The 72089-nt window shown below is 45.1% G+C and overlaps 2 protein-coding genes across 4 annotated transcripts; one reads left to right on the top strand and one right to left on the bottom strand.

Annotated features, from left to right (window-relative positions):
- The first annotated feature begins 37676 nt into the window (after nt 1-37676).
- On the top strand, nt 37677-41834 carry LOC142857054 (tripartite motif-containing protein 75-like). The gene has a single exon (XM_075984659.1). The coding sequence runs from the start codon at nt 37677-37679 to the stop codon at nt 39120-39122; it is 1446 nt and encodes a 481-aa protein (XP_075840774.1). The 3' UTR covers nt 39123-41834.
- A 9753-nt stretch (nt 41835-51587) lies between these two features.
- Tmem192 (transmembrane protein 192) lies at nt 51588-71845 on the bottom strand. Of its 3 annotated transcripts, none has more exons than XM_075986876.1 (6): nt 71715-71845; nt 62629-62775; nt 60231-60495; nt 55175-55309; nt 53841-53943; nt 51588-51937 (listed from the first exon to the last, which is right to left on the bottom strand). In XM_075986876.1, the coding sequence occupies exons 1-6, from the start codon at nt 71739-71741 to the stop codon at nt 51814-51816; spliced, it is 801 nt and encodes a 266-aa protein (XP_075842991.1). In that variant the 5' UTR covers nt 71742-71845; the 3' UTR covers nt 51588-51813. The 3 variants fall into 3 exon arrangements, with proteins under 3 accessions (XP_075842991.1, XP_075842993.1, XP_075842992.1); XM_075986877.1 differs by lacking the exon at nt 51588-51937 and adding an exon at nt 51995-52484; XM_075986878.1 differs by lacking the exon at nt 55175-55309.
- Nucleotides 71846-72089: the final 244 nt, after the last annotated feature.

Below are 72089 nucleotides of genomic sequence, written 5' to 3'. Positions count from 1 at the left end.
CTCCCTAAACAGAGGAGATGGTGCAGGCCTATAATCTCAGCAATAGGCAGATGAAGTAGGAGGATCGGAAGCTCAAGTTCACCCTGAAGTACATACCAAGTTCTAGGTGCCTGGAAGACATGAGACCCGTCTACCCCCTTCCATGCACACAAACACCCCAAAGAGAGAGGGAGAGAATGATTTTTCTCCAAAATCAGTCCCGTCACCCATCATCATCACAACACTCCAGAGGGAGGCAGGAGGACTTGGATGACTAGACTCAAACAGGATACACAGCAAGAAAGTTTAAAAAAAAAGTGAAGAAAGACAAAAGACGAGAGAGAGAGAGAGAGAGAGAGAGAGAGAGAGAGAGAGAGAGAAAGAAATTGTGGATTTTTAGCCTTGTGTCTCAGAATTGATCTGTTAGCTAAAGACAATGAGACATCCCACTTCTTTCTATAAAATTATTTAAATAACTAGGCAAAATAAACTTAAATCCACAGAAAATTTCAGAATATGCCGAGCTTCTGCTCATCCTTCAATTAGATTCCCCTGGCCTAGCTGATGTTTATTTGTGACCATTGGTGGCATACCCTCAAGCCACCTGATCTGAGTTATCAGGAGTTCAAAGCTAGCCTGGTCGAGTTTTCTTTCCTTCCCTTTATGTGGGTTCCTGGGATCAGACATCCACCATCAGACTTTGATGAACAGTTTTACTCACTGAGCCTTCTAGACTACCTGTGTTTCATTTTTATTTTATTCGAGACGAGCTTCATCTAGCCTTGAATTAAGATTTCCTGTCCCCGAAAGCTGGAATTGCAAGTGGGCTTCATGGCACCGATTTCTGTGTAGCATGATTTCAAAGGACATGAGGAAGTTTGGAAAGGAATGTGCTAGAACTAACCAGGGCTGGTGACATGAGAGGAAATGCCACTCGACGTGGATTGATGTAAAAAGCAGGAGAGCAGTCATTTCTGTGAGCTACAGGATATGGGAGTTACTAGTCTGCTGCTGAAAGATCCCCAGAGAGGACCTTCCTCTCTGATGAAGACCCCAGAACCAGGACACTCCGAGACCAGGCCACAGGATGCAATTAACAGGAGGTTTATTGAGTAGCACAGGTACCTGTGGGCAGCAAGTCTTTTGTAGGGCTTGCGCGCCTGCAGACTGGGGGAAAGTCTTTTTATAGGAAAGAGGGTAGCAGAAGCAGATTACAGAAGCAAATGCATGGTTATTGGTCAGCTGGAATGGGCAAGGGGCACAGGTGGTTCTTTCTTTCCCAGAATAGATGTATGGGGTCAAATATCCTGTTTTTCTTGGTTCTTCCTTTCCCAGCCCAGATGTATGGCAACAGGCTTCCTGTTAATTGATTCTATATTCTGCCTTGCAGCCAGGAACCCTGACCTCACTCTGCATTTACATTGTTCGTCAAAAGCCTTGTGGAATGACGTTACAGCAGCTAAGCTGGGATCTTTCGTAGGGGGAATTGTTTCTCCTGTGAATTGCTGATATATCCTAAATTGGGCACATGTGATGGCTATAGGCATCCTGTTTCCCCTAGGCAAACGGGATGTTCTCATGAGAGCCGGCTAGCTGCAGGTCCTGAGAGGGTCCTGAGGGTCTCAAGCGGACAGGATGTTTCTCATGAGAGCCGGCCAGCTGTGGGTTATGGGGGGGGGGGGGCGGCTGGGCTCGTTATTGCTGCTAACTTAATGCTACTAGGTAGGGGTCTTTTATTCTTTCATTTCCCCATTTTTTTTTTTTTGGGGGATAGACTACAAAGGGCTTAACTCAGTCCTATGAAACACATGGATGCCTTCTCCCAAGAGGCAAGTTTTAAATATCTTTTGTTGTAGGCACCGGGAGTGTTGTTTCTCAGCTCCAGAGAATGTGCCGGAGAAGTCAGTTTCGGTCCAGCTGGCACCACATGGCATTTACGAGTTTTCATTGCATCTTGTAGCATCAGCTTTATCCAAACATACAGGGTTGTGTCCATTGTGAGAACTTTAACAAACAATGAGAGAAAATGCAATACAGGATGACAAATGTTCAAAATAAACAAAAAGCCCTAAAACCAGAGGACAGCCAATGAAGACATAAATATCTTTGAGACTGACCTTACCCAGGCTTTACATTTGTAAGTACAGTATTAAAAAAAAGTTTTGACATCCCATTGATAATTTATTTTATCATATATTAAACCATATCTGTTTATCTTTTGAAAGCCATATCCCTATAGATTAAAACAAGGTTTTTCTGTAGAAAAACAAAACCTGCCAAGAGGTAAGGAGGCTTTAGGTGTGTTTGCTTCTCTCTGCAGCTATCTGCACAATATGGTCTGATCTGGAAAAGTCTCAAACTGTACTAAATAATTTCTGTCCATAGGTCCCAGACACACAGAGGAGGAGCAGAACAGGATTGTCTTTTGCTTCTGCTGTCTGATATTGTGCTTTAAAAGACATTTTTTTTAAAAAATGAGCAGAGCCCTGTGGGTTTCTGACTTTAGGAAAGAAGAGCCTTAAAGGTGATGTAAGCCCATCTTATAGCAGATGTGCCTGCCCTGTGCAAGCCTTGAGCTCAGGATTTTATCACCAGGGTCAGCCACCGTCAGCGGATACATGAGCAGCAGCTAACTAGCCAGGCAACAGAACTAGTGGCAGTGATTGCCGGGGTGTTTTGAACCCAGGAAGGACAGGAGGGAGGGAGGTCTGTCCAGTCATTTTTGCTGGTCTCCAGGGCCAATTATGTCAATTTGTTTTTTTAGAATCTTATTTATCCTATCTATCTGACCTGAGCTTTGGGGTTGGTAAGTTTAAATTTTAATTGATCCCCAATGTCTTGGCCACATCCTAACTTACCTGGGCAACAAAGACAGGTCTATTATGGGACATGATTATCTTGGGCATCCCAAACCTTAGGATGATTTCTTTTTGATCTTTTTAGCCATTATATTGGGTGTCTCAATCTTGGTCAATGTATGATGGCTATCTTCTTTGGAAAATGTGTGGCCTCCTGGAGGCTCAAAATTTTTGCAGATGTCAGTCCTTCTTGTCTGTATATTGTTTTGAAGCATACCTGCTGTTAGTATAGACGTTCCCTCTGCCATCTGTAGAGCTTGTATCAAAGCCACAAGTTCAGCGTTCTGGTCGGGTTGCCATCCCTGAACGGAGGCTACTGGCCCCGATCATTTGCTTCCTGTCCACCAATGTTGCCCCCGCCTTCCGCTTACCTTCAGTCTTGTGTACCTGCTTAGCTCAGACCGTCAGCCTTGTGCCCCTGGCAAGCTTCGCCCTCATTTTTGGTTCTGCCTGGCACATCTTAGTCTGTCATTTTGCCATTCGCCTGTCCTTTATGCAGATGCTGGTAGGATCCATAGTTCATCGACGTCAGCCCAGCACAGGAGCAGTAGTCAGGCACAGGAGGGCACCTGTGGTAGCATTTGACTGCTGTATCGCAGTCTGACATGGGTGAGGGGAGCAAGACTGTAAAGTGAGCAGTTAGGGCTCATGCAGGCTTTGGAGCAAGCACAGCATCAAGGCAGTTGCTAGGAGGTGAGGATTTCTTCAGCGGTGGAGGCAGGGAGAGGTGGTCATCCTGGTGAGGAGGGCGTGGTAGAGGCAGAGGCAGACAAGCAGCCTGTGTCTCCTGCAGAACTGAAAACAGCAGCAAAAGCAAAAGTCCCTCATTTGGTCAACAAAAGGCTTTGGTCATATATTTAGAAGTGACCAGGGAGGAACGAGTCATTTATTTGTCTTTTTTTTTTTTTTAAATTTATAGTTCATAAGGTGTCCAGTTTGTATTCTTTATTCAGTTTCAGTATCCCTCTTCATTTGTCTTTGATCTTCTGTTGCCCAGGCTCCTAATCTATCTGAGTCCTATCTTTCTTTTGCTTCCCGCCTCTCTCTCTTTCATTTCCCTTTCTCTGTCCCTCATTTAACAATTTTTTTCTCTCCAAATTTTACTAAGTATAATCTTTTTTTATCTACTTGCTGTATCTTTTTTTTATATCTGATGTTGTCCGTCCTATGTAGGCTATGGCTACTGCTGTCTGCTGACCTTCAGAGGTTGGGTAAAATGCCTGTAAACTTTTATTAATCATTTAAGGAACACAGATCTTAACTGGCCCCTGGAGAACCTCTCTTACCTTGGCCGAATTAGTGGGGTGCCTTGCAGGCCCCCCTGAGATTTGCCATGAGCCCAACATTATGACTGTCAGTTTCTCCCTTTAAGAATTAATTAGACGTTATCATGTAGAAGAATGAAAATAGATCCATATTTATCTCTATGCACAAAACTGAAATCCAAACAAATTAAAGACCTTAACATAAGGGCAAAAATATAAATAGAATTTTGAACATGGCCTCAGTAGGTAGACATTAAAGGAAACAATCAGTAATTGAAATCTCTAGAACTGAGAAGCTTTTTTTATAATAAAGGATATAATTAACAACATAATATCAGCCTGTACAATGGGGAGGTATCATGAGACATATAAGGAACTTAGGAACTTAATTCTCATAAAAACAAATATTTTAGTACAATTACGTCACAGACCAAAACTGTAAATTTTCACCAAATGAACTTGAAATGTCTGAAAGATATTTAAAATTTGCTTAAATATAACATCTTTAATCATCAGGGAAATGTAAATTAAACAATTTTGAGATTTTATCTTATTCCTGTAAAACTGACCAAGATTAAAAATATTATTTGACAATTTATGCTTACAGCTACTTTGAACATTAGCATGGTGGATTTTTAGAATTAGATAACATACTATCTTAAAAACTTAGCGACATTTTTTATAATATCATAGACAGAATCTGAAAACAACCCAAAATGTATCTTTTTATATTAATAATAAATGAGAATCTTTGTCATGTTTTTTTTTTAAATATCCATAAACATTATAAAGAGTCAAAAGGGCCATCTTAACTCAACCTCATCATTTAGTAACGCCCCCTTTGCCATTGTAGTGGGGTGAGAGGCTTTAGCAGATCTTTGCCTTGTGGGGCAACTCGGGGCCCCCACCTTATTACAAGCATTGTGAGCAGACAAGTGTTAAATCCAGATCTAAACATGGGCTGGCTTAGAAGCTCATCTGGGCTGTTCATAGGGCCCCAGCCCTGTGCCAGGGCTTTTATAGCAATAGTTCTTGAAGACAGTGTAGTCCTGCACCCATCTAAACAGAGCTGGGAATTCACTTTTTTCTGGACACACTGCATAGTAAGAAATATAGAAACCAACAATCTGTAGTTTTTTATAAGCACATTATTTTAAAGTGACTTAATTTAATTTTTTTAATTTTTAAACCAGAGGCTTTTACCTGGATGCAGCACATGATGACTGGAATAGAGCATCCCCAGAAGACAGATGTTATTAGGGCTGGTAGGCCCTTTTAATGTCAGCTTATTCCATTACCTGCAGCTCCTGAATCCACATTTGTCATTTACCAACAGCCACAGGGATATTTACTTGCAATCTCTTGCCCTACTGCCAAAACGGAAAGGTCCAGGAGGCCTTAGTTCCGTGACCCTGGCGCTAGCATCAGCTACTTTCCCTGGGCAAGGGCCATAGATCTTTGGCACAAGGCTTTATATGGCATTTGTAGAGGGGAGGCTGCCATTTAATCCCTAGCACCTTATTTTTCAAGGAAAACAAGCCTTATCTTTGGAAAGAAGACCCCATAGGGAACCCCATTGGGGATCCTCCCAGGACCTGGCTTCAGCAGCTCCGTCCACAGTGAGCTCCTAGTTGTATAGCACAAGCTTCCCCCATCCACACCTCAGTACTCACAGCAATCTAGCAGCTTTTTTCTGAATGGGATTCCAGAGGCCCCAGGAGGCATTCCCTCCAGGGAACTCGTCAGGTCAGGTTTGGTCGGCGGTCTGGAAGCCTCAACTCAGTTCCTGGGGGATGCCACATCGGTCACCACTGAGGCTCCTCTTTAGCCCTCACACTGCCAGTAGCAGCTGGGAAGACCTGTGCATTGGCTGTAGGGGGAGGGAACATCCTGGACTGTCTAAGGCAGCCCTCCTCCCCCAGTCCTCCCGTGCGGTGCTGGTAGACTTCAGGTCAACAAGGGAGGACGTCACTCTCAGCACAGGGATTTCAGGGGGGGGGGGGGCAAGCATTCCCTTCTCGTGGATGTTCCAACCCCAGTCTCTACCTGACGTAGCAGGGAGAGCAAATTGTGAGCAGAGGTGGGCAGGATTACATGTCCCAACTAGTCATCAGCTGGGCTTATTCCTGAGCAGCGTCTAACGGAGCTAAAGCCTTTGTTTGGTTTTGACACAGCTAAGAGAGCTCTCCCGTCAGTGAGCTCCCCTGTGGGGTGGGGTGTGGCAGAGGCTCAGTGTTATCCCAGCACCTGGCACTGAGGGGAGAGTTATGCTCCCTGGGCTCCTGCAACTCTCCCCGGGCTCCTGCAAAAATGCTAAAGAGTTTAAGCATCTCTGCATCGGCGCCCATGGTAACAGCTAAGGCGGCTGCTGTTGGGCCGGGGAGGGGACTCACACGCAGATGTGGGGGCCACAGCTGCCCCCTTCTCTGACTCTGGCCAGGGTTGCTGCCATGCCCCGTCCTGCGTCCTGCTGAGAAGTTTGCTCAGAGCTGGAGCTGGTTGCCCCGCCTAGGCCTGGCTCCAGGCTGTGCTGCAGGAGATCACAGCCCTGCTCCCTCCCTCCTTGCAACAGCAAGCAGGACAGTTCAGCAGCACAGCCTAGAGAAGTAAAGGAGGGGCAGACTGTCAGCATTTCTTTTGGATTTTCATAGAGTTAGGGCCAAAGAGATGGTTATTTACTGCCCCATGGTACCAGATTTAGACTCGAGTACAAACAGATATACAAAACAAAGAACATATTAAGCACAAAAATACACAAACAATACAGATGCGCAGGCGCAGTTTCGGCGTAATACCCAAAACAGACTTTCAGACGGAGACCTCTCTCCTCCCAGAAGAATCACGTACCCTTTGGACTGTGGGGGTGCCCCGAACAGCCCTTCCTGGGTAGGACTCACCGAATACAGATGGGCCAAGAATCTGGCCCCAGACACCTCTGGGACGTCTCCCAGGGCTGCGGTCGGGAGTATGAGCTCGTCAGCTCCTCCGCGGGTCCGCCAGATACAGATACACCTCTGCCAGATACAGATACAGATGGGCCAAGAATCTGGCCCCAGACACCTCTGGGACGTCTCCCAGGGCTGCGGTCGGGAGTACGAGCTCGTCAGCTCCTCCACGGGTCCGCCAGATACAGATACACCTACAGATACGGGCCCCAGACACCTCTGCCAGATACGGGTCTAGTTAGCTAACTAGTACGGTCGCAAGCGCAAACATAGAAACACAAACGGTCACACAGACAAACGCAAAGACTAACGAATCAGCGCTGGCCAGCTTACCTCCCTGTGGTGGGTCGGTAGTTCCTGGGGGGTGTCTTCAATTCCCGGCCAATGCACCAAATGAAAGATCCCCAGAGAGGACCTTCCTCTCTGATGAAGACCCCAGAACCAGGACACTCCGAGACCAGGCCACAGGATGCAATTAACAGGAGGTTTATTGAGTAGCACAGGTACCTGTGGGCAGCAAGTCTTTTGTAGGGCTTGCGCGCCTGCAGACTGGGGGAAAGTCTTTTTATAGGAAAGAGGGTAGCAGAAGCAGATTACAGAAGCAAATGCATGGTTATTGGTCAGCTGGAATGGGCAAGGGGCACAGGTGGTTCTTCCTTTCCCAGAATAGATGTATGGGGTCAAATATCCTGTTTTTCTTGGTTCTTCCTTTCCCAGCCCAGATGTATGGCAACAGGCTTCCTGTTAATTGATTCTATATTCTGCCTTGCAGCCAGGAACCCTGACCTCACTCTGCATTTACATTGTTCGTCAAAAGCCTTGTGGAATGACGTTACAGCAGCTAAGCTGGGATCTTTCGTAGGGGGAATTGTTTCTCCTGTGAATTGCTGATATATCCTAAATTGGGCACATGTGATGGCTATAGGCATCCTGTTTCCCCTAGGCAAACGGGATGTTCTCATGAGAGCCGGCTAGCTGCAGGTCCTGAGAGGGTCCTGAGGGTCTCAAGCGGACAGGATGTTTCTCATGAGAGCCGGCCAGCTGTGGGTTATGGGGGGGGGGGCGGCTGGGCTCGTTATTGCTGCTAACTTAATGCTACTAGGTAGGGGTCTTTTATTCTTTCACTGCTCTACCAAGAATCACACGTGGAGACTGTGAACTAGATCTCTATACCTCTATACAGTGATCTACAGGGCTTCCACGGAAGTGAGTGCAGGACCTCCCCCCAGTACCCACAGCTTGGGTGCAGGAGGCTCTTATATAAAATGAGAGTGAAGCTGGCATGAAGCCAGTGCTTCTAACCCCAGGAAGCAGGAATCGCAGGCGGGAAGATCGGGAATTCAAAGTCAGTTAGGCGATGTAAATGAAAGATTTCCTTCACATTTTTGACAACCTTCTCAAGCATTAATATGACCTGTAGTAACAAAAGCAACACAATGACAAGGAAACCCCAGCAGGCCTCCCAGTACAGTGTATGACCAGAGCAGGGGCCTTTAAGGCCTCGAAGCCTTTTCTTTGTTTGAGCCTTTGTGTTTTGGAGGATGCTCTCCACACTGGCCTGGGCCTCGGGCAAGACTGCTGCTTGCCCTGAGCACAGAGATTCTAAGGCATAAACCTCCATAAAGACTAGCTTTCTCCAAATGTTTTATATCTGAAGTTGGTTAGATCTATGAACTCAGAACCCATGGGTACAGAGGGTAATTACACATGTATCAAAGAAACAAAAGAATTCATATGGGTAGGCTTTCTTAATAGGGACCAGGGGTCTGGGCTCAGGTGTTAAATATTTAGAATAAACTGAATTCTTCCCAATGTAATGAAATTTATTTCTTGGTGGTTTATTGATTTTTTTTAACACAGTAACTGAAGGGGGTGTTGGTCCCCAGTGATCCTAAAACAAAGCATTCCTGATGACTTACTACAAACCATATTAAAGGGTGGCCACACTGGGCTTGGGGGCTCAAACATGTGATTCTAGACACTCAGAAGGCTATGATTGTGATGGGGACAAGGGGACCTGTGGGGGCACTTTCATATTCTGTGATAAGGAGACATGGAATCTGGAGCTGTGGCCGAATGGTTAAAGAACTTCAGATGACCTGGTTGGGTGCCCCACATGGCAGCTCAACACTGCCTTTAACTCCAACGATCATGAGGCATACACGTGACACACATGCACATACATAAGGAATCTGAAACAAAGGGTGTACACCTGCCTGCAGTGGCTCACGCCTTCAACCCAAGAACTGGGAGGCTGGTGAAGAAAGACTGAGGCCAAAATCAATTTAGTCTAAATAAAGAAAATAGTTCCTGGCCAGCTTCTGCTCAGAGATATTTCAGAGTACAGCTCTGAAACATAAGGACTCTTTTAGAAGATGATAATGGGCCAGTGAGATCTTAGCTGGAGAAGATACTGGACAAGCCAGTCCAACCGGAGGACATGAGTTTGAGTTCAAGACTCCAGGTGAAGGTACAAGGAGAGAACCAATTTCAAAAGCATTGTCCCCTGACACGCATCCCCATACATGTGCCAGGATGCCTGTGTCTGCAACAGAGCCAGAGGATGTTGGAGTGAGATCGACAGCCCCAGTCTCCCTGACTACTCACTGGACTGGATGCACCTGTAGACTCATGTCACCAAGTAATTTACTGTTTCCCAGAGACTTTACCACAGTCACAGGACAGAGAGCTCTCTGACACTAGGGAAATGGCTAAACTCCAAATGCACCCTGGGAAATTTTCAGACCTCTGTGGAATGCTAATGCTGCCTATACCTGCCAGCTGCCACTCAGCCTCTCTGGAAGAGAGATAGCTCTACTTGTCCCAACCTGGTACATTCTCCTTCCTTCCTAACGTCTATTCTGGGGCAGTGATCTGTGTCCTGACTGTGCCTCCATGGAACCTAAATGAAGCCAAGTACACTCCCGATATTCACACATCCCGTGACAATAAGGATCTAAGGAGGGTGAGGAGTTAAAGGAGTTAGTCAGGCAACCCAGGTGTCCTTGCAGAAGACCCAGTGTGGAGAGGCTCAGGGGACGTTAGAATTGAGGAATGAGGCCAAGGGCAGGTGCCTAACAGCTAAGGAGCTGTGCTAGAGAAGAGAAGCCAGTTCTGCTCTAGGGAGCAGCTGCCATCTTGAGTTCCATGAATTGGACCCAAAACTTGATTTTGTTTAAGGAATCATGAAGCTGAGATGTTTGTTACAGGAGCAAGCAAGGCATAACTAGTATACAGGAACAAACAGTCTGTTAGGAACTAGCCTAGCAAGGGGAAGAGGTTCAGCTGATGTCACCTAGGTTTTCAGAAGAAACACCTGACCTAGGTAGGCCCAGCAGGCTAGGCCCTCTAAGTGTCCACATTTACAATTGAAAGAGACCAAGAAACTGAAGAACAGGGATAGAGACAGAAGCCAGGGGTGGCTGCTCAAGGGTTTAATTCCAGCTCATACAAAAGTGGAGACAAAAGAATCCAGATTTCAGTGGTATATCTCTGCTATGAAATTGAATAAATTAACTCAATTACGTGGGCCTGAGCATGCAACCCAGTAGGAAAATGCTGGCTGACCTGCAGGGAGCCCTGGGCTACTGGTGAGTGCTCCAGGTTTAAGTACAGACCAAATTAGGGTGGGCACAGGCGATCCTTATTAATTGGCCCTGGTCGAAGTTTCTCTTATTGGTCAAGCTCAGCCTGGGTTGTGTGATGTGGTCCAGGCCCTCCTCACTGTCACTGTGCAGAGGATCAATTCTGGCTCTTGGAAGGTGAGCCCTCAAACTCCAGGGTGCAGCCTTATCCTGGAAGGTAATTACCTCATCTGCTGAGTGTAGGGGAGGGGCTTCTGTCCTGAGAGGTTTTGTTGTTCCTGGGATCCAAGCTCACTACAAGTTTAGGACAAAGATTTATATTTGTGCTCTGAGCCTCCTCAAAGTGCAACAAGCAGATGCAAAATGAAGACAGAAGGCAGCTGCCTTTGTTCATTTGCCAATCTGTGCTCTCAGGGAGGATTCAGGCCCCTCCACAAAAGCAGCTCCCAATTCCTGGTTTTACTATGAACACTTCTATTTCTTGTTTGTTTTGAGAGAGGGTCCCAAGATGGTCCAAGGCTTGTACTCACAGAGATCCTCCTGCCTCTGCCCCCGCGGGCTGGGTTTAAATGTGTGGGCCACGGTGCTTGGCTTTATCTACTGTTTGGATAGTTTAGCAAAGAAACAGACCTAAACACAAAGAGGTTTTATTTTTATTTATTATTTATTTATTTTTTGGAGGCAGAGGCAAACCTGATCTGCAATGTAAGATTCAAGCAAGAAAGCAAGGATGAGTGAGAACCTGTCTAAAAGAAAAAAACAAAACAAAAACAGAGAGAACACTGAAAATTTTTATAGGCTTGCTTGTTTAGTTTCATAAATTTTGAATAACATTTATTTACCAAGCATGTTTAAGTGTGCCCTTGTACCATGGTGTGTGTTGGTCACAGGACAAAATGTGGTCCCTAGGTCCAAACTCAGGTCATCAGGCTTGACAGCAAGCACCTTTTCCCTAGAGCAGTTTGTGTTTGGAGACAGACTGGCCTCAGATTCCTCTGTATTTTGGAAGAGGACCTTGAACAGGATGAGTTTGTCTCCACCGTTACCTAACATTAAAGGTGTGTCTCATCACCCTGCAGGGGTGCTTTTATTTCATTTGTTTGCATATAAGGTTATCTGTGTTCTGGGTTTTTACTTCCTAAGGTCTTCTGTGGTACATTTAATTATAAAAATGAAAACCAAATGTGGTATGATTTCTTTTAAGAAGGCAGAGAGAGGTGAAAGTTTAGAGCAAGACTGTCCTTATTTATCTGATTCCAAGAGTTTGGCTGGTGGTTGGGATGTAGCTGCTTCCTAGCTGTCACATAAAACAACAGGCTTACCCTGTGCTACTTGGCTGTAAGCCCTGCTTTTGGGAGGCTGAAACAAACAGCATTGCTGCCATTTCAAGGCAAGCCCATGCTGAATGTGCTGACCTGATTCCCAACCACCCTGCTATTGTAGAGACTGTTCTAAAGATCCAAAGTGAACACAAGCTTTTCTGTCCAGCACCTGGACACAGAGGTTGGTGAATCTCTGAATTGGAGGTCAGCATGATGTACATGGTAAATTTCAGGCCAGCTGAGATACTAGTGAAAATTTCTCACAAAAAAAGAAAAGAAAACAAACCATATCAAAACAATAACAACAGGGCAAAGCAATGAAAATCATGGCCTAGGGACATAGCTCAGTGTGTAGAGCACCTGCTTGGCCTGCTTGAGGCCCTGAGTGTGATTTCCATCAGGACTCCTGTGGTCTCAGCCCTATCATGTCAGCACTTGGGAAGCAGAGAGGATCATGGGTTACAGGATATTTTATCAAGGCTGTGCCAACTCTTGTTTATTGTCAGTCTACACCCAGGGCTCTACCCTTCCCACAGGTTGCAAGGGCTGGTGAACACGTGGGCTGTGTGGCCATGTGGGTGGAGGAGGCAGGGCTCAGTGTTCCAGGCTTGGGAATGACTGAGATGTGTGACATCAGTCAGAGTTTAAAGGGAGCCAGGTACTGAGTGGGACCTGGGACCATCTGAACTAACCTAGTATTACTTTTATTCTTCTAAAGGAATTTCTTTTTACTCAAAGCAACTATGAGCTGCCAGAGTCCAGAAGAGCAGCTGTCCACTTGAGCTGTCACGGGCTGCAAGCCCATGCCAAGGACCTCGTTGGAAGCTGGAATTAGAGGCTAAAACCATAAAGGACTCAAGGCTTCCATAACTTTAGGGTAACCCAGGCGACAACAGTGGGGCAACAGCGGTTTCAAGGAGGGAACTGCAGGATAATCGAGTCAGCTTGTCCCTGCAGGGCACCCCAGAGCCAAGTGTCAGAAGAAAGCCCACCCAGGTCCAGACCTTTATTATTCCCAGCCTGATGTCACAGGCATCGAACTTGACCAGACTCCAGGCAGAGACCAAATGTAACATCTGTCTGGATGACCTGAAAAAGCCAGTCACCACAGAATGTGGACACAACTTCTGTCACACCTGCCTCAGATCCTCATATGAGCAAGGGCAAGAATTGTTTCGCTGCCCGATCTGTCGACAGCCATGCAACAAGAGGAATCTCTCAAACAATGATCAGCTTGGGAAGATAGTTGAAAGGGCCCAGGATCTGTATATCTTGACAAGCAACAGCAACAGTCAGGAGACCAGCACTCGCTGTGACCAGCACAACCAGGTTCTGACCTTTTTCTGTGAGGATGACCTGCAGCTGCTGTGTGACCAGTGCATAGGGCCTGGGAGCCACAACAGCCATCAGGTGACCCCCATTGCACAGGCTGCCTCTCATCACAGGAGAAAGCTTCACAGATTGATCAAATCCCTCCAGAAGAAACTAAAAGAGGTTCACCAGTTAAAAATTCTTCAAATAAAAAAATCCCAGAAGTTAAGGCAGCAGGCAGAAGCCCAGAGGAAAGAACTGAATTCTGAATTTCAGCAACTCATCCAGTTTTTAAATAGGGAACAGAAGACAGCTTTCTCCAGGCTAAAGGACGAGGAGCAGGATCTCAAGCAGAAACTGAGCGAAAACATAGCAGCATTTGAGAACCATATTTCCACAGTCAGAGGGCTCTTTAGCCACATGGTGGCAGGCAGAGCACACTCAGATGTAGAAATACTGTCGAGAGTCAAGGATTTCTACGAGATATCTGAGAGTCTTTATACCCCAGACATTGTCCCAGCTCAGATAAGAAGAGAAGCCTACAACTTTCCTCCTCAGTATTCAGCTCTACAGAAACTTATACAGCGATTTGCAGTTCAGGTAACTCTAAATCCAGAAACAGCCCATTTAAACCTGCTTGTGTCTGAGGATAGAAAACGTGTCTCATTGTTAAAGAAAAAACAAGATCCTGCGGGTTCTTCAGAAAGTTTTACCGATAGCTCTGTTGTGCTGGGGATTCCGAATTTTAATTCAGGGAGACATTACTGGCAGGTGAAGGTGACAAAGAAGCCTGAATGGGCTATTGGTATCTGCCAAGCCAATCTGTCCCCTGGGGAAAGGCGGTCCTCCTCTGCCCCTGAGAAATGCTGGAGGATCCTCTGGCAGGGTGACTGCTTTGTGGTCTCAGGACCTGCTGACCCAAACTCTAAGCTGAAGGTCACAACACCCAGAATCATTGGCGTTTTCCTGGACTATGAGCTGGGAGAGGTCTCCTTCTATAGCATGCCTGAGAAATCTCACATCTATACTTTCAGGGACACTTTCACTGAGCCTGTTTGCCCTTATTTCTACCTGAGACTTCGTTCAGAACCTCTTGGGCTGTGTTCTGCCTCAGATGGTGGGCCAAAACCCACAGGTGGTCTTAACTCTGACATTTAGTTCAGGCTCCATACTCCCTTGTTCCCATCCCAGGTGATCCCCAAGGTTGTACAGCTGATGGGAAGACTATACATCATTGATAGCATTATGGGTGTGAGTGCTGTACCCACATTCTCTTTTACTCATTTATCTTTTTTCAAGGCAAGTTCTGTGTCTCCCAGATTGGGCCTGGAACTTGCTAGGCTGTCCAGACTGACTCCTGTCAGCATGCCTATTTCAGTTTCCTGTACTCTGGGTCACAGCCATGGCAACACATCGGGCAACAGGTGTAGTTTTTAATTTCTGTGTCTTACATCTGAAAGAAGTTTTGTTATTAAATCCCATGCCTACTAAATAATGGACCATCGAGCCACACACAACCCTGTCATCTTAGAGACTGTCCTGGGGAGTCATCCGGGCTAACTCTGCTGTCCCTCCTGGCTCAGCACATCCAGGTGGCTCGAATCACAGCCCTGTATCACAGGCCTATCGCACCTCAGAATGGGATGAAAGTTTTAAGAATATATTTATTTATTTTGTATCTGCGAGGGTCTTATGCAGTCTAGGATGGCCTTAAACTTGGTACAACGCAGAGGCTGACATTGGATTCCTGCATTGCTCTCCTGAGTCACAAATGCCCAGCCTTTCAAATTTGTTTTGAAGATACCCCAGTTTACCCAGAATCTCAGAAACTCCTGAAATATTCACAAGCAACTGGATTAACAGATGCGGAATTCTAAAACCTTTAAAACTTCCCGAGTTTTCGTTTTAGTAATCAGATCATCAATGTTAACCTTGGTCTTTCCCTTCCTTGCCCTGGCTCTGTCCTTCCCTCCTTCCCTCCCGATTCCCCTCCCCTTTTCTTCTCCCCTTGTCTTCCAGATCCAGCAATAGGGATTCGGTCCAGGGCCTAGAGCTTCTCTGCAGGTGATCCGCAATGACCTCACAGCATCGACCCCGTTGTATCTTGTTGTTGTCTTGTCAGGGTGTCTAGGCTACCCTTGAATTTGTTATTCTCACCCTTCACACCCCTTCCCCAGTAGCCGGGACTGCAGGCTAATGTATCTGGGTATCTATATTTTTTTTTTTTGCACATTTTAACCAATTTTTAAAAATTTGTGTGTTTGTATATATCACAGAGACATACAGAGACAGGTAGACACAGATAGGCTGACAGACAGACTGGCTATACAGTTGAGGGTGTCGAGGTCATGTTTCCTCCATCACATGGCCTGGGCTTGCCTTCAGCACTGAGGTCATCAGGTCTGCAATGGGAAGCACTTTTACCCTGTGAGCCTTCTCAGGCCCTGATTGGTTCATGGTAGAGGAGGGGAACAAGGGAGAGGAGGAAAATGCTGGGTGAGAGAATCTGAGATGTTGTCACCAGAGGGGAGACAAACTGTTGAAAAGGTAGTTGTCACCTGATAGTTGAACACTACATGTTGATATGTGACAAGGTCCCCATGAATGTACTGATTTTATCCATTAAATTTTAATAAAATGAAAACGACTCCATCCTCGGGTTTGTAGCTATTACTCTTGCCTTCTCATAAATTTCACTTAATTTTCTTGTAAAAACAATATTCCTTTATTGTTTCCACGTATCTGAGTTCTCTATCTGCATGTATGCCTTCATGCCAGAAGAAATCAGATCCCACTATAGATGTTTATCATCCACCATGAGGGTGGTGGGAATTGAACTCAGCACCTCAGGGGAGCAGCCCTAGTGCTCCATTCCCCCCTCTACGTAATTCTTAAATGTCCAGGCTTGGTGGCTCATGGCTCATTTCTGTCCTTAGGAGGCAGAATTAGGAGAATCTGGTTTCTTGCTTTGGGGGGGGGGTTAGGGGTGGATTTGTGGCTTTTTGCACTTCCTGGTCCCACCCCTGAATGCTGGGATTATAGGCCTGTGCTACCATCCTGAGCTGTGGGCACTGTGGAAAGAGCCCAGGGCCTCATGCTTACTAGGCAAGCAGGCTGTCTACCAACTGAGCTGTCACTAGAGTCCAGAAATCTCCTTTCATTAAAATCACATTAATGTGTGTGTTTATGGGTGGGCCCTGTGCCATGACAGTCAAGGGAACCACAGGAGAATTTGCTGGGGTTGGTTCTCTTCCTAAATTTTGAGTTCCAGGAATTTATTACAGTTACAAGGAATCAGATGCCCCCTTCTGGCTACCATAGGGATTAGACATTCCCAAGTGGATGCATACATATACATGATGACGACAAAACACACACACATAAAAATAATGTAGAAATGTGTGCTATTCTTCATGGAGTTAAATTCCCACAGAGCACCCCTGTTGATGCCATGAGTAGAAATACTCATGTAAACAGGTGTTTCAGTCTGCATTTTTTCTCTGTCTACAGCTTGGTTATCAGGAGGTGGGCAGAGGTGAAAATATTCCATTTTAAGTTAGCATCCAGGAGGGTCTTCTGTTGTTACAAGCTGTCCTCTGACTCACTCTACAGTGGAGGAGGAAGCAGGCTCTGGACTCTCCACACTTTGATGTTACAGGCCTGGGAACAGGCTGGGCTAGCAGAGGATTTGGGCGAGAGCAAAAAGGATCATTTTGTAGTTCTAGCGAGCCTGAAACTCACTATTTGGACCAGGATAGTCTTGAACTTCCTGTGTCTGCCTCCCAAGTATTAGGATGACAGCTGTGGGCCACCATGCTCAGCTAATTGAAGTTGCTGTAAATCAAAGTGTAGCAGAGGGATCTATGGCAAGTCCCTGAAGAAGGACAACGATACACTAAATGACAGATGACTTCTTACACCTCTTGCCAGTCGGATGTCTCCCCACATAGCAGGTGTCACCCCCCTCACCACTGTGTCTCCCGCTGCCCCAGGATCCTTCACACTGTATTTCTCAACTACACACAGCAGAACGGGCACCACATATGTCCTGGTGAGATCGGTCCTATACTGAGGAAAGTGATCTGTGCTTTTGAGAAAGGTCTCATTCTGTGTACTAGGCATCAGCTGGCTTCAAGCTGGTGGTGATTCTCCTGCCTCAGCTTTTCAGGAGCTGAGACTACAGGTGTGAGTCACCATGAGCAGCAGAAGGAAATCCTGGTAAAACTGACTCAGAGGCAGAGTGTTTGCTCATTCTGTGTGAGGCATTGGGTTCGCCCCCAGCTCTGGAGAACAAACAAGAAAACAACAACAAACCTGACCTTTGCCTCACCTGATCTGCCCTCACTCATACAAAACACTCGTGAGACTCTAGAAGAAAACAGGGAGCACTAGGAACGATGTCTTCTCTCAGCAGCTGACTGTGGCAAGAACAGACTGGTTTGAAACACTGTTTACAGCAGACTGTCATGGCACAATTGCTTTAAAAGGAGCCAAATTATTCCAGAGTTCTTAAACTACGGCTTAGATTCCAGAAGAAGTTAAATTATTTCAAACCATACACAATATTCTCCAGTTTCCCAGATATTTGTAACCACCCAGGGCTCATGTTCCCATCACACACTGTGAAAGTAACTTGGGGCAGTCTGGAGTTACTGAGGATTTGATAGCTGTCATACCCAGGAGTCTCTCAGGTCCTAGCTGGCTGAGAGGCCAGATCCAACAACCGCTTACTGAGCAGGGCATTGTGTCTCTTCAGATATATGATTATGTCTCCCTGCTTTTCAACAATTTCTTCTAGGCTTGAAATAGTCCTGCAGAAATAAGAATAGAAACAGGTTACACGGATTCATCAACGCGATTTTATTTCATTTTGACTGAGCCCTCAGCAGCATTCAGTAAGGCACAGCTGCCCAGAGTTTTCCCTCAGGTTCATACATCAGGGATATTGCAAGACCAGTCTTTCAGGAATAAAATTAGTGACTCCTGCTCTGGAAATCAATGTGTTTTGCACATATTGTCTTCACTTTTATTTATTTGTAGGCTAGTTTTGGGCCTGGTAAAATTGTTTAAAGTTTTATCATTTAAACTGGGTGGTTGTGGCAGATGCTTTTAATCACAGCACTCGGGAGGCAGAGGCAGGTAGGGATCTCTATGAGTTTGAAGTCAGAATGGTCTACAGAGTGAGTTTGAGGACAGCCAGGGATACACAGAGAAATACTCTCTTGAAAACAAACACAAACAAAAGAGGTTTTTACAATTTAAAGTCACCAAGTGAGCCAGATGATTGTAGCACGGTCTTTAATCCACTGCTCTGAAGCAGCTGTCCAGGAAAGTCAGGGTTACACAGAGAAACACTGTCTACAAAAACCAGAAACGAAGGAAAGAGACCCATGTGGGTCTGTGCCCAAGTACCGGGAATAAATGTGTGTGCCATTAGGCCTGGTCATTCTTTTTAATTAAGATGTCAAATTTACATACACGCAGGGCCTAACTTGCTGACTCAGCTAGAATCACAGAGCTTGGAAGGCAGAGGCAGGGACTTGGCTACAAGTTGATGGTCACATTGTTTGTTTACCCTATAGCAGTAGTTCTCAAAGTGTGGGTCATGACCTTTCACGGGATCACATGTCAGATATCCTGGATATCAGATATTTACATTACAAGTCACAACAGTAGCAAAATTATACTTATGATGTAGTAAGAAAAGTAATTTCATGTTGAGTGGTCAGCACAACCTGAGGCACTGTATTAAAGGTCACAGCATTGGGAAGGCTGAGAACCACCGCCTTACAGGAAAGAAGTTTGTTGTTTTGTTTTCTGCGAAAGTTTTACTTCAGTAAACTGAAAATACTTTCCTATTCAAAGCTTTTTAAATTGTGTGTGTAAGGCTGTGTGCCTGTGCTTTCTGGAAGACAGAGGCACCGGGTCCCCTGGGGTGGCTTTACTGGCAGTTGTGAGCACCTGACCCGATGAGGAGCAGTCTGGACTCTCAATGCTGAGCCACCTCTGCAGCTCAAGGTCCCCAGCATCTGTGACTGACAGGAGTGGAGAAAATGGACTCACTGGGAGCGGTTGTCTCTTCTCTTACTCTGAAGGACAGCAGACTGGAAGTGGTCAGATGTCAAAGACAAAGGCGCTAAAGGAGTCCTCAGCGAATGAAGGCTGCTCACTGAAGTGACAGCTGTGTCTGCAGTGACAGGAGAGGCAGGCAGACGTCACAGGACAGAGGCTTCCACTCTCACCTGCATAGAGCAGCAGACAGCTCAGAGAGCAGATCAGCTCCAGGGCCAGGACAGCTAGAATCAGCTCCAGGTACAGGCTGCTGGGCTCAGGGAAGGAATGCTGCAGGCACAGAGCAGCAGGAGGGCTGTGTTGCCTGAGGAAGGAAGGGAAACAGCAGGGATGAAAGGATGTCTCTTCTCAGAGATTGCTTGCCTCTGCCTTCCAAGAGCTGACACTATAGGCGCGTGCCACCAAGCCTGGCTTTACTCATGGATTTACTGTGCTTGTGTGTGAGCACTGTGCTCAAGCAGGAATGTAGACACCAGAGGACAATTTCTCTCCTTCTACCCTGTTATAGGCAGTCAATATTTCTGCTCAAGGACCAGCTAGCCTGGAATACAGGAGGAGAAGCAGTGGTCCTAGGAACACCAGGGATCTCGTGATTTCTTGTGTGACAATCCCACTGCCACTAAGAATGCCCTTACACATGTGCAAACATCTCTACAGTAAACTCTTTGCGTCTGTCTGAAAACATTTACATTTTAAAATCTGATAGATGCAGCCCCCACAGAGCTCATACACTGTATGTGTGCACACATGTGCATGCACCTGAGGTCAGAGAACAATGCACGTGCTGTTCTTTGGGAGACATCTACCTTGTTGTTTTGATCTGGAGATGGAGTCCTCTGGATGGTCTGGGTTCACCTCCTAGCAGATTAGGCTGGCCACAGAGTCTCAGGGTTCCTCCTGTCTCCACCTCCCCATTGTTGGGTGTGTGCTCCTCCACCCCCTGGTTTTCACATAGCTTTTGGAGATGTGCCTGGGTCCTCAAGCATCTTATGACTGGACCATCTCTCCCCATGCATGCTCGTGTGTTTTAGGAACACTAGCTCTGCAGTGAACTCACATGTATAAACAACAGAAGATTCGCGATGATGACCGTGGGAAGAGGATGGAATCTAGGTCTAAAGTGAGCACGTAAGGATTGGTGTGCGAGAGAGAGGCTGGGTGTCCAGAAGGGGTCATCATCCAGACTTTGAAGGACATCCAACGAACCCTGTAAGGCAAAACTTACACGTTACAACCAACACTTTCTCAGTCCTGTGTCTCTTTCTTTCTACCATTCTTTTTCTTTCGTTCGTTCGTTTGTTCTTTCTTTCATTCTATCTTTCTTTCGTGTGTCTCTGTCTCTCTCTTTCTTTCTGCTGTGGGATTAGCCTCTGTATGCCATGAATATCATTCCTTAATTAAGGAACTGTTTTGGGCCTATAGCAGAGCTATAGGGGAACAGAGCTAGCCGAGGAAAACTAAACTGAATGCTGGAGGAAAGAAGGACAGAGTCAAGGGGAGACCATGTAGCCCGACAAGACACAGATGCTGGAATTTTCCCAGGGAAGCCATGTATCTGCATGTTTATACACGTATCAGAGAAAGAGAAGAATTCATATGGGTAAGCTTTCTTAACTGGGGCTAGCGGTCTGTGTTCAGTTGTTAAATATTTAGAATAAACTGAATTTTTCTCAGTGTGTTGAAGTTTTTTACTTGGTGGTTTATTGATTTTTTTGACACAGTAACTGAAGGGGGTGCTGGTGCCCAGTGATCCTAGAACAAAGCATTCCTGGTGACTTACTTCACACCATGTTAAATGGTGGCCACACTGGGCTTGGGGACTCAGACTTCTGATTCTAGGCACTCAGAAGCCTGGGATTGCGATGGGGACAGCGGGGACCCGTACGGGCACAGAAATATTCTGTGGTAAGGAGACATGGAATGTGGGGCTGTGGCCGAATGGTTAAAGAACTTCAGATGACCTGGTTGGGTGCCCCACATGGCAGCTCAACACTGCCTTTAACTCTAGTGAGAATGAGGCAGACACGTGATACACATGCACATACATAAGGAATCTTACACAAAAGAAGGAAGGGCGTACACCTGAGTGTGGTGGCTCCTGCCTTCAACCCAGTACTTGGAGGCTGGTGAAGGAAAACTGAGGCCAAAGTCAATCTAGTCTAAATAGATAAAATAGTTTCTGGCCAGCTTCTGCACAGAGATATTTCAGAGTACAGCTCTGAAACATAAGGACTCTTTTAGAAGATGATAATGGGCCAGTGAGATCTTAGCTGGAGAAGATACTGGACAAGCCAGTCCAACCGGAGGACATGAGTTTGAGTTCAAGACTCCAGGTGAAGGTACAAGGAGAGAACCAATTTCAAAAGCATTGTCCGCTGACACGCATGCCCATACATGTGCCAGGATGCCTGTGTCTGCAACAGAGCCAGAGGATTGTGGAGTGAGATCAACAGCCCCAGTCTCCCTGACTACTCACTGGACTGGATGCACCTGTAGACTCATGTCACCAAGTAATTTACTGTTTCCCAGAGACTTTACCACAGTCACAGGACAGAGAGCTCTCTGACACTAGGGAAATGGCTAAACTCCAAATGCACCCTGGGAAATTTTCAGACCTCTGTGGAATGCTAATGCTGCCTATACCTGCCAGCTGCCACTCAGCCTCTCTGGAAGAGAGATAGCTCTACTTGTCCCAACCTGGTACATTCTCCTTCCTTCATAACGTCTATTCTGGGGCAGTGATCTGTGTCCTGACTGTGCCTCCATGGAACCTAAATGAAGCCAAGTACACTCCCGATATTCACACATCCCGTGACAATAAGGATCTAAGGAGGGTGAGGAGTTAAAGTCAGGCAACCCAGGTGTCCTTGCAGAAGACCCAGTGTGGAGAGGCTCAGGGGACGTTAGAATTGAGGAATGAGGCCAAGGGCAGGTGCCTAACAGCTAAGGAGCTGTGCTAGAGAAGAGAAGCCAGTTCTGCTCTAGGGAGCAGCTGCCATCTTGAGTTCCATGAATTGGACCCAAAACTTGATTTTGTTTAAGGAATCATGAAGCTGAGATGTTTGTTACAGGAGCAAGCAAGGCATAACTAGTATACAGGAACAGTCTGACTGTTAGGAACTAGCCTAGCTAGGGGAAAATGTTCAGCTGATGCCACCTAGGTTTTCAGAAGAAACATCTGACCTAGGTAGGCCCAGCAGCTAGGCCCTCTAAGTATCCACATTTACAATTGAAAGAGACCAAGAAAACTGAAGAACAGGGATAGAGACAGAAGCCAGGGGTGGCTGCTCAAGGGTTTAATTCCAGCTCCTACAAAAGTGGAGACAGAAGAATCCAGATTTCAGTGGTATATCTCTGCTATGAGATTCAATAAATTAACTCAATTACGTGGGCCTGAGCATGCAACCCAGTAGGAAAATGCTGGCTGACCTGCAGGGAGCCCTGGGCTACTGGTGAGTGCTCCAGGTTTAAGTACAGACCAAATTAGGGTGGGCACAGGCGATCCTTATTAATTGGCCCTGGTCGAAGTTTCTCTTATTGGTCAAGCTCAGCCTGGGTTGTGTGATGTGGTCTCAGGCCCTCCTCACTGTCACTGTGCAGAGGATCAATTCTGGCTCTTGGAAGGTGAGCCCTCAAACTCCAGGGTGCAGCCTTATCCTGGAAGGTAATTACCTCATCTGCTGAGTGGAGGGGAGGGGCTTCTGTCCTGAGAGGTTTTGTTGTTCCTGGGATCCAAGCTCACTACAAGTTTAGGACAAAGATTTATATTTGTGCTCTGAGCCTCCTCAAAGTGCAACAAGCAGATGCAAAATGAAGACAGAAGGCAGCTGCCTTTGTTCATTTGCCAATCTGTGCTCTCAGGGAGGATTCAGGCCCCTCCACAAAAGCAGCTCCCAATTCCTGGTTTTACTATGAACACTTCTATTTCTTGTTTGTTTTGAGAGAGGGTCCCAAGATGGTCCAAGGCTTGTACTCACAGAGATCCTCCTGCCTCTGCCCCCGCGGGCTGGGTTTAAATGTGTGGGCCACGGTGCTTGGCTTTATCTACTGTTTGGATAGTTTAGCAAAGAAACAGACCTAAACACAAAGAGGTTTTATTTTTATTTATTATTTATTTATTTTTTGGAGGCAGAGGCAAACCTGGTCTGCATTGTAAGATTCAAGCAAGAAAGCAAGGATGAGTGAGAACCTGTCTAAAAGAAAAAAACAAAACAAAAACAGAGAGAACACTGAAATTTTTTATAGGCTTGCTTGTTTAGTTTCATAAATTTTGAATAACATTTATTTACCAAGCATGTTTAAGTGTGCCCTTGTACCATGGTGTGTGTTGGTCACAGGACAAAATGTGGTCCCTAGGTCCAAACTCAGGTCATCAGGCTTGACAGCAAGCACCTTTTCCCTAGAGCAGTTTGTGTTTGGAGACAGACTGGCCTCAGATTCCTCTGTATTTTGGAAGAGGACCTTGAACAGGATGAGTTTGTCTCCACCGTTACCTAACATTAAAGGTGTGTCTCATCACCCTGCAGGGGTGCTTTTATTTCATTTGTTTGCATATAAGGTTATCTGTGTTCTGGGTTTTTACTTCCTAAGGTCTTCTGTGGTACATTTAATTATAAAAATGAAAATCAAATGTGGTATGATTTCTTTTAAGAAGGCAGAGAGAGGTGAAAGTTTAGAGCAAGACTGTCCTTATTTATCTGATTCCAAGAGTTTGGCTGGTGGTTGGGATGTAGCTGCTTCCTAGCTGTCACATAAAACAACAGGCTTACCCTGTGCTACTTGGCTGTAAGCCCTGCAGTTAGGAGGCTGAACCAAACAATACTGCTTCCATTTAAAGGCAAACCCAGGCTGAATGTGCCACGGGGAGTCCCAGGACATTCTGCTATAATATGAGACTGTTAACACAAGCCTTTCTGTCCAGCACCTGGACGCAGAGGTTGGTGAATCTCTGTGAATTGGAGGTCAGCATGATGTACATGGTAAATTTGAGTCCAGATGAGCTAATAGTGAAAACTTCTCACACACAACAATAGAAAACAAACAAACCATATCAAAACAATAACAACAAAGAAAAGCAATGAAAATCATGGCCTAGGGACATAGCTCAGTGTGTAGAGCACCTGCTTGGCCTGCTTGAGGCCCTGAGTGTGATTTCCATCAGGACTCCTGTGGTCTCAGCCCTATCATGTCAGCACTTGGGAAGCAGAGAGGATCATGGGTTACAGGATATTTTATCAAGGCTGTGCCAACTCTTGTTTATTGTCAGTCTACACCCAGGGCTCTACCCTTCCCACAGGTTGCAAGGGCTGGTGAACACGTGGGCTGTGTGGCCATGTGGGTGGAGGAGGCAGGGCTCAGTGTTCCAGGCTTGGGAATGACTGAGATGTGTGACATCAGTCAGAGTTTAAAGGGAGCCAGGTACTGAGTGGGACCTGGGACCATCTGAACTAACCTAGTATTACTTTTATTCTTCTAAAGGAATTTCTTTTTACTCAAAGCAACTATGAGCTGCCAGAGTCCAGAAGAGCAGCTGTCCACTTGAGCTGTCACGGGCTGCAAGCCCATGCCAAGGACCTCGTTGGAAGCTGGAATTAGAGGCTAAAACCATAAAGGACTCAAGGCTTCCACCACTGTAGGGTAACCCATGCGACAACAGTGGGGTAACAGCGGTTTCAAGGAGGGAACTGCAGGACAATCGAGTCAGCTTGTCCCTGCAGGGCACCCTAGAGCCAAGTGTCAGAAGAAAGCCCACCCAGGTCCAGACCTTTATTATTCCCAGCCTGATGTCACAGGCATCGAACTTGACCAGACTCCAGGCAGAGACCAAATGTAACATCTGTCTGGATGACCTGAAAAAGCCAGTCACCACAGAATGTGGACACAACTTCTGTCACACCTGCCTCAGATCCTCATATGAGCAAGGGCAAGAATTGTTTCGCTGCCCGATCTGTCGACAGCCATGCAACAAGAGGAATCTCTCAAACAATGATCAGCTTGGGAAGATAGTTGAAAGGGCCCAGGATCTGTATATCTTGACAAGCAACAGCAACAGTCAGGAGACCAGCACTCGCTGTGACCAGCACAACCAGGTTCTGACCTTCTTCTGTGAGGATGACCTGCAGCTGCTGTGTGACCAGTGCATAGGGCCTGGGAGCCACAACAACCATCAGGTGACCCCCATTGCACAGGCTGCCTCTCATCACAGGAGAAAGCTTCACAGATTGACCAAATCCCTCCAGAAGAAACTAAAAGAGGTTCACCAGTTAAAAATTCTTCAAATAAAAAAATCCCAGAAGTTAAGGCAGCAGGCAGAAGCCCAGAGGAAAGAACTGAATTCTGAATTTCAGCAACTCATCCAGTTTTTAAATAGGGAACAGAAGACAGCTTTCTCCAGGCTAAAGGAAGAGGAGCGGGATCTCAAGCAGAAACTGAGCGAAAACATAGCAGCATTTGAGAACCATATTTCCACAGTCAGAGGGCTCTTTAGCCACATGGTGGCAGGCAGAGCAGACTCAGATGTAGAAATACTGTCGAGAGTCAAGGATTTCTACCAGATATCTGAGAGTCTTTATACCCCAGACATTGTCCCAGCTCAGATAAGAAGAGAAGCCTACAACTTTCCTCCTCAGTATTCAGCTCTACAGAAACTTATACAGCGATTTGCAGTTCAGGTAACTCTAAACCCAGAAACAGCCCATTTAAACCTGCTTGTGTCTGAGGATAGAAAATGTGTCTCATTGTTAAAGAAAAAACAAGATCCTGCGGGTTCTTCAGAAAGTTTTACCGATAGCTCTGTTGTGCTGGGGATTCCGAATTTTAATTCAGGGAGACATTACTGGCAGGTGAAGGTGACAAAGAAGCCTGAATGGGCTATTGGTATCTGCCAAGCCAATCTGTCCCCTGGGGAAAGGCGGTCCTCCTCTGCCCCTGAGAAATGCTGGAGGATCCTCTGGCAGGGTGACTGCTTTGTGGTCTCAGGACCTGCTGACCCAAACTCTAAGCTGAAGGTCACAACACCCAGAATCATTGGCGTTTTCCTGGACTATGAGCTGGGAGAGGTCTCCTTCTATAGCATGCCTGAGAAATCTCACATCTATACTTTCAGGGATACTTTCACTGAGCCTGTTTGCCCTTATTTCTACCTGAGACTTCGTTCAGAACCTCTTGGGCTGTGTTCTGCCTCAGATGGTGGGCCAAAACCCACAGGTGGTCTTAACTCTGACATTTAGTTCAGGCTCCATACTCCCTTGTTCCCATCCCAGGTGATCCCCAAGGTTGTACAGCTGAGGACGACTCTGAATTTGTGCTCCTCCAGACTACACCTCATGGCTGGCATTATGGTTGTGAGTGCTGTACCCACATTTCTTTTATTGTATTTATTTATCTTTTTTCAAGGCAAGTTCTTCCTGTGTTGGCCAGATTGGGCCTGGAACTTGTTCTGCTGTCCAGGCCGACCCCTGTCAGCATGCCTATCTCAGTTTCCTGTACTCTGGGTCACAGCCATGGCAACACATCTGGCAACAGGTGTAGTTTTTAATTTCTGTGTCTTACATCTGAAAGAAGTTTTGTTATTAAATCCCATGCCTACTAAATAATGGACCATCGAGCCACACACAACCCTGTCATCTTAGAGACTGTTCTGGGGAGTCATCCGGGCTAACTCTGCTGTCCCTCCTGGCTCAGCACATCCAGGTGGCTCGAATCACAGCCCTGTATCACAGGCCTATCGCACCTCAGAATGGGATGAAAGTTTTAAGAATATATTTATTTATTTTGTATCTGCGAGGGTCTTATGCAGTCTAGGATGGCCTTAAACTTGGTACAACGCAGAGGCTGACCTTGGATTCCTGCATTGCTCTCCTGAGTCACAAATGCCCAGCCTTTCAAATTTGTTTTGAAGATACCCCAGTTTACCCAGAATCTCAGAAACTCCTGAAATATTCACAAGCAACTGGATTAACAGATGCGGAATTCTAAAACCTTTAAAACTTCCCGAGTTTTCGTTTTAGTAATCAGATCATCAATGTTAACCTCGGTCTTTCCCTTCCTTGCCCTGGCTCTGTCCTTCCCTCCTTCCCTCCCGATTCCCCTCCCCTTTTCTTCTCCCCTTGTCTTCCAGATCCAGCAATAGGGATTCGGTCCAGGGCCTAGAGCTTCTCTGCAGGTGATCCGCAATGACCTCACAGCATCGACCCCGTTGTATCTTGTTGTTGTCTTGTCAGGGTGTCTAGGCTACCCTTGAATTTGTTATTCTCACCCTTCACACCCCTTCCCCAGTAGCCGGGACTGCAGGCTAATGTATCTGGGTATCTATATTTTTTTTTGCACATTTTAACCAATTTTTAAAAATTTGTGTGTTTGTATATGTCACAGAGACACACAGAGACAGGTAGACACGGATAGGCCGACAGACAGACTGGCTATACAGTTGAGGGTGTCGAGGTCATGTTTCCTCCATCACATGGCCTGGGCTTGCCTTCAGCACTGAGGTCATCAGGTCTGCAATGGGAAGCACTTTTACCCTGTGAGCCTTCTCAGGCCCTGATTGGTTCATGGTAGAGGAGGGGAACAAGGGAGAGGAGGAAAATGCTGGGTGAGAGAATCTGAGATGTTGTCACCAGAGGGGAGACAAACTGTTGAAAAGGTAGTTGTCACCTGATAGTTGAACACTACATGTTGATATGTGACAAGGTCCCCATGAATGTACTGATTTTATCCATTAAATTTTAATAAAATGAAAACGACTCCATCCTCGGGTTTGTAGCTATTACTCTTGCCTTCTCATACATTTCACTTAATTTTCTTTTTTTTTTAGCGTTTTTTTCTTTTAATTTATTTATTTATTAAAGATTTCTGTCTCTTCCCCACCACCGCCTCCCATTTCCCTCCCCCTCCCCCAGTTAAGTCCCCCCCCCAGCCCGAAAAGCAATCAGGGTTCCCTGTCCTGTGGGAAGTCCAAGGAACCCCCACCTCCATCCAGGTCTAGTAAGTTGAGCATCCAAACTGCCTAGGCTCCCACAAAGCCAGTGCGTGCAGTAGGATCAGAAACCCATTGCCATTGTTCTTGAGTTCTCAGTAGTCCTTCCTTAGCGATCAGGGAAATGCAAATCAAGACAACTTTAAGATACCATCTTACACCGGTCAGAATGGCTAAAATCACTTAATTTTCTTGTAAAAACAATATTCCTTTATTGTTTCCACGTATCTGAGTTCTCTATCTGCATGTATGCCTTCATGCCAGAAGAAATCAGATCCCACTATAGATGTTTATCATCCACCATGAGGGTGGTGGGAATTGAACTCAGCACCTCAGGGGAGCAGCCCTAGTGCTCCATTCCCCCCTCTACGTAATTCTTAAATGTCCAGGCTTGGTGGCTCATGGCTCATTTCTGTCCTTAGGAGGCAGAATTAGGAGAATCTGGTTTCTTGCTTTGGGGGATTAGGGGTGGTAGTGGCTTTTTGCACTTCCTGGTCCCATCTCTCCAGTGCTGGGATTATAGGCCTGTGCTACCATCCTGAGCTGTGGGCACTGTGGAAAGAGCCCAGGGCCTCATGCTTACTAGGCAAGCAGGCTGTCTACCAACTGAGCTGTCACTAGGGTCCAGAAGATAACTTCCTTTCATTAAAATCACATTTATGTGTGTGTTTATGGGTGGGTCCTGTGCCATGACAGTCAAGGGAACCACAGGAGAATTTGCTGGGGTTGGTTCTCTTCCTAAATTTTGAGTTCCAGGAATTTATTACAGTTACAAGGAATCAGATGCCCCCTTCTGGCTACCATAGGGATTAGACATTCCCAAGTGGATGCATACATATACATGATGACGACAAAACACACACACACACACATAAAAATAATGTAGAAATGTGTGCTATTCTTCATGGAGTTAAATTCCCACAGAGCACCCCTGTTGATGCCATGAGTAGAAATACTCATGTAAACAGGTGTTTCAGTCTGCATTTTTTCTCTGTCTACAGCTTGGTTATCAGGAGCTGGGCAGAGGTGAAAATATTCCATTTTAAGTTAGCATCCAGGAGGGTCTTCTGTTGTTACAAGCTGTCCTCTGACTCACTCTACAGTGGAGGAGGAAGCAGGCTCTGGACTCTCCACACTTTGATGTTACAGGCCTGGGAACAGGCTGGGCTAGCAGAGGATTTGGGCGAGAGCAAAAAGGATCATTTTGTAGCTCTAGCGAGCCTGAAACTCACTATTTGGACCAGGATAGTCTTGAACTTCCTGGGTCTGCCTCCCAAGTACTAGGATGACAGCTGTGGGCCACCATGCTCAGCTAATTGAAGTTGCTGTAAATCAAAGTGTAGCAGAGGGATCTATGGCAAGTCCCTGAAGAAGGACAACGATACACTAAATGACAGATGACTTCTTACACCTCTTGCCAGTCGGATGTCTCCCCACATAGCAGGTGTCACCCCCCTCACCACTGTGTCTCCCGCTGCCCCAGGATCCTTCACACTGTATTTCTCAACTACACACAGCAGAACGGGCACCACATATGTCCTGGTGAGATCGGTCCTATACTGAGGAAAGTGATCTGTGCTTTTGAGAAAGGTCTCATTCTGTGTACTAGGCATCAGCTGGCTTCAAGCTGGTGGTGATTCTCCTGCCTTAGCTTTTCAGGAGCTGAGACTACAGGTGTGAGTCACCATGAGCAGCAGAAGGAAATCCTGGTAAAACTGACTCAGAGGCAGAGTGTTTGCTCATTCTGTGTGAGGCATTGGGTTCGCCCCCAGCTCTGGAGAACAAACAAGAAAACAACAACAAACCTGACCTTTGCCTCACCTGATCTGCCCTCACTCATACAAAACACTCGTGAGACTCTAGAAGAAAACAGGGAGCACTAGGAATGATGTCTTCTCTCAGCAGCTGACTGTGGCAAGAACAGACTGGTTTGAAACACTGTTTACAGCAGACTGTCATGGCACAATTGCTTTAAAAGGAGCCAAATTATTCCAGAGTTCTTAAACTACGGCTTAGATTCCAGAAGAAGTTAAATTATTTCAAACCATACACAATATTCTCCAGTTTCCCAGATATTTGTAACCACCCAGGGCTCATGTTCCCATCACACACTGTGAAAGTAACTTGGGGCAGTCTGGAGTTACTGAGGATTTGATAGCTGTCATACCCAGGAGTCTCTCAGGTCCTAGCTGGCTGAGAGGCCAGATCCAACAACCGCTTACTGAGCAGGGCATTGTGTCTCTTCAGATATATGATTATGTCTCCCTGCTTTTCAACAATTTCTTCTAGGCTTGAAATAGTCCTGCAGAAATCAGGATAGAAAAAGGTTACACGGATTCATCAACGCGATTTTATTTCATTTTGACTGAGCCCTCAGCAGCATTCAGTAAGGCACAGCTGCCCAGAGTTTTCCCTCAGGTTCATACATCAGGGATATTGCAAGACCAGTCTTTCAGGAATAAATTTAGTGACTCCTGCTCTAGAAATCAATGTGTTTTGCACATATTGCCTTTATTTTTACTTGATTTTAGGCTTTTTTGGCCTAGAAAAGTTGTTTTAACTTTTGTAATTTAAACTGGGTGGTTGTGGCAGATGCTTTTAATCACAGCACTCGGGAGGCAGAGGCAGGTAGGGATCTCTATGAGTTTGAAGTCAGAATGGTCTACAGAGTGAGTTTGAGGACAGCCAGGGATACACAGAGAAATACTCTCTTGAAAACAAACACAAACAAAAGAGGTTTTTACAATTTAAAGTCACCAAGTGAGCCAGATGATGGTAGCACGGTCTTTAATCCACTGCTCTGAAGCAGCTGTCCAGGAAAGTCAGGGATACACAGAGAAACACTGTCTACAAAAACCAAAAACGAAGGAAAGAGACCCATGTGGGTCTGTGCCCAAGTACTGGGAATAAATGTGTGTGCCATTAGGCCTGGTCATTCTTTTTAATTAAGATGTCAAATTTACATACACGCAGGGCCTAACTTGCTGACTCAGCTAGAATCACAGAGCTTGGAAGGCAGAGGCAGGGACTTGGCTACAAGTTGAGGGTCACATTGTTTGTTTACCCTATAGCAGTAGTTCTCAAAGTGTGGGTCATGACCTTTCACGGGATCACATGTCAGATATCCTGGATATCAGATATTTACATTACAAGTCACAACAGTAGCAAAATTACACTTATGAAGTAGTAAGAAAAGTAATTTCATGTTGAGTGGTCAGCACAACCTGAGGCACTGTATTAAAGGTCACAGCATTGGGAAGGCTGAGAACCACCGCCTTACAGGAAAGAAGTTTGTTGTTTTGTTTTCTGCGAAAGTTTTACTTCAGTAAACTGAAAATACTTTCCTATTCAAAGCTTTTTAAATTGTGTGTGTAAGGCTGTGTGCCTGTGCTTTCTGGAAGACAGAGGCACCGGGTCCCCTGGGGTGGCTTTACTGGCAGTTGTGAGCACCTGACCCGATGAGGAGCAGTCTGGACTCTCAATGCTGAGCCACCTCTGCAGCTCAAGGTCCCCAACATCTGTGACTGACAGGAGTGGAGAAAATGGACTCACTGGGAGTGGTTGTCTCTTCTCTTACTCTGAAGGACAGCAGACCGGAAGTGGTCAGATGTCAAAGACAAAGGCGCTAAAGGAGTCCTCAGCGAATGAAGGCTGCTCACTGAAGTGACAGCTGTGTCTGCAGTGACAGGAGAGGCAGACGTCACAGGACAGAGGCTTCCACTCTCACCTGCATAGAGCAGCAGACAGCTCAGGGAGCAGATCAGCTCCAGGGCCAGGACAGCTAGAATCAGCTCCAGGTACAGGCTGCTGGGCTCAGGGAAGGAATGCTGCAGGCACAGGAGCAGCAGGAGGGCTGTGTTGCCTGAGGAAGGAAGGGAAACAGCAGGGATGAAAGGATGTCTCTTCTCAGAGATTGCCACCTCTGCCTTCCACGAGCTTGAAATTATAGGCGTGTGCCACCAAGCCTGGCTTTACTCATGGATTTACTGTGCTTGTGTGTGAGCACTGTGCTCAAGCAGGAATGTAGACACCAGAGGACAATTTCTCTCCTTCTACCCTGTTATAGGCAGTAAATATTTCTGCTCAAGGACCAGCTAGCCTGGAATACAGGAGGAGAAGCAGTGGTCCTAGGAACACCAGGGATCTCGTGATTTCTTGTGTGACAATCCCACTGCCACTAAGAATGCCCTTACACATGTGCAAACATCTCTACAGTAAACTCTTTGCATCTGTATGAAAATATTTACATTTGGAAAAACTGATAGATGCAACCCAAATGCCTCCACAGAGCTCATACACTGTATGTGTGCACACATGTGCATGCACCTGAGGTCAGAGAACAATGCACATGCTGTTCTTTGGGAGACGTCTACCTTGTTGTTTTGATCTGGAGATGGAGTCCTCTGGATGGTCTGGGTTCACCTCCTAGCAGATTAGGCTGGCCACTGAATCTCAGGGTTCCTCCTGTCTCCACCACCCCATTGTTGGGTGTTTGCTCCTCCACCCCCTGGTTTTCACATAGCTTTTGGAGATGTGCCTGGGTCCTCAAGCATCTTATGACTGGACCATCTCTCCCCATGCATGCTCGTGTGTTTTAGGAACACTAGCTCTGCAGTGAACTCACATGTATAAACAACAGAAGATTCGCGATGATGACCGTGGGAAGAGGATGGAATCTAGGTCTAAAGTGAGCACGTAAGGAGTGGTGTGCGAGAGAGAGGCTGGGTGTCCAGAAGGGGTCATCATCCAGACTTTGAAGGACATCCAACGAACCCTGTAAGGCAAAACATACACGTTACAACCAACACTTTCTCAGTCCTGTGTCTCTTTCTTTCTACCATTCTTTTTCTTTCGTTCGTTCGTTTGTTCTTTCTTTCTTTCATTCTATCTTTCTTTCGTCTGTCTCTGTCTCTCTCTTTCTTTCTGATGTGGGATTAGCCTCTGTATGCCATGAATATCATTCCTTAATTAAGGAACTGTTTTGGGCCTATAGCAGAGCTATAGGGGAACAGAGCTAGCCGAGGAAAACTAAACTGAATGCTGGAGGAAAGAAGGACAGAGTCAAGGGGAGACCATGTAGCCCGACAAGACACAGATGCTGGAATTTTCCCAGGGAAGCCATGTATCTGCATGTTTATACACGTATCAGAGAAAGAGAAGAATTCATATGGGTAAGCTTTCTTAACTGGGGCTAGCGGTCTGTGTTCAGTTGTTAAATATTTAGAATAAACTGAATTTTTCTCAGTGTGTTGAAGTTTTTTACTTGGTGGTTTATTGATTTTTTTTGACACAGTAACTAAAGGGGGTGCTGGTGCCCAGTGATCCTAGAACAAAGCATTCCTGATGACTTACTTCACACCATGTTAAATGGTGGCGACACTGGGCTTGGGGACTCAGACTTCTGATTCTAGGCACTCAGAAGCCTGGGATTGTGATGGGGACAGCGGGGACCCGTACGGGCACATAAATATTCTGTGGTAAGGAGACATGGAATGTGGGGCTGTGGCCAAATGGTTAAAGAACTTGAGATGACCTGGTTGGGTGCCCCACATGGCAGCTCAACACTGCCTTTAACTCTAGTGAGAATGAGGCAGACACGTGATACACATGCACATACATAAGGAATCTTACACAAAAGAAGGAAGGGCGTACACCTGAGTGTGGTGGCTCCTGCCTTCAACCCCAGTACTTGGAGGCTGGTGAAGAAAAACTGAGGCCAAAGTCAATCTAGTCTAAATAGATAAAATAGTTTCTGGCCAGCTTCTGCACAGAGATATTTCAGACTACAGCTCTGAAACATAAGGACTCTTTTAGAAGATGATAATGGGCCAGTGAGATCTTAGCTGGAGAAGATACTGGACAAGCCAGTCCAACCGGAGGACATGAGTTTGAGTTCAAGACTCCAGGTGAAGGTACAAGGAGAGAACCAATTTCAAAAGCATTGTCCCCTGACACGCATCCCCATACATGTGCCAGGATGCCTGTGTCTGCAACAGAGCCAGAGGATGGTGGAGTGAGATCGACAGCCCCAGTCTCCCTGACTACTCACTGGACTGGATGCACCTGTAGACTCATGTCACCAAGTAATTTACTGTTTCCCAGTGCCTTTACCACAGTCACAGGACAGAGAGCTCTCTGACACTAGGGAAATGGCTAAACTCCAAATGCACCCTGGGAAATTTTCAGACCTCTGTGGAATGCTAATGCTGCCTATACCTGCCAGCTGCCACTCAGCCTCTCTGGAAGAGAGATAGCTCTACTTGTCCCAACCTGGTACATTCTCCTTCCTTCATAACGTCTATTCTGGGGCAGTGATCTGTGTCCTGACTGTGCCTCCATGGAAACTAAATGAAGCCAAGTACACTCCCGATATTCACACATCCCGTGACAATAAGGATCTAAGGAGGGTGAGGAGTTAAAGGAGTTAGTCAGGCAACCCAGGTGTCCTTGCAGAAGATCCAGTGTGGAGAGGCTCAGGGGACTTTAGAATTGAGGAATGAGGCCAAGGGCAGGTGCCTAACAGCTAAGGAGCTGTGCTAGAGAAGAGAAGCCAGTTCTGCTCTAGGGAGCAGCTGCCATCTTGAGTTCCATGAATTGGACCCAAAACTTGATTTTGTTTAAGGAATCATGAAGCTGAGATGTTTGTTACAGGAGCAAGCAAGGCATAACTAGTATACAGGAATAAACAGTCTGACTGTTAGGAACTAGCCTAGCTAGGGGAAAATGTTCAGCTGATGCCACCTAGGTTTTCAGAAGAAACACCTGACCTAGGTAGGCCCAGCAGCTAGGCCCTCTAAGTGTCCACATTTACAATTGAAAGAGACCAAGAAAACTGAAGAACAGGGATAGAAACAAAAGCCAGGGGTGGCTGCTCAAGGGTTTAATTCCAGCTCCTACAAAAGTGGAGACAGAAGAATCCAGATTTCAGTGGTATATCTCTGCTATGAAATTGAATAAATTAACTCAATTACGTGGGCCTGAGCATGCAACCCAGTAGGAAAATGCTAGCTGACCTGCAGGGAGCCCTGGGCTACTGGTGAGTGCTCCAGGTTTAAGTACAGACCAAATTAGGGTGGGCACAGGCGATCCTTATTAATTGGCCCTGGTCGAAGTTTCTCTTATTGGTCAAGCTCAGCCTGGGTTGTGTGATGTGGTCTCAGGCCCTCCTCACTGTCACTGTGCAGAGGATCAATTCTGGCTCTTGGAAGGTGAGCCCTCAAACTCCAGGGTGCAGCCTTATCCTGGAAGGTAATTACCTCATCTGCTGAGTGGAGGGGAGGGGCTTCTGTCCTGAGAGGTTTTGTTGTTCCTGGGATCCAAGCTCACTACAAGTTTAGGACAAAGATTTATATTTGTGCTCTGAGCCTCTTCAAAGTGCAACAAGCAGATGCAAAATGAAGACAGAAGGCAGCTGCCTTTGTTCATTTGCCAATCTGTGCTCTCAGGGAGGATTCAGGCCCCTCCACAAAAGCAGCTCCCAATTCCTGGTTTTACTATGAACACTTCTATTTCTTGTTTGTTTTGAGAGAGGGTCCCAAGATGGTCCAAGGCTTGTACTCACAGAGATCCTCCTGCCTCTGCCCCCGCGGGCTGGGTTTAAATGTGTGGGCCACGGTGCTTGGCTTTATCTACTGTTTGGATAGTTTAGCAAAGAAACAGACCTAAACACAAAGAGGTTTTATTTTTATTTATTTATCTATTTTTTGGAGGCAGAGGCAAACCTGATCTGCATTGTAAGATTCAAGCAAGAAAGCAAGGATGAGTGAGAACCTGTCTAAAAGAAAAAAACAAAACAAAAACAGAGAGAACACTGAAAATTTTTATAGGCTTGCTTGTTTAGTTTCATAAATTTTGAATAACATTTATTTACCAAGCATGTTTAAGTGTGCCCTTGTACCATGGTGTGTGTTGGTCACAGGACAAAATGTGGTCCCTAGGTCCAAACTCAGGTCATCAGGCTTGACAGCAAGCACCTTTTCCCTAGAGCAGTTTGTGTTTGGAGACAGACTGGCCTCAGATTCCTCTGTATTTTGGAAGAGGACCTTGAACAGGATGAGTTTGTCTCCACCGTTACCTAACATTAAAGGTGTGTCTCATCACCCTGCAGGGGTACTTTTATTTCATTTGTTTGCATATAAGGTTATCTGTGTTCTGGGTTTTTACTTCCTAAGGTCTTCTGTGGTACATTTAATTATAAAAATGAAAACCAAATGTGGTATGATTTCTTTTAAGAATGCAGAGAGAGGTGAAAGTTTAGAGCAAGACTGTCCTTATTTATCTGATTCCAAGAGTTTGGCTGGTGGTTGGGATGTAGCTGCTTCCTAGCTGTCACATAAAACAACAGGCTTACCCTGTGCTACTTGGCTGTAAGCCCTGCAGTTAGGAGGCTGAACCAAACAATACTGCTTCCATTTCAAGGCAAACCCAGGCTGAATGTGCCACGGGGAGTCCCAGGACATTCTGCTATAATATGAGACTGTGAACACAAGCCTTTCTGTCCAGCACCTGGACGCAGAGGTTGGTGAATCTCTGTGAATTGGAGGTCAGCATGATGTACATGGTGAATTTGAGTCCAGATGAGCTAATAGTGAAAACTTCTCACACACAAAAATAGAAAACAAACAAACCATATCAAAACAATAACAACAAAGAAAAGCAATGAAAATCATGGCCTAGGGACATAACTCAGTGTGTAGAGCACCTGCTTGGCCTGCTTGAGGCCCTGAGTGTGATTTCCATCAGGACTCCTGTGGTCTCAGCCCTATCATGTCAGCACTTGGTAAGCAGAGAGGATCATGGGTTACAGGATATTTTATCAAGGCTGTGCCAACTCTTGTTTATTGTCAGTCTACATCCAGGGCTCTACCCTTCCCACAGGTTGCAAGGGCTGGTGAACACGTGGGCTGTGTGGCCATGTGGGTGGAGGAGGCAGGGCTCAGTGTTCCAGGCTTGGGAATGACTGAGATGTGTGACATCAGTCAGAGTTTAAAGGGAGCCAGGTACTGAGTGGGACCTGGGACCATCTGAACTAACCTAGTATTACTTTTATTCTTCTAAAGGAATTTCTTTTTACTCAAAGCAACTATGAGCTGCCAGAGTCCAGAAGAGCAGCTGTCCACTTGAGCTGTCACGGGCTGCAAGCCCATGCCAAGGACCTCGTTGGAAGCTGGAATTAGAGGCTAAAACCATAAAGGACTCAAGGCTTCCACCACTGTAGGGTAACCCAGGCGACAACAGTGGGGCAACAGCGGTTTCAAGGGGGAATTGCAGGACAATCGAGTCAGCTTGTCCCTGCAGGGCACTCCAGAGCCAAGTGTCAGAAGAAAGCCCACCCAGGTCCAGACCTTTATTATTCCCAGCCTGATGTCACAGGCATCGAACTTGACCAGACTCCAGGCAGAGACCAAATGTAACATCTGTATGGATGACCTGGAAGACCCAGTCCCCACAGAATGTGACCACAACTTCTGTCAATCCTGCTTCAAATCCTTCTGTGCAGAGCCACAGGGCGGCTTCTCCTGTCTTTTCTGTCGACAGTCACGTCAAGGGAAGAATCTCACATCCAATGTCCAGGTTGGGAGCATGGTTGAAATGGCCCAGCAGCACCACAGCGAGACGAACAGGAACAACAGTCAGGAGACCAGCACTAGCTGTGATCAGCACAACCGGGTCCTGACCTTCTTCTGTGAGGATGACCTGCAGCTGCTGTGTGACCAGTGCATAGGGCCTGGGAGCCACAACAGCCATCAGGTGACCCCCGTTGCAGAGGCTGCCTCTCAGAACAGCGAAAAGTCTTGTGGTTTTATTAAGTCCATCAAGAGGAAGATAAAAAAGATTCAAGACTTAAAAGACCTTCAAAGTGAAAGAATCACGGTCTTGAGAAAAAACACAGAAGCCCAGAAGCAAGAACTGACTTCTGAATTTGAGAGACTAAGCCGGTTTTTAGATGGAGAACAGCAGAAAGCTTTCTCCAGGTTAAAGGACGAGGAGAAGGATCTCAAGCAGAAGCTGAGCGAAAACATAGCAGCATTAGAACACTTTATTCCCACAGCCAACAGTTTCAGGGGCAATGCGGAGAAGAACAGACAGCTCTCAGATCTAGAAATGCTGTCGACACTCAAGGATTTCTACCAGAAACTTTTGAGTGTTCCTCCCCCAGACATTGTCCCAGCTCAGATAAGAAGAGAAGCCTACAACTTTCCTCCTCAGTATTCAGCTCTACAGAAACTTATACAGCGATTTACAGTTCAGGTAACTCTAGACCCAGAAACAGCCCATTTAAACCTGCTTGTGTCTGAGGATAGAAAATGTGTCTCATTGTTAAAGAAAAGACAAGGTCTTCCACGTTCTTCAAAAAGGTTTATCAGGAGTCGTGTTGTGTTGGGGATTCCAAATTTTAATTCAGGGAGACATTACTGGGAGGTGAAGGTGGGAAAGAAGCCTGAATGGGCTATTGGTATCTGCCAAGCCAATCTGTCCCCTGGGGAAAGGCGGTCCTCCTCTGCCCCTGAGAAATGCTGGAGGATCCTCTGGCAGGGTGACTGCTTTGTGGTCTCAGGACCTGCTGACCCAAACTCTAAGCTGAAGGTCACAACACCCAGAATCATTGGCGTTTTCCTGGACTATGAGCTGGGAGAGGTCTCCTTCTATAGCATGCCTGAGAAATCTCACATCTATACTTTCAGGGATACTTTCACTGAGCCTGTTTGCCCTTATTTCTACCTGAGACTTCGTTCAGAACCTCTTGGGCTGTGTTCTGCCTCAGATGGTGGGCCAAAACCCACAGGTGGTCTTAACTCTGACATTTAGTTCAGGCTCCATACTCCCTTGTTCCCATCCCAGGTGATCCCCAAGGTTGTACAGCTGATGGGAAGACTATACATCATTGATAGCATTATGGGTGTGAGTGCTGTACCCACATTCTCTTTTATTCATTTATCTTTTTTCAAGGCAAGTTCTGTGTCTCCCAGATTGGGCCTGGAACTTGCTAGGCTGTCCAGGCTGACTCCTGTCAGCATGCCTATCTTTGCTTCCTGTACCTTGGGTTACAGCCATGGATCGAGCAACAGGTGTAGTTTTTAATTTCTATGTCTTACATCTGAAAGAAGTTTTGTTATTAAATCCCATGCCTAGCAAATGATGGATACTGAGCCGGACACATTCTTGTCATCGTTGAGACTGTCCTGGGGAGTCATCCGGGCTAGCCTTAACTAACTCTGCAGCCTCTTCTGGCTCAGCACATCTAAGTGGCTCGAATCACAGCCCTGTATCACAGGCCCATCGCACCTCAGAATGGGATGGGAGTTTTAAGAACATATTTATTTATTTTATATCTGAGAGGGTCTTATGCAGTCTAGGCTGCCCTCAAACTTGGTACAAGCCTGAGGCTGACCTTGGATTCCTGCTCAGCTACCCTTAGTCACAAATGCCCAGCCTTTCAAATTTGTTCTTGAAGATACCCCAGTTTACCCAGAATCTCAGAAACTCCTGAAATATTCAGAAAGAACTGCATTAACAATTGCAGAATTCTAAAACATTTAAAACTATTCCCAAGTTTTCATTTTAGTAATCAGATCATCAGTGTTACCCTCCCTCTGTCCATCTCCCTGGCTCCATCCTTCCCTCCTTCCCTCCCGATTCCCCTCCCCTTTTCTTCTCCCCTTGTCTTCCAGATCCAGCAATAGGGATTCAGTCCAGGGCCTAGAGCTTCTCTGCAGGTGATCCGCAATGACCTCACAGCATCGACCCCGTTGTATCTTGTTGTTGTCTTGTCAGGGTGTCTAGGCTACCCTTGAATTTGTTATTCTCACCCTTCACACCCCTTCCCCAGTAGCCGGGACTGCAGGCTAATGTATCTGGGTATCTATATTTTTTTTGCACATTTTAACCAATTTTTAAAAATTTGTGTGTTTGTATATGTCACAGAGACACACAGAGACAGGTAGACACGGATAGGCTGACAGACAGACTGGCTATACAGTTGAGGGTGTCGAGGTCATGTTTCCTCCATCACATGGCCTGGGCTTGCCTTCAGCACTGAGGTCATCAGGTCTGCAATGGGAAGCACTTTTACCCTGTGAGCCTTCTCAGGCCCTGATTGGTTCATGGAAGAGGAGGGGAACAAGGGAGAGGAGGAAAATGCTGGGTGAGAGAATCTGAGATGTTGTCACCAGAAGGGGAGACAAACTGTTAAAAAGGTAGTTGTCACCTGATAGTTGAACACTACATGTTGATATGTGACAAGGTCCCCATGAATGTACTGATTTTATCCATTAAATTTTAATAAAATGAAAACGACTCCATCCTCGGGTTTGTAGCTATTACTCTTGCCTTCTCATACATTTCACTTAATTTTCTTGTAAAAACAATATTCCTTTATTGTTTCCACGTATCTGAGTTCTCTATCTGCATGTATGCCTTCATGCCAGAAGAAATCAGATCCCACTATAGATGTTTATCATCCACCATGAGGGTGGTGGGAATTGAACTCAGCACCTCAGGGGAGCAGCCCTAGTGCTCCATTCCCCCCTCTACGTAATTCTTAAATGTCCAGGCTTGGTGGCTCATGGCTCATTTCTGTCCTTAAGAGGCAGAATTAGAAAAATCTGGTTTCTTGCTTGGGGGGGGGGGGGCGTTAGGGGTGGATTAGTGGCTTTTTGCACTTCCTGGTCCCACCCCCGAATGCTGGGATTATAGGCCTGTGCTACCATCCTGAGCTGTGGGCACTGTGGAAAGAGCCCAGGGCCTCATGCTTACTAGGCAAGCAGGCTGTCTACCAATTGAGCTGTCACTAGAGTCCAGAAATCTCCTTTCATTAAAATCACATTAATGTGTGTGTTTATGGGTGGGCCCTGTGCCATTAAAGTCAAGTGAAGGCCACAGGAGAACTTGTTGGAGTTGGTTCTCTCCCTAAACTTTGAGTTCCAGGAATCTATCTAGTTCCAGGGAATCAGATGCCCCCTTCTGGCCACTGTAGGGATTAGACATTCCCAAGTGCAGGCAAAACACTCACACACATAAAAATAATGTAGAAATGTGCGCTATTCCTCATGTAGTAAATGCCCGCAGAGCACCCCTGCTGAGGCCATGAGTAGCTATACTCATGCACATGGGTGTTCTGCATTTTTTCTTTGCCTCTAAGGCCCAATTCTCCAGCTCTTTCTTTGCTCCAAAGGTTCTGTCTCCAGCTTGGTTGTCAGGAGCTGGGCAGAGGTGAAAAAGTCCCATTTTAAGTTAGCACCAATTAGCGTCTTCTGTTGTTGCAAGCTGTCCTCTGACTCACTCTACAGTGGAGGAGGAAGCAGGCTCTGGACTCTCCACACTTTGAAATTACAGGCCTGGGAACAGGCTGGGCTAGCAGATGATTTGTTAGGAATGTTTTGAGACGGGGTCTTCCTCATATCCACAGCAGTCCTTTAGCTTCCTGGGCACTGGGATTACTGAAATGAGACACCATGCCCAGTTCCCTGTTGATTTCTTTTGTTACAAAAGATTTCTTTTGATTTCTCTCTCTCTCTCTCTCTCTCTGTGTGTGTGTGTGTGTGTGTGTGTGTGTGTTTAAGTGCCTGCATGTGCTAGGACAGAAGTGGCTGTCAGATTCCCTGAGCTGGATATAGAGCAGGCAGTGTGAGCCACCTGACACAGGTGCTGGGGACAGCCCCAGCCTGGAGGGTGAGCATGCACCAGCATTCCCAGGAGACTGTGGATTGGACTGAAGGCTGATTGGGAGGTGCTGGGTAGTGTCTAACTTCGAAGTTTAATGCTCTAGGCAAACACTAGGCCCTGAGCTGTGGACCAACACCAAGGCCGCAGGTGGTTATTATTATGGATGAGGTGTCATGTAGTCCCAGCTGACTGAATTCCATGTGTAACCAAGATAGCCCCGAACTTGATCCTCCTACCTTCACTTCCCAATGCTGGGATTATGGGCAGAGCTACCGCTTCATGATACATGGCTGCAGTTTTAGAGGGGCTTCCTCAGTAAGTGACACACGGGAAGGAAAGAATATGTGAGCTGACCATGCTGGCCCAGGGAGAAACAGGTGCGCAGGCCCTGAGGTGACGGCAGTGAGAACATGAAGGTGATCAAAGCAGAGCCAGCAGAGAACCGTGAGAACTTGTAGAGAGGGAAGAGGAGTTGATTTTCTAAGGCACTTCTCTGTCAGGCCTCTCTGACAAGGAATCCTGTGTACAAGAATATGACCTAATGTGTGGTTTAGATCTCTGGGGCTGTCAGCTGACTTGGTGGTTAAAGGGCACTGGCTGCTTTTCTAAAGGACTCTGGTTCAATTCCTTGCAACGCCATGATGACCCAACCCTCGGTATCTCCAGTTCCAGTGTATTAAATGCCCTCTCTGGCCATCTCAGGAAGCAGATACGCACATGCTACATAGACACACATGCAGGCAGAACACCATACACATAACATATAACAATAATTTACAATTAGTCAGGTGGTGGTGGCGCACGCCTTTAATCCCAGCACTTGGGAGGCAGAGGCAGGCGGATCTCTGTGAGTTTGAGACCAGCCTGGTCTACAAGAGCTAGTTCCAGGACAGGCTCCAAAACCACAGAGAAACCCTGTCTCGAAAAACCAAAAAAAAAACAAAAACAAAAACAAAAACAATAATTACAAAAAGAAAGGTCTCTGACTGCCAAGGTAAAACATAAATGTTTGGAGCAGTAGAGTTGAGATAAAAATCAGTGTCCTGGGGCCAGAGTCATGGCTAGGTGGTTAGAGCCTTGATGCTTCTCCAAAGGACCTGGGATTCATCCCCAGCACTCAATGATGGCTCCCAACCTGTAATTCCAGCTCTCAGTGATCTGATGCTCTCTTCTGGTCTTTATGGGCACCAGGCATACACACTGCACAGGCATATAAGCAGGTAAAACATACATGCAAACATAGTAAAATTAAAACCTATTTAAAAGAAAAATGTTTATTAGATTAAAATTTAATAAAATAAGGAATATATATTTTAAGAAATTTTATTCTGTGCAGAGGCACAATATTAAACACTAACTGTATTAAAGACATTAAATTAAAAATAAGCATGTTAAAGATTTACCATAAAAGAAAAAAGAAAGAATAAGAGGCTGGAGGTGAAGCTCAGTTGGGAGCATGCATGGAGGAAGCACTGAGCTCAATTCCTGTTCCATGAAGGGGTTAAAGAAGAGGATGCCTATATACCCAGCACTTACAGGTAGAGGTGCAAGGATCAGAAGTTCCATGTCATTCTTGGGTACACAGGGTTTGAGGCCAGCCTGGGCTATCTGAGACTTTGCCTCAAGAAACAAGAACCAAAACGTCACACAAGAATATCCCAGGAGGAGGCGGCCGGAACACCGGGCGGCGGAAGGCGGCCGGAACACCGGGAGGCGGAAGGCGGCCGGAACACCGGGAGGCGGAAGGCGGCCGGAACACTGGGAGGCGGAAGGCGGCCGGAGGACGCCCAGCGCAGCCGGCGGGGACCGACTGGGACCGGAGTGGCCGCAGAGGACACAGGCTGCTGGCGGCGGGAACCATCCCAGCAGCAGAAGCAGGCTGCAGGGACCGAGCGCAACACCGAGAACAGATCGCCCCACTACAATTAAACCAAAGAGGTAGGCCTTCGGTTGGGGAGGTCCCTGGCAAAGGAGAAGCCGGGTCCTATTCCTGAAGACCCTTCTGAGGGGTTAGAGGGATCTTGGCCCCCCGGCAGGAATCAGGAAACAGAGCAAGGGAATTTTGTAAGAGGAGCCCCTGGCCAGCAGGGAAACCTGAACCAGTATTAAAAGACCCCTGAGATAGCATCGATAGGAGGAGATGGGCAGGCGCCAAGGAAAGAATTCACCCAATAATCTGAAAAACAACATGAAAACACCAGAACCCAACGATCTTACCACAGAAGGTCTCCAACACCCTAACACAGAAGAAGTGGAAAAAATTGACTTTATGAAAGCAGTAGAGTCCCTTAAACAACATGTGAAAAATGCTCTTATAGAAATGGATGAGAAGTATAACCAAAAATTTGAAGAAATGAGTAAATACGTACATAATACCCTGGGAAACCAAGAAAGAACGATCAAACAGGTAATGGAAACAGTTCAAGAATTGAAAACTGAAATGGAAGCAAGGAAGAAAACACAAACTGAGGACCAGCTGGATATGGAAAATCTAGGTCAACGAGCAGAGCCTACAGAAACAAGCATAATCAATAGAATACAAGAAATAGAAGAAAGAATCTCAGATTCTGAGGACACCATAGAGAAAATAAACGCTCTGATCAAAGAAAACTGCAAAGCCAACAAATTATCATCACAAAACATTCAGGAATTATGGGACACAATAAAAAGACCAAATCTAAGAATAATAGGAATAGAAGAAGGAGAAGAGTCACAGCTCAAAGGCCCAGGAAATATTTTGAACAAAATTATGGAAGAAAACTTTCCCAACATAAAGAAAGATATTGCTTTGAATATTCAAGAAGCATACAGAACACCAAACAGACTGGATCAAAGGAAAACATCCCCTCGCCATATAATAATCAAAACACAAAATATACAGGTTAAAGAAAGAATACTAAGAGCTGCAAAGGAAAAAGGCCAAGTAACTTATAAAGGTAAACCGATCAGACTTACACCTGATTTCTCTATGGAAACAATGAAAGCCAGAAGGTCCTGGATAGAAGTAATGCATAAGCTAAGAGACCATGGATGCAAGCCCAGACTACTATACCCAGCCAAGCTTTCGTTCACTATAAATGGAGAAATCAAGACATTCCAGGATAAAAACAAATTTAAACAATACGTAGCCACGAATCCAGCCCTACAGAAAGTAATAGAAGGAAAACTGCAACCCAAGGAATCCATCATTGCCAACACTGCCTACAATAACTCAGGCATCTAGCGACCCTTCACTAGCACAACTCAAAGAAGAGAGACACACAAATTCTACTTCCAAAAAAAATAAGTATATCCGGCGTAAACAACCACTGGTCATTAATATCACTTAATATTAATGGTCTCAATTCACCTATAAAAAGGCACAGGCTAAGAGATTGGATACGAAAACAGGATCCAACATTCTGCTGTTTGCAAGAAACACATCTCAACCACAAAGACAGGCATCTACTCAGAGTAAAGGGCTGGGAAAAGATCTTTCAAGCAAATGGACCTAAGAAACAAGCAGGTGTGGCCATACTAATTTCTAACAAAACTGACTTCAAACTAAAATCAATCAGAAGAGATCGAGATGGACACTTTATACTCATAACAGGAACAATTTGTCAGGATGACGTCTCAATCCTGAATATTTACGCCCCTAATATAAAAGCACCCTCGTATGTAAAAGAAATATTACTAAAACTCAAGGCAGACACCAAACCACACACACTAGTAGTAGGAGACTTCAATACACCTCTCTCAGCAATGGACAGGTCACTCAGACAGAAACCTAATAGAGAAGTAAGAGAACTACTGGAGGTAATGAAGCAAATGGACTTAACAGACATCTATAGAACATTCCACCCAAATAGGAAAGAATATACCTTCTTCTCTGCAGCCCATGGAACCTTCTCGAAAATTGACCACATACTCGGAAACAAAGGAAACCTCCACAGATACAAAAAAATATCAGTGTCCACCTGTGTCTTATCAGATCACCACGGATTAAAGTTAGAATTCAACAACAATCCTACCTCCAGAAAGCCGACAAACTCATGGAAACTGAACAGTCAACTACTGAACCACACCTGGGTCAAGGAAGAAATCAAGAAAGAAATTAAAGTCTTCCTTGAATTTAATGAAAATAAAGGGACAACATACTCAAACCTATGGGACACTATGAAAGCAGTGCTAAGAGGAAAGTTCATAGCACTAAGTGCCCACTTTTTGAAAACAGAGAAAGCATACATCGGAGACTTAACAGCACACTTGAAAGCTTTAGAAAAAAAGAAGCAGACTCACCTAGGAGGAGTAGGAGACTGGAAATAATCAAACTGAGGGCGGAAATCAACAAAATAGAAATGCAGAAAACAGTCCAAAGAATCAATGAAACAAAAAGTTGGTTCTTGGAGAAAATCAACAAGATCGACAAACCCCTATCCAAACTAATCAAACGGCAGAGAGAGAACACACAAATAAATAAGATCAGAAATGAAAAGGGAGACATAACCACAGACACAGAGGAAATTCAGAGACTCATTAGATCTTACTACAAAAGCCTGTATGCCACAAAACTGGAAAATGCAAAAGAAATGGACATTTTTTTAGATAAGTACCACATACCAAAGCTAAACCAAGACCAGGTGAACGATCTAAATAGACCTGTTAGTCGCAAAGAGCTAGAAACCGTTATCAAAAATCTACCTTCCAAAAAAAGCCCAGGACCAGATGGTTTCAATGCAGAATTCTACCAGAACTTCCAAGAAGAGCTAATACCTATACTCCTTAATGTATTTCACAATATAGAAACAGAAGAGTCATTGCCAAATTCCTTTTATGAAGCTACAGTTACCCTGATACCAAAACCACACAAAGATCCAACCGAGAAAGAAAATTACAGGCCTATCTCACTCATGAATATCGACGCAAAAATTCTCAATAAAATACTGGCAAACCGAATCCAAGAACACATTAGAAAAATTATCCATTATGATCAAGTAGGCTTCATCCCAGAGATGCAGGGCTGGTTCAACATACGCAAATCTATCAATGTAATCCACCATATAAATAAACTGAAAGAAAAAAACCATATGATCATTTCATTAGATGCTGAAAAAGCATTTGACAAAATTCAACATCCATTTATGATAAAAGTCTTGGAGAGATTAGGGATACAAGGGTTATACCTAAATATAATAAAAGCTATTTACAGCAAGCCGTCAGCTAACATTAAATTAAATGGAGAAAAACTCAAAGCCATCCCACTAAAATCAGGAACACGACAAGGCTGTCCACTTTCTCCATACCTCTTCAATATAGTGCTTGAAGTTCTAGCAATAGCAATAAGACAACATAAAGGGATCAAGGGGATTCGTATCGGAAAAGAAGAAGTTAAGCTCTCGTTATTTGCAGATGATATGATAGTATACATAAGCGACCCCAAAAACTCTACCAAAGAACTCCTACAGCTGATAAACACCTTTAGTAATGTGGCAGGATACAAGATCAACTCCAAAAAATCAGTGGCCTTCCTATACACTAAGGATAAGGAAACAGAGAGGGAAATTAGAGAAGCATCACCTTTCACGATAGCCACAAATAGCATAAAATATCTTGGGGTAACTCTGACCAAGGATGTGAAAGATCTATTTGACAAGAACTTTAAGTCTTTGAAGAAAGAAATTGAAGAGGACACCAGAAAATGGAAAGATCTTCCTTGCTCCTGGATTGGGAGGATCAACATAGTAAAAATGGCAATTCTACCAAAAGCAATCTATAGATTCAATGCAATCCCCATCAAAATCCCATCAAAATTCTTCACAGATCTGGAGAAGACAATAATCAACTTTATATGGAAAAACAAAAAACCCAGGATTGCCAAAACAATCTTATACAACAAAGGAGCGTCTGGAGGCATTACCATCCCTGACTTCAAACTCTACTACAGAGCTACAGTATTGAAAACAGCTTGGTATTGGCATAAAAACAGAGAAGTCGACCAATGGAATCGAATAGAAGACCCTGACATTAACCCACAAACTTATGAACACCTGATTTTCGATAAAGGAGCTAAAAGTATACAATGGAAAAAAGAGAGCATCTTCAACAAATTGTGCTGGCAAAACTGGATGTCAACCTGTAGAAGAATGAAAATAGATCCATATCTATCACCATGCACAAAACTCAAGTCCAAATGGATTAAAGACCTCAATATCAGTCCGAACACACTGAACCTGATAGAAGAGAAAGTGGGAAGTACTCTACAACACATGGGCACAGGAGACCACTTCCTACGTATAACCCCAGCAGCACAGACATTAAGGACCTCATTGAATAAATGGGACCTCCTGAGACTGAGAAGCTTCTGTAAAGCAAAGGACACTGTCGCTAAGACACAAAGGCAACCCACTAACTGGGAGAAGATCTTCACGAACCCTGCAACTGACAAATGTCTGATCTCCAAAATATATAAAGAACTCAAGAAACTAGACCGTAAAAGGCTAACCAACCCAATTATAAAATGGGGCATTGAGCTGAACAGAGAATTCTCAACAGAAGAACTTCAAATGGCCAAAAGACACTTAAGGTCATGCTCAACTTCCTTAGCGATCAGGGAAATGCAAATCAAGACAACTTTAAGATACCATCTTACACCTGTCAGAATGGCTAAAATCAAAAACACCAATGATAGCCTTTGTTGGAGAGGTTGTGGAGAAAGGGGTACACTCATCCATTGCTGGTGGGAATGCAAATTTGTGCAACCACTTTGGAAAGCAGTATGGCGGTTTCTCAGGAAATTCGGGATCAACTTACCCCTGGACCCAGCAATACCACTCTTGGGAATATACCCAAGAGAGGCCTTATCATACAACAAAAGTATATGCTCTACGATGTTTATAGCAGCATTGTTTGTGATAGCCAGAACCTGGAAACAACCTAGATGCCCTTCAATGGAAGAATGGATGAAGAAAGTATGGAATTTATACATATTAGAGTACTACTCAGCAATAAAAAACAAGGACTTCTTGAATTTTGCATGCAAATGGATGGAAATAGAAAACACTATCCTGAGTGAGGTAAGCCAGACCCAAAAAGAGCAACATGGGATGTACTCACTCATATTTGGTTTCTAGCCATAAACCAAGGACATTGAGCCTATAATTAGTGATCCTAGAGAAGCTAAATAAGGAGAACCCAAAGAAAAACATATAGGCATCCTCCTGAATATTAACCTTCAGCAGGTGATGAAAGGAGACAGAGACAGAGACCCACATTGGAGCACAGGACTGAAATCTCAAGGTCCAAATCAGGAGCAGAAGGAGAGAGAGCACGAGCAAGGAACTCAGGACTGCGAGGGGTGCACCCACACACTGAGACAATGGGGATGCTCTACTGGGAACTCACCAAGGCCAGCTGGCCTGGGTCTGGAAAAGCCTGGGATAAAACCGGACTCTCTGAACATAGCGGTTTTATCCTATGTTACTGAACATAGACAATGAGGACTGCTGAGAACTCAAGAACAATGGCAATGGGTTTCTGATCCTACTGCACGCACTGGCTTTGTGGGAGCCTAGGCAGTTTGGATGCTCACCTTACTAGACCTGGATGGAGGTGGGGGTTCCTTGGACTTCCCACAGGACAGGGAACCCTGATTGCTTTGCGGGCTGGGGGGGGGGGACTTAATTGGGGTAGGGGGAGGGAAATGGGAGGCAGTGGCGGGGAAGAGTCAGAAATCTTTAATAAATAAATAAATTTTAAAAAAATAAAAATAAATAAAAAAAACAAATAAAAAAAAGAATATCCCAGGAGAAAGATGAACAAAGGATTTGGGATGCATGTCACAAAAGAGTCATGAAAGGTTGGGATAGGAACCAATTTCATTCATATTCAAAGAAATGGCAACCTGGTTATGGGAAATGAACTCCATCTTCTGCAAGCTCCATATGCGCACCTACAAAATGAGCCATCCTTCTAGCCCCTGGAAATTGTGTAAGTTCAATATGTGAATGTTATTACTTTTTGGAGACCCAACCGTGTTACCAGCAGAAGACATGTGTGTTTTTATCTTGGCGGAGGAAAACTTTGAGACTGTCCAGCAATGGCTGTATCTAAGGGAAACAGGAACTTACTGCCCACAAGCAAGAGTTCATAGGATCAAATGAATAGTCCTGGCTTGTCAGGTGGTATCCATCTTATCCCTATATAATTATGTTTGGCTCTGCAAATAAAGTGTTGAGTATTAGGCTAAACACAGCAGGCTTCAGAACAGAGATCTCACTCAGACGCCCTCAGTGAAAAGTCTACGTTAGGCACAGACACCTGACATCCATGATCTCAGCAACTGAAGGAGGAAGCAAAAGAGTCCAGGGCAGCCATAGCCACATGAGGTCCTATCTCAAAAACCAAAGCCTTCCTAAGGTGACACATGAAGGTACCAATTGATTAAAAGGAGCTGTAGGATAAAAGCAGAAACAATGCCACATAAAAAATGTTCATTTCATTGTAAGAATTATCTGTTTGATAATACCTATACATACATCAACTTGACGTGTTAAACCCATCACAATTTGGAGCTACAATGCAAGACCAAAAAGTGTCTTTTTCCTATTTAGACAATGAAAAAATGTAGTATTGTGTGTATTTGTGTGACATGTGTGTGATATGCGTCGGTGCACACACAAGAGTAACATGTTGAGAGTTTCAAGGTCAGAAGACACATTTCAGGAGTTGGTTTCTCCTCCACCATCAGCCTTACCAAACAAGCACTTTTCCTACTGAACCATCTGACTGCCACTATGTGGTCAAATTTTAACTCAGAGACACCCTTATTCTGACATATATATTTGTCTTTTTGAAGAGCAAGAGGGAGAAGGGTCTCTTTGTAGCTTTGGCTGCCCTGAAACTCATTATTTGGAAGAGATTAGTCTTGAACTTCCTGTGTCTGCCTCCCAAGTACTAGGATGACAGCTGTGGGCCACCATGCTCAGCTAATTGAAGTTGCTGTAAATCAAAGTGTAGCAGAGGGATCTATGGCAAGTTCCTGAAGAAGGACAACGATACACTAAATGACAGATGACTTCTTACACCTCTTGCCAGTCGGATGTCTCCCCACATAGCAGGTGTCACCCCCCTCACCACTGTGTCTCCCGCTGCCCCAGGATCCTTCACACTGTATTTCTCAACTACGCACAGCAGAACGGGCACCACATATGTCCTGGTGAGATCGGTCCTATACTGAGGAAAGTGATCTGTGCTTTTGAGAAAGGTCTCATTCTGTGTACTAGGCATCAGCTGGCTTCAAGCTGGTGGTGATTCTCCTGCCTCAGCTTTTCAGGAGCTGAGACTACAGGTGTGAGTCACCATGAGCAGCAGAAGGAAATCCTGGTAAAACTGACTCAGAGGCAGAGTGTTTGCTCATTTTGTGTGAGGCATTGGGTTCGCCCCCAGCTCTGGAGAACAAACAAGAAAACAACAACAAACCTGACCTTTGCCTCACCTGATCTGCCCTCACTCATACAAAACACTCGTGAGACTCTAGAAGAAAACAGGGAGCACTAGGAACTATGTCTTCTCTCAGCAGCTGACTGTGGCAAGAACAGACTGGTTTGAAACACTGTTTACAGCAGACTGTCATGGCACAATTGCTTTAAAAGGAGCCAAATTATTCCAGAGTTCTTAACTACAGCTTAGATTCCAGAAGAGTGAAGAAGTTAAATTATTTCAAACCATACACAATATTCTCCAGTTTCCCAGATATTTGTAACCACCCAGGGCTCATGTTCCCATCACACACTGTGAAAGTAACTTGGGGCAGTCTGGAGTTACTGAGGATTTGATAGCTATACCCAGGAGTCTCTCAGGTCCTAGCTGGCTGAGAGGCCAGATCCAACAACCGCTTACTGAGCAGGGCATTGTGTCTCTTCAGATATATGATTATGTCTCCCTGCTTTTCAACAATTTCTTCTAGGCTTGAAATAGTCCTGCAGAAATAAGAATAGAAACAGGTTACACGGATTCATCAACGCGATTTTATTTCATTTTGACTGAGCCCTCAGCAGCATTCAGTAAGGCACAGCTGCCCAGAGTTTTCCCTCAGGTTCATACATCAGGGATATTGCAAGACCAGTCTTTCAGGAATAAAATTAGTGACTCCTGCTCTGGAAATCAATGTGTTTTGCACATATTGTCTTCACTTTTATTTATTTGTAGGCTAGTTTTGGGCCTGGTAAAATTGTTTAAAGTTTTATCATTTAAACTGGGTGGTTGTGGCAGATGCTTTTAATCACAGCACTCGGGAGGCAGAGGCAGGTAGGGATTTCTATGAGTTTGAAGTCAAAATGGTCTACAGAGTGAGTTTGAGGACAGCCAGGGATACACAGAGAAATACTCTCTTGAAAACAAACACAAACAAAAGAGGTTTTTACAATTTAAAGTCACTAAGTGAGCCAGGTGATGGTAGTACAATCTTTAATCCACCGCTCTGATGCAGCTGTCCAGGAGAGCTAGTGCTACACAGAGAAACACTGTCTACAAAAACCAAAAACGAAGGAAAGAAGAGAGAGGAGAAGAGAGAAAGGGAAGATACAAGGAAGGAAAGAAGGAAGAACTTTTAAAAAATCATGTAAAGTCAACATTTGGTGCACACCTTTAATCCCAGCAATCTGGAAGCCAATGCAGGCAGATCTCTGTGACTTCATGGCCAGCCTGGTATAGCTAACAACTTCTAAGACATACATACACACACATACACAGATACATACATGCATACAATCATACAGGATCTCTTGTAAGTGACTCCAGCTGTGTTTGAACTCACACCCCGGGATTACACTGAACACAGCAAGAGGTAGGTGGATCTTTGTGAGTTAAAGTCCAGCCTGCTCTACATAGTGAGTTCCAGTACTAAGGAAGCTAAGGGAAGAGAGTCAAGAGTCTGAGTCTACCCTGGGCTACATGCAATACAACAAGCAAGAGTCCAGTCCCAAACCTGTAGTGAGATAGGATTCCAAGCCCCAGAAAAACAAATGACAAAAATCAGGGTTTAGTTCCTAATTTTCCCTATTCCATATTCATACCACATATTTATCCTCTCAATCCAGTGAATTGATATTACAGTTTTATGTTAAATCCATATTCAGAACCTACACGATCATCTTACAATTAGTTTTCACAACTAAGCTAAGGTCACCTGTTATTGTTCATATACAAAGTTCCATTTTCATGGGAACAATATTTGCTGATGTTGACTTTTATATGGGCTTTGTTCTTGAATGAATATTATTTATAACAAAAAGATTGCAAACAATCTGATGGTTCAGGACTGAAGGCTCCTTAAAGAATGGTAGATCTAGGAGTTTTCATGCCTGTGCTCTTAAGGGATAAAGGAAAGGGAGCTCTGTGAGTTCAAGGCCAGCCAGGACTACAAAGTGAGATCCTGTTTCCAAACCAAAAACTACTATGACTGTAAAAATATTACAGTAGTATGTAATGTTATATGGGAAGAAAATGCTTCTTTTTCTGAGATAAAATTCTGCCTCCTGGCCTCAAACTTGGGGTCCTCCCACCTGAGTCTCCTAGGTCTCTGTGTGTTTGTGTGTGTGTGTGTCTGTCTGAGACAGACAGAGAGAGAGAGAGAGAAAGAGAGAGAGAGATACTAGGGATGAACTGGGACACTCATACAAAGAGCCTCTGACTACATACTCTGCCCTTATAAAAACTTACTAAAAATTATTTTGGGTCAAGATTTTGCTAAATTGTCCTGACAAAGGATCCACCATGCCCACTTGAGGACATCCCAAGTAGACAGAATCACAGACACGGATCATCAGGTGACTGAAGGGAAAGTTCCTGCTTTCTGATTTGAGCTGCCTCTTCAAGCCTTACCTGAAGCCAGTCTCTGAGGCTATATTGCTGGGGTGAGCATACATTCTTTCTTCCTCAAGGACATCAGGCTGTGGTTTGGCTCTATTGAATCTGCTAATTTTCACTGAAATAAGAAAATCATTTTTAATCAGATTACATAGTTCTGAAGAATTTTCTGTGCTTATTTATCAAGTAATACTACATGGTTACTCTTTCTGAATAGATAATATATGTGAGATTGCATAATGAGAAAAAAGCTTGAATACGATGGTTTATCAACACAGTTACACATATCAAAGTCTACTAAGCAAGGGCTAGTCTCAGGGAACATTGAGATTATCATTAGTAACAAGATAACAACAACAATAGCTGACATTTGCAACACGTGGGGCACAAGCTTGACTGATCTAGATGAATGACGTCATTCCAATCTCACGACCACATCATGAAGTGAACACTCATTTTTTTTTTCTTGAGACAGGGTCTCACTATGTAGATCTGAAACTCAAGAGACCCATGTGGGTCTGCCTCCAAGTACTGGGAATGAATGTGTGTGCCGTTAGGCCTGGTCATTCTTTTTAATTAAGATGTCAAATTTACATACACGCAGGGCCTAACTTGCTGACTCAGCTATAATCACAGAGCTTGGAAGGCAGAGGCAGGGACTTGGCTACAAGTTGAGGGTCACATTGTTTACCCTATAGCAGTAGTTCTCAAAGTGTGGGTCATGACCTTTCACGGGATCACATGTCAGATATCCTGGATATCAGATATTTACAAGTCACAACAGTAGCAAAATTACACTTATGAAGTAGTAAGAAAAGTAATTTCATGTTGAGTGGTCAGCACAACCTGAGGCACTGTATTAAAGGTCACAGCATTGGGAAGGCTGAGAACCACCGCCTTACAGGAAAGAAGTTTGTTGTTTTGTTTTCTGCGAAAGTTTTACTTCAGTAAACTGAAAATACTTTCCTATTCAAAGCTTTTTAAATTGTGTGTGTAAGGCTGTGTGCCTGTGCTTTCTGGAAGACAGAGGCACCGGGTCCCCTGGGGTGGCTTTACTGGCAGTTGTGAGCACCTGACCCGATGAGGAGCAGTCTGGACTCTCAATGCTGAGCCACCTCTGCAGCTCAAGGTCCCCAACATCTGTGACTGACAGGAGTGGAGAAAATGGACTCACTGGGAGCGGTTGTCTCTTCTCTTACTCTGAAGGGCAGCAGACCGGAAGTGGTCAGATGTCAAAGACAAAGGCGCTAAAGGAGTCCTCAGCGAATGAAGGCTGCTCACTAAAGTGACAGCTGTGTCTGCAGTGACAGGAGAGGCAGACGTCACAGGACAGAGGCTTCCACTCTCACCTGCATAGAGCAGCAGACAGCTCAGGGAGCAGATCAGCTCCAGGGCCAGGACAGCTAGAATCAGCTCCAGGTACAGGCTGCTGGGCTCAGGGAAGGAATGCTGCAGGCACAGGAGCAGCAGGAGGGCTGTGTTGCCTGAGGAAGGAAGGGAAACAGCAGGGATGGGATGCTGGAGTACTGTCAGTGCAAATTCCTTTTGGTTTCATCTCCACAATTTATTTATTTAATTATTTGTTTACTTAGGTACTTACATATCCAATTTCCTAAAGCCCTTATTATTTATTTGTTTGCTTACTTATATACTTACTTATCCAATATTCTAAAGCCCTTTTGACTTTCTAAAGGAAAGAACTGTGTTGTTATTGTAACACACCCTGAAGGTCAAAACTGTTCATGCTAATAAGGGTTGGAGCTACAAAGCCTAAATAAGCCTAAATATGGGTCCAGCCACCAGACAAACCAGCAATTCAATCCTGGCTTTCTATCCTATTGAACTCATTTGGGAAAGTTTGAGAGGATGGAAACTTAAATTCTTAAAAATAATCTGGATGCTGGATAGCTTGGCCTGTAGAATGCTTGCCCTGATTGGATGACAGCCTGGGCTCAAATCCTCAGAACTACAAAAAAGCAAGGATCAGGCCTATAACCCCAGAATTCAACAGGTAAAGACAGGAGGATGACTCCTACATAGCAAATCTGAGACCATTCTGGACTACATGAGACTTTATCTCCAAAAATCAAGGAGTTAAAGATTTACCTCAGTTGGAAGATGTTTGCCGGGTAAGTTTGAAGCCTTGGGTTTGGTTCCAGTATCAAAAGCAAGAACAGGAAAACAAAACAAAACAAAACAAAGAATCTGATGTTGTAGAATAATCCTTCTGTACTCGGATGGTTTTAATAAAAAACCGAACAGCAAATAGCTAGACAGGATTTCCAGGCACAGAGGACTCTGTGCGGGAAGTGGAGCAAGCAGCATGGCCATTACAAAGTAAGGGTAACCGAGCCACATAACAGAACACAGATTAAAAGATAGGGGTTACTTTCAGTTACCTAAGCAAGCTTTCATAATTAATATTAAGTCTCCATGTTGAAGACTTGCTGCAATCTGACCTTGTTTTAAAACTAAGGAATTATTTCTTGGTTTTATAAAAGTATTAAACTGACTTCTTTTGCATATGTGAGAAAATATTATTGAGTTAGGGCCTCAACATAGTATAGGCTACTCTTGAATTCACTGACCATTCTCCTGCCTCAGCCTCGTAAGGGTTCAGGCTGCATCACACCTAGCTTAAGGTCAGATTTTAAGAAGGTAGAGACCAAATAATTTCTTCATTAATTTCAAAACTAGTATTCCCAGATTCTCAAACAATTATTTCTAGATCATTACTTGAGAATATTCTTTACTTTTGTCCCATATAAAAGTAGACAAAGCCGTGAGTCTGGGACCTCCAAGGGAATAGGCAGGAACCAGAGATCTCTGCAGGTCCAGGCCTGAGTCTGGGACCTCTGAGGGAGTAGGCCTGAGCCAGGACCTCTGTGGGTCCGGGGCTGTGGTTGGGGATGTCAAAGGGAGTAGGCAGGAACCAGAAACCTCTGCAGGTCTGGGCGTGAATCTGGGACCTCTGAGGGACCAGACCTGAGCCAGGTCCTCTGTGGGTCTGGGCGCATTCGAAGCTGGGACCTCCGAGGGAGTAGATTGGAGCCTGAGACCCTTGCAGGAAAAACCCCAAGCCGGGGACCTCTTCCCGAAAGGATCCAGACCATGGATATTTACAGAAACAGGTCTGATCCTGTAACCTAGGCTAGAACAGGCATGAGACAGCAAAACTCCAAAGAGGTAGGAATGAGCCGGTGACCTGGGCCAGAGATGGCCTGAAGCAACAAATTCCACAGGAGTAGGACTGAGCCAGAGACAGCCTGAGGCAGTGAATTCCATAGGAGTGTGACCAAGCCAGTGACCTGGGCCTGAACGAACCTGGGACAGTGAACTTTATAGGAGCAAGGCTGAGGCAGTGTCTGAGGCAGTGAACTCCAAAAGAGGAGGACACAACCAGCGACCTGGTCCTGAGCTGGCCTGGGACAGTGAGCTCCACAAGAACAGAACAGATTCAGACCAAGGTCATTTGCAGAAGCAGGACTGGGCCAGGACAGACCTGAGGCAGCAAGCTACATGGAAGCAGGATTGAGCCAGCTACCTAAGCCAGAGCAGGCCAGAGAAAGTGAGCTCCACAGGCGGGGGGGGGGGGGGGGGGGCAGATCCAGACCAGTGACATTGGCAGAATCAGGTCTGAGTCGACAACCTAGGTAAGAGAAGGCCTGAGACAGCAAACTCCACAAAAGCACAGCAAAGTCCAGGAGCACTGAGCAACCTGCAGAAACAAGGAGTGACCAATGAGGTAACTAGAACCTGACTGTACTGACTGTACCATGAGGAACAACCATCTGAGCCTTAGAGTTACTGACACCCAGAAGACTAATAACCAGAATCACAAACAGCCCCAAGCACACCAATTACAGGAAAACATGAGTAGATAAGGTAAGAACACATGCAACACCACAAAGAGCAATATGATACCAGTAAAACGTAAAGACTCTACAACACTAAGACATGAACAACCAAATATAAATGAAGCAGAAGAAAATGGCCTCAAAAATAACTTCAAGAGAATGTTTGAAACTCTTAAAGAGGAAATGAGAAATTGCCTCAAAGAAATGGAGAAAAACCAAACAAAAAATTGAAAGAAATCAGCAAATCTCTTAAAGAAAACAAAGGAAAAGCAATCAAACATATGAAAGAGAAACTTTCAAGACTTGAAAACTGAAATAGAGACAAGAAAACACAAGCTGAAGGAATTATAGAAACAGAAATCATGAGAAAATGATCAGGAACCAAAAATGCAAGCATGAACAGCAGAATACAAGAGATGGAAGAAAGAATCTCAAGCGCTGAAGATACAATAGAGGAAACAGGCTCATCAGTCAAAGAAAACATTAAATCTAGTGAAAGCTTAACCCAAAATATTCAGGAAATATGGGACACCATGAAAAGACCAAGCCTAAGAATAATAGGTATAAAAGAAGAAGTTCAACTCAAAAGCACAGAAAATATATTTAACAAAATCATAGAAAACTTTGCCAATCTAAAGAAAGATATACCTATGAAGATACAAGAAGCTTACAGAACACTAAACAGACTAAATAAAAGAAAAGAAAAAGAAAAAAAGTCCCCCTGGCACATAATAATCAAAACACTAAACATACAGAATAAAAAAAATATTAAGAGCTTCAAAGGAAAAAGGCCAAGTAACATATAAAGGCAAACTTATCAGAATTATACCTGACTTTTCAATGGAGACAATGAAAGCCAGAAGGTCATGGTCAAGCGTTATGCAGACATGAAGAGACCATGGATGCCAGCCCAGACTACTATATCCAGCAAAACTTTCAAACACCATAGAAGGACAAGATATTCCATGAGAAAACCAGATTTCACCAATACCTAGCCACTAACCCAGCCCTACACAAAATACTAGGAAAAAGCCTCCAACGGAAGGAAGTTGGCTACATCTGAAAGCACAGACAATTGAGGGTCTCATAGCAGCAAATCCCAAAAAAGGAAAAAACTCACAAATTAACATCAGCAACAATGAAAACTAAATTAACAGGAGTTAGCAATCACCAGTCATTAATATCCCTTAATATAAATGGACTCAACTCACCTATAAAAAAGGCACAGTCTAGCCAATTGGCTACAAAAACAGAATCCATCCTTCTGCATACAAGAAACACACCTCAACCTCAAAGACAGACATTGCCTCAGAGTAAAGTGTTGGAAAAAAAATATTCCAGTCAAATGGACCTAAGAAACAAGCAGGTGTAGCTATCCTAATATCTAACAAAATAGACTTCAAACTAAAATCAATCAAAAGAGACAAAGAAGGACATTTCATATTAGTAACAGGAAAAATCCATCCAGAGGAAATCTCAACACTGAACATCTATGCTCCAAATACAAGGGCACCCTCATATGTAAAAGAAACACTTCTAAAACTTAAATCATCCATTAAACTCCACACACTAATAGTGGGAGATTTCAACACTCCTCTCTCACCACTGGACACGTCAGTCAGACAAAAGATTAACAGAGAAATAAAGGAACTAACAGATGTTATGACTCAAATGGACTTAACAGACATCTATAGAATATTCCATCCAAACATAAAAGAATATACCTTCTTCTCAGAACCTCATGGATTCTTCTCAAAAATTAACCACATACACGGTAACAAAACAAACATCAACAAATACAAAAAAATTGGAATAGCCCCGAGTATCTTATCAGATCACCATGGCTTAAAACTAGAATTCAACAGCAATACTAATTCCAGAAAGCCCACAAACACATTGAAATTAAACAATGCTCACCTGAATCATCAATGGGTCAAAAAAGAAATAAAGGGAGAAATTAAAGACTTCCTAAAAAAAACAATCAATGAAAATGAACACACAACATACCCAAATTTATGGGACACAATGAAAGCAGTGTTAAGAGGAAAGTTCATAGCACTAAATGCCTATATAAAGAAGCTGAAAAATCCCACACAAGACAAAGTGAGATCCTATCTCAAGACCACAAAGACTGTAAAAAGTTCAAAAGGTAGGTGAGCCATAGCTCAGTGGTAGAAGCTTGCCGAGCATATCCAAAGTTTTGGTTTCAATCATGCTTCCCACCAAAAGAAAAATTCAGAATAGGAGCTACAATATAGATCACTCTCAAAAAGAGAATACATTTGGGGACTGGCGAGGTAGTTCAGCAGCTAATAGCACTGGCTATTCTTCCAGAGGACCGGGTTCAATTCCCAGCACGCACAAGTCAACTCAAAATTCTGGAAGTACAGGTCCAGGGAATCTGACACCTTCACACCAATGCATGCTTAATAAATGAGTAAATTTAAAGAGAGAGAATGTGTTTGATTATAAAATCTAATTTCCCATTTTTTTTTTTAATCGCCTTTGGCACTCAGGCCGAAAAGGAGCTGTGAGATGCAGGGCTTACCAGAAGAGTGGATCACGAGGGCCAGGTTTTTGAGATGCCTCGTAGACCTGTAGATCTGGGAATAGCCGCGACTTCTGACTTTGCTGTGGTGATACTGGATGTAGCGTTCAAGAAGCAAATGCAGAATCCACAGGATGACTTTTCCAAGGATTATGACTGTCTGAACTTTCAGTGGGTTGGTGTAATTTTCTGGGCACTTGTCTTCATTGGGATCAGGGAACGAACACAGCACTCCTGTTAAAAATGCTAAAATGACAAAGACAACCTGTGGAAGGAAAAGCAGTAGGATTCATGTTAAATACGTAGGTCGCCATCAGGGCCAGTGAGAGGTCTCAGGGGGTAAAGGCACTTGTCACCAAGACTGACAACCTGAGTTTGACTCCCAGGATCTCCATGGTGGAAGGAGAGAACTGAGCCCTGCGTGTTGTCCTGACTTCTCTGTGTGCTGTGGCACACATCCCTGCATGCACACCACGTAATTTATCAATGTAATAAAGAAATTAGCATAAATGCCTGTGTTAGAAAACAGCACGTGCCATGTCCTAGACTTATGCTACCTACCCTGCAAATGATTAGAAAACTTACTACACTCGGTGATTGCACGCCTCTAATCTCAGCACTCAGGGAGGCAGAGGAAGGTGGATATCTGTGAGTTGGACACTAGGCCGGCACACAAAGTGAGTTCCAGAATAGCCAGAGATTCACTTTAACCCTGCCTTTAAAAACCAAAAAGAAAAAGAAAAAATGTTTTACTGAAAGTGTTCTGAAAAACTGGGGAAGCTGGGCACAGAGACACATGCCTGCCACCCTAGAACTAAGGAGGATGGAAAACTCGATGTCAGCCTGGGTGATATAGGGAGATCAAATGTCAGATTTGAAAGTGCCTGTTACCTCAAAAGCAGTTGAGGACTAGAGAGCTGGCTCAGCATTAAGAGTGCAAAATGCTCTGGCAGAGGACAGGAAGGGTTCAGTCCCCCGCACCCACTGAGGATTCTGACCTAAGCCCCAGGGGTCAGAACCTCTCTTCTAGCCTCCAAGGACATCTGCAATTCTCCTCCCCCACCACAGGATTAAATAAAATGTTCTTAAGAACTAATGAAAGTATGTGCAGAAGCAGGTAGGTCTCAGAGTTCTACAAACTGAGACCTTGATTTAAGGGAAAGAAAGAATTCCATGTGCATGTCCAAGTCCTTGAAGACATTATCACCAACTGGCCCAGACACTGGGCTCTGCTGAGCTGGACAGAGGCCACGACCCTGTAAGGTGAAGAAGCTGTGGAGCAGGGGTCTCAGGAGACAGGGAGAGCAGTCAGTGAATGCAGAGCTGGCTGGATGTGCTCTCCTGAACCTCACCAGTCTCCTGGAGCCGGTCTCTGGGGCAGAGTCTACCTCTAGTGTAGCCTGATGAACAGGGAACTTAGAAAGGGAGGGACAAAGTATTAAATATAGATTCAATTAATTAACATTAATATGGATCTGCACACACGCTAATGAATGAGTTAGTATATGAAATTAGCAAATACTATGGCCTTCCTACGAAGGCCAGATTGACTTCTAACTTAGATCTTCCTGCCTCTGCCTGCTAATTATCAACATTACAGACAGGTTTGTTTTTTTTTTTGAGACAGGATCTCACTATATAGCTCTGACCTGCCTGAACTTGATTTGTAGCTCAGGCTGGCCTTGAACTCAGAGATTGCCACCTCTGCCTTCCACGAGCTTGAAATTATAGGCGTGTGCCACCAAGCCTGGCTTTACTCATGGATTTACTGTGCTTGTGTGTGAGCACTGTGCTCAAGCAGGAATGTAGACACCAGAGGACAATTTCTCTCCTTCTACCCTGTTATAGGCAGTCAATATTTCTGCTCAAGGACCAGCTAGCCTGGAATACAGGAGGAGAAGCAGTGGTCCTAGGAACACCAGGGATCTCGTGATTTCTTGTGTGACAATCCCACTGCCACTAAGAATGCCCTTACACATGTGCAAACATCTCTACAGTAAACTCTTTGCGTCTGTCTGAAAACATTTACATTTTAAAATCTGATAGATGCAGCCCCCACAGAGTTCATACACTGTATGTGTGCACACATGTGCATGCACCTGAGGTCAGAGAACAATGCACGTGCTGTTCTTTGGGAGACGTCTACCTTGTTGTTTTGATCTGGAGATGGAGTCTCTCTGGATGGTCTGGGTTCACCTCCTAGCAGATTAGGCTGGCCACAGAGTCTCAGGGTTCCTCCTGTCTCCACCTCCCCATTGTTGGGTGTTTGCTCCTCCACCCCCTGGTTTTCACATAGCTTTTGGAGATGTGCCAGGGTCCTCAAGCATCTTATGACTGGACCATCTCTCCCCCTGCACGCTCCTGTGTTTTAGGAACACTAGCTCTGCAGTGAACTCACATGTATAAACAACAGAAGATTCGCGATGATGACCGTGGGAAGAGGATGGAATCTGGGTCTAAAGTGAGCACGTAAGGAGTGGTATGCGAGAGGCTGGGTATCCAGAAGGGGGTCATCATCCAGACTTTGAAGGACATCCAAGGACCCCTGTATGGCAAAACATACACTTTATAGCCAAGACTTTCTGGGCCATGTTTCTTTTTCTCTTTCCTTTCTTTTGTTTTTACAATAAAGTTTTTCTGTTTAGCCTTAGCTATCCTGGAACTCACCCAGTAGATCATGCTGGCCTCGAACCTCTGCCTCCTGAGTGCTGGGATTAACGGTATGAAACACCATGACTGGTTCTGGATCATGTTTCTAAGACACAACTGATACAGCTTATTTTCAATGAACATTTTAGGTTATTTGAGATCTTCTACTGTAAAGGCTGCCATAGAAACTTTGTGTAGCAAGCGGTAGCCTTCAACTTAAGGCAGTCCCCCTGTCCTAGCCTCCTGAATGCTGGGTTCCAGGCAGGAGCCGTCACACCTGGAACTTTTTAACCCTGGATGATTTTTGTGTTATTTGTGGCACACAACTGTGATCTCAGTATTTGGGCTAAAATAGTAATCTAGAATGTTAAGCTCGTAGCAACCTAGGATACTGAGCACAACAAAATCAGCTGGGGCTATAGTGCAGAAGTTGAGTGTAGTAATAAGGGCCGCGGCGGGGCTGCGTCCCCAACACCCCAGCCGCCTGCTCGGCTCAGCTAGCTTATGCCCCGAAATAATTACACAGACACTGTATTCATTTAAACACTGCTTTGGCCCATTCCTATCTAGCCTCTTCTAGGCTAACTCTCGCACCTGGACTAGCCCATTTCTTATCATCTGTATAGCACCGGTCTTACCGGGAAGATTCTAGCCTAAGTCCATCCTGGGCCGGAGCTTCATAGTGTGCGTCTGCCTGGAGCGGGTAGCATGGCGTCTCTCCTGCGTCTGCTCCGGAGAGGAGAGCTGCGGAGTCTGACCTCACTTCCTCTTCCTCCCAGCGTTCTGTTTTGTTTACTCCTCCCACCTAAGGGTGGGCCTATCCAATGGGCCTAGCAGTTTCTTTATTGCTTAACCAATGAAATCAACAGATTGACATATGACACTCCCCCATCAGTTGAGTGCTCACCTTGCATATGTAACACCATAGGTTTGGTTCCCAGCACCACAAAAACAAAACAACAAACCCCTGGAGTCTGGGGAGTAACTAGTGGTAGAGATCTTCCACAACACACAGAACGATGAGGTCTTTGCTCCTATGCCTTCGCACCACACACAACAAAATAAAAAACACTGCACACATCAGAGGCAGAACAGATCCCACCTAAACTCAACTTTGAAAAATTACCTCCCTTTAGGTTAATTTCCTATGACTTGTCAAAATTTTGTCTTGTTTACGTTTGTTTGTTGTTTTTGGAGACAGAGTTTCTCTGTGTAGCCCTGGTAGTCCTAGAACTCACTCTGTACACCAGGCTGATATTGAACTCACATAGATCTCCTGCCTCTGCCTGGAATTAAAGGTGTGTGCCACCACTGCCCAGCTGGTAAAACTTTTATTAAAACAGAATCTTTCACAGAGGTGTGTCTGGCTCCTGAGTGTTGGCACTAAAGTTGTGTACAACCAAGCCTGGCTTGAGACAGGGCCTTCTACTTACTATACCCCATGCTGAACTCTGAACTCACTATGAACTCACCAGATTGGCTTCCTACTCATGCTTTCCAAGTAATGGAAGAACTTCTTTTCCCCCTTAAAGACAGGGTTTCCCTATTTAGTTTTATTTTTAGTCCTGGCTAGAATGAACTTGCTCTGTAGACAAGACGGCCTCTAATTCAAAGAAATCCACCTATTTCTACATCCCAAGTGCTGGGATTTAAAGGTGTGTCACCACACTTAGCCCCATAGAAGTAGTTTGTTTCATTTTTTTCTTTTTCTTTCTTTCTTTTTTTTTTTGAGATAGGGTCTCTCTACATAGCCCTCTATGTCCTAGAACTCACTATGTAGACTAGGCTAGACTGAAACTCAGAGATCCATGTACCTCTGCCTCTGGAATCCAGAATTAAAAATGTACAGCACCATGCTCAACTATTCCATTATCTCTATAACTCCAGAACAAAGTAATGCATGCTGTAATTTAAGCAACCCACTTTTTTTGTTTTAACTGCAATAAGGTTTCCTCCCTATTTTGCTCAAGCTGGTCTAAACTCCTGTGCTAAGGCAATCCTCTTGTCTCCAAACACTTCAAGTACCGAGGTTACAGGTATATGCCACCATGTCCAGTTTCAACCAATTTCATTAAACCTTCAAAATGTACAGTTAGGAAGCCTCGCCTGAGCCAAGGAGCAATTGGTGGCTGCTGAGGGAGGAAGTAATTTTGTTCAGGAGTTTGGCTGCTGCCAGACTGACCATGCTCAAGTAGATGGCATCACACCCATGTTCAGGCAGGCAGCAGATTAAAGCTCAGTGGATTATATTTAAAAAAAATGAGAGGAGGAGGAGGACATGAAGGTGGTAAGGGAACAACCATGCAGGGGGAAGAGTGAAATCACAGGGAGGATGAGGGGTAGATGTGATCAAGTCATACATGGCATACATGTACAGCCTAGGCTGGCCTCAAACTCACTATGTGGCTGAAGCTAGATATGAACTCCTGATCCTCCTGCCTCTACCCACTGGAAATATAGGCACACACCACCACGCTAGGCCACAGATGCAATTATTAAATTGGCTGCTATCCCACAGTACTTTGGAAATCAGCCTTATGAAGAATACCTTATAGAGAGCCTGGCAGGAGAGGGGGAGCTCAGTGGTCAGCGTTCACCTAGCCTGTGTGAGACACTGGGGTCTGTCCCCAGAACCACCCCATTTCCCCCAAACGTGACTAAAACAAGCTTTGGATTTTAACAGAAATATTCTAAGTACCAGCAGAATCATCAGCCAGTGGAACCTAAGGAGACATCAGTTGTAGGAATCAGTCTCCACAAAAACGTCTAGCTGTCAGTCACTGAAGCAGCGAATAGAAGCTGAGTCCTGGGTGGTAACCTAAAAATGTCAGTCATGTTTAAAGGTGATGCTTCTACAATCACATCACTTCCCGTTTTCTTCTGCACACAAACGAGGCACATCTCAGTCTCAGACCCTTAGGAGACCCTGCGATGTATGGAACAGTGGCACCTGCCTATTATCTCAGCACTTGGGAGCGGAGGCCATCGAAGGCTAGCCTGAACTACAAAATGAGCTCAAGGCTGGCAAGTTACTGAGATCCTGTCTCAATAAGAATAAGGAAAGGTGGGGCCATAGCTCAGCAGTTAAGAGCGCGTGTTGCTTTTTCTAGAGGACCTGAGTTTGGTTCCCAGCACCCATATGGTGGGTCACAACCAAGTGTAACTCCTGATCCTGAGTTCCAGGGGACCTGGTACTTTCCTCTGACTTCTTCAGGTATGTACATGGTACACATACAAGCATACAGTCCAAATACTCATACAGATACAATAAATGAACACACACACAAACACACTTCATTTTACAGAGTAAAGGAATATGAGGGATGAAAACAGTTCAACAGTAGATCTCTTGCCTAGCATGTGTGAGGTCCTGGGTTCAATAAGCTGTACTAAATTTAAATGTGGAAATCTAAAGTATAACCCAGATTTGGGGTGTTGCTCACTTTGGTACCCTTTGTACCATACAACTAACATTACTTGGAAGCTCCCACTTTATTTGCCACAATCTGTGGTATAATTCTGATGATTCTGTGTCTTGAGAGGGAGATCTCTCTATCTGGTTGGCCAGGAACTTGGTGACTTCAACTCAACTTGTGGTGAGCAGACAATGAGGACTGCTGAGAACTCAAGAACAATGGCAATGGGTTTCTGATCCTACTGCATGCACTGGCTTTGTGGGAGCCTAGGCAGTTTGGATGCTCAACTTACTAGACCTGGATGGAGGTGGGGGTTCCTTGGACTTCCCACAGGGCAGGGAACCCTGATTGCTTTTCGGGCTGGGGGGGGACTTAGTTGGCGGAGGGGGAGGGAAATGGGAGGCGGTGGCGGGGAAGAGACAGAAATCTTTAATAAATAAATAAATTTATAAAAAAAAAAAGAAATGGGACAGCAAGCACGTATCACCAGGCTGGCTTACAATGCTGGTTGTTTCTGTTCTCAGTACCCTTCTCGAGCATGTTCTCTAGCTGAAGGACGTGGAACCTTGGCAACTTGCCCCTCACCTCTGAGCATGCCTATAGGCTCTGATGGAGAAATTCCACCCAGGGAGCCTTCCTGGACACCTGAGATCTGTAGCATGTCATGTCTCGGTGTCCAAAGCATCATGCGTAGCTTCCCTGTCATACTATCCAATAATGACCAATCTTTGCTCCTCCTTTGTTATTTCTTCCAAGGCCTTCCTATTTATCTACCTTTCCTGGTAGACTATATGGGATTTACCAGTTCCCCACCTCTTGCTTGTCTGTCTTAGGAGCATACTCAGCAAACACTAGTGCATGAATCAATATGTGTTCCACATCTGTCTTTGTGGGTTTTCACAACTCACTCATAGGCATCAATTGTTCATCGGGAAAAGCAATAAGAACGCAGGGAGGCAGGGCCAACCCAGACTAGAGGGGGTAAGAGCTGTGGCTCTGGATAAAAGTTAAACAGATAAAATTCAAGTCCTATTGCGTACCGGCTGTGGGTAAGTTGCATCACATCTCTATTTCTCAGTTTCCTCATCTTTGGTTTTTGCTTTCCTTTTGAGATTTACTTTTCATTTTATGTGTAGGTTTGTATGCATACCACATACATGCTAGTGTCAAATGAGGCCAGCAGAAGGCGACAGAATCCCTAGAGCTGGAGTTACAAAACATGGTGATGCAGGGGATGTGGGTGTTGGGAATTGAACCTGGTGCCTCTGCAAAACTACATGCATTTTTAACCAACAAGCAACTCTCCAGCCTCAGTTTCCTCCTCTTTAAAAAAGCCACTAATAATAGCACCTGTGCCCAATCTTGAGTAGGAAAATTAAATAGGTTACTACACAAAAACCACTTAGTACAGCACTAAGAACAGGCACTGACTGAGCAGTCAATAAGTGGGCCTTTATTTTGTTTTAGCTTTGGTTCTTTGAAACCCTCTTTTAATTTCTCTTTGAAGCCCTGGCTGTACCAGAACTCACTCTGTAGACCAGGCTGACCTCAAACTCAGACATCTGCCTGCCTCTGCTACAGGAGTGGTGGGATTACAGCTATGTGCCACCACCACCCAGAGTCATTATATTAAAAAAAAAAAAAACAAGGTAACCCTGTTTGTCTGAAACTCGCTAGGAAGCCAGACTTGCTTTAAGCTCTCATAGACCCACCTCCTTCTGCCTCCCAAATTCTGGGACTAAAGACAGGTACCACTGTGTCTGGCCTCTATCAACTTTTTCCCCCCTTTTTGGAGACTCGGTCAGGGACCAGCCTAGATGAAAACACCTCTTGCCAGGGTAGGGATGTGGGGATCAGAAATATTAGTAAAGACATTTAAAAATAATCAAACAGAAAAACATAGAATAGTACCAGGAGGGCATTCCAGTGAATACTGAAACTGTCTGCGTTTAATTTTCCATATGCTTTTATACCCTAATACAAAAGGGGAAGAAAGCAACAAAAGACTGCTTTAACATGGTACAAAGGACGAGAGCAGTTAATTGCTTTAACATTTTGAGACATCAAATAATTAGCATTCTGTTGTTTAGACAGTGAAGCCTCTCTAGACCAAGTATCCTGAAGGCAGTCACTCCCCAGGAAACGTCATATTACAAAAGGAGCAGAAGTCTGCTTGCACATCCTGACCACCTGTTGGGATGAAATGGATCTCCCCTTATGACCATCTTCATGTCAAAAGAACCAAGTAACCACATCCTGATTCAGAATGTGTAGCCCTGATTGTTAACAATTGAGCAACTTCAAACTCTCTGACCTCCGGACAAGGTGGAAATAGGCTCATATTTTTGGGCCTCAAGACAGGATCTCAAAAAGTGTTGAAGGCTAGTCTTGAGTTTGAGTTCTTCACCTCCTAGGCTCTGGGATTTGATTATTATTTAACCAACTAGTTATTTTGTGGCACTGAGGATGGAACTAAGCCTTCCACATTAGACCAGGGCTCTGTCTTTGAGATAAATTCCAGCCTTCTACTAACTCATGTTATTCTTCTGTTCTTTATAGATCGCCTGCCTGGTATTTCTAACATCCATCCTACTGTGTCTTAACCCAGGCTCTTAGCATTTCTCTTAAGCACCTTTCTGTATCCTGGCCTCAGGAATTTTCCTCACTGCTGTCCAGAGTTTATCCTCCCAAAACCTGTGTCTCCCTATTACCCTCAGGACAGAGCACAAATTCATCCAGCTAGCTGAGCTACGGAAGAGCAGGGTTCTACTCTCCTGGCCTTATCTGTCAGCACTCCTCTTCCTCAGGCCCAGGGATCCTGCCGTCTCTGTTCCAGTTGTGTGCCCCCCCCACCACACCTGTCACAACAAACAATCACAGTCTCCCTGACTCAGTCCCAGCTCATCATCTGACAAGTGAAGCTGGGTCAACTTCAAGCTTTTGTACATGTAGAAAAGTCTGATTTTCTCTTTGCCATTTCTAGCTATTTCTGTGTTGTTTCTGAATCACTTTCAATCTACTATCATTAGTCCCATTTTTTTCTGTCTTCTTACAAGTCTGCTTTTAAATTTTTTTTTTTCCAAACCTAGGACCTCCTGCATGCGAAGCAAATGCTCTGACACTGAGCTACCTCCTCATAACCCCAAATTATTCCTTCATCTCCTCAATCTTGGCCTACAACTCTCTAAGGCCAAGGCTGGCCTTGAACTTATGACTCTCCTGCCCCTATCTCCTTAGAGCTGGGCTTACAGATGTGTGTGGCCATGCCTGGCTTCTGTAGTGGTGCTAAGGACTGAGTTCAGGGCTATGAGCAAGCTAGGCAAGTGAGAACTCTTAACAAGTAGGCCCAATCCATTTCCACTACTTACACAAGAGTGAATTACTACCAAAGAATTCACCTATGTTTTGGCTCAGATACTATTTTTGACTTTTGTTTTTTTCAGTAACTGCTTCCTTTGGGGACCCAATGACGATGTTGCATTAAGCCTTACTGGGACCCAAGTATCGTGGCCATGCTTGTTTGTAATCCCAGCATATGGGAAGCCTCAGCAGAAGGATCACTGTGAGCCTGAGTTACGTAGTGTGAACCTGTAATAAACCAAAAACTCTGTGGCAATATCTTTAAAATATTCTTCCTCTCCCTCTCTTGGTCTGAGAATAGTCAGAGAACAAAAGATGCTTTCCACATGAAGGGCAAAGGAAAGACGGACACTAGGTGAGGTGACGGCTGTAGTCACCCCAGTGTAGACTCGAAAATGACTCCTAGCACTTCAGACACTCTGAGCTGCCCTCATTTGGGTACTTGTAGAGGCCTGGGTGTTAATTAATCCAAACCAGCACCAAGTCCTTCCTTTAATAAATGAGCCATTCATTCACCAACCCACTTAAGTCCCTGGGCTTGCAACATAGTCCATGTATTCAGCTTACTAAATGTACATTTTTTTTTAAATCTACAAAATACCAAAAGCAGGCAACCTACTCAGGTCCATGGTAATTCAGCTGTTTAACTGTTGGTGAAATAATCATCACCAATTGCTTGTTGAAATATCTAGGACTGTACTCCCGAAACTAACCTATCCAAGAACTCCAGGGTAGTGTAGCACCAACTAAGAAACGCTGCTTAAGGTTTTCTAAACCATTTATTTTCCTCTTATATATTTATTTCTTCCATAATGGCCAGTCCCTGAAATCTAACTCTTAAAATTTCAAAAACAATGGGCTTTGCTTTAAATATACATGACTCTGAAGTTTTCATGTATTAATCAGTTTTCCATTTTCTCACTTAAAAGAACTAAAACTAGATTTATTTTTTAGTCTTAATGGTAAACACATATTTATTTATTTCATCAAGAAAATTTAGTTAGGTGTGATAGGTACACCCGTTATACCAGCACTGAAGAAGTCAAGTCAGGGAACAGTTCGGCAAATTTGAGGCCAGGCTAGGCTACATAATAGACCAGGCCAGCTAGGGCTACATAGCAAGTCTAAAACAAATGACTGCAGGAACCAGTACACAAGAATCTAAACTCTGATAGATAGTTCTAGAACCTTGCTTTTCTAAATGTAATTTAGCACTAACACTACGGTAATGTTATTAGTTATTACCTCAGGGCAGTGTGCTAACATAATGTCAGCCTTGTGTTTCTCAAGGGCTGGAATTTTCAAGCGCGTGTTTCCTCTCAAAGTGTCCCCCCTCCCATCCCAGTTTCAAATAAACGTTTAATCACACTGTCTTAATAAACTTTCAAACAAGATTTTTGCAATTGTTCTACACTGGATACACCATGAACTGGGCCACCGGATACTTAAAAAAAAAAGTCAAATTTGCATCTAAGATTAAAACATCTTTCTGTTTCTACCATGCCTACATTCAAAACAGCACGTGATACTGTTGTTGTTCTCCAATCTGGGTTTCGGGGAGAGGAGAGTTACAGGTCGTCCCCGAGGGATGCTGGAGTTCAGCCCCCCCCCCCCCACACACACACACCGCACCGCAGCCACTCCAGTCCCCGGCCCTCTCCAGTCACCACCACCGAGGGCCCACGGGAGTCGGGCTCACCGGGGGGTGGAGGGGGTGGGGGTGGGCTGGCGAGCCGCGCCCGGCCCGTCACTCCCTCTCAGGAAGGCCTGTCAGGCCAGCGCGCGTCACGTGAAGCTCCCAGTTCCGGAACCGGCGACGCGCGCCGCACGTGAGCCGCCGACTGAAGGGACCCTCGCGCCCACCCTGCCGCCGTCCCTCCGACTTCCACCCGGAAAGGCGTCCGGGCTGCGGTCCCCGCCCGGAGGTCACCCCGTCCCCCAGCGTCCCCTCCGGTCCAGGCCGCGGCGGCTCAGGGTAGCTCCCAGCCCGCAGTCTCCGCCCCCTGAGCCCGGCACAGGAAGCGGGGGTGGCGGGGACAGGGCTCGGCGCCTCACTCACGTCCTCCAGCCTGCCGCCCGCCGCCATGTCCCGCCGTCGCACGCCGGCGCCCCGCCAGCCTGACCTCTCTCCCGGCGCCCGGGCGCCCTGGCCCCGGACGGTCGCACCTTCTCCGACCTGCGCGCCCCCGCCCCGGACACACCCACTTCTGCGCCCGCCCCGCCCCTCCTGCCCAAGGCCACGCCCCGTACCGCGAGCAGCCGAAGCCGCGGGGCTCCCGCCTGACACCCCCACGCGGCCGCGTTCTAGCCCTGGCGCTTTTTACCGGGAGGGAAACGTGCTTAGTGCCTAAACCGTTGCTTCATCTGTTTATCAGAGATTTGCTATTAAAGGACGAATTTCTTGTGCGACCGCTTGAACATTTTCGGTAAACAC

The sequence above is a fragment of the Microtus pennsylvanicus genome, chromosome 9 (genome assembly GCF_037038515.1).
Source record: "Microtus pennsylvanicus isolate mMicPen1 chromosome 9, mMicPen1.hap1, whole genome shotgun sequence".
NCBI classification, from domain to species: Eukaryota; Metazoa; Chordata; class Mammalia; order Rodentia; family Cricetidae; genus Microtus; species Microtus pennsylvanicus.
This window is presented reverse-complemented; position numbering and strand designations above follow the sequence as displayed.

Coding starts and splice junctions, on each gene's coding strand:
- Tmem192 (XM_075986876.1), bottom strand. CDS start 71,741: ATGGCGGCGGGCGGCAGGCTGGAGGAC. Junction 60,496..62,628: donor ATCTTCTGTTGTTTATACAT/GTGAGTTCACTG, acceptor TTCCTTCCACAG/GTTGTCTTTGTCATTTTAGC. Junction 53,944..55,174: donor CTGTCTGCTGCTCTATGCAG/GTGAGAGTGGAA, acceptor TTCTTATTTCAG/TGAAAATTAGCAGATTCAAT.
- LOC142857054 (XM_075984659.1), top strand. CDS start 37,677: ATGTCACAGGCATCGAACTTGACCAGACTCCAGGCAGAGACCAAATGT.